A 60,948-nucleotide genomic window follows, 5' to 3' on the forward strand; every position below is an offset into this window, starting at 1 on the left:
TCAAAAAGTAATCGGACATTTGTGCTGTATTTAAACATGTAATACATCCATTGTGTCAGATAAAGCTGCACTATGTAATATTTTTTGTTAAGATTAATAGAGGTAGCATCACCGGAAAAGAAACCAAGCAAAAATATGGTGTGCACTGCTGCAGGTCACCTAGTAAAGCCTGAATTAGTTATTTAATAGTCAGAGTGGTCAGGTCGGAGGTTTATTTCATTTTTTTTTTTGGACCATGTCCTACATTTTTGCTTATTAACGTCGCACTGATGATGACAATATGATGCCAGAAGATAGTTCACTTACATCTACTTACATGTCATTTACCAAGGTTTGACTGAGCTCGCTCTGAATTCTCTCGCAATGCACATATCAGGTAAAATATCCAAAGCACAAGCCACGTTATAAAATATTCTTCTGCACATTGCAAGCAATTACACATATCCACCAGAGAGGTCTCCAAATCCCCAAAAACATACATAGTGTAGCTTTGACAAAAGTGATATATATTTTACAATGTCTATTCATTATATTTTTTCCTGTCATTAGCTACTTTTCAGCAAAATATTCTTTAAAATGTTTGCTGTTGTTTTTCAGGTCGTTGTCGTTTGAGCAATTCTTTTATTTTCAGCAGTATATTCTTTAAAATGGTGGCTGTTGCTTTTCAGGTCTTTGTCCTTTGCAGATACACACAGGTTTGATTCCAAAATGTGTATACTTATGAATTTATGATCCCACCAATGAACGCAAGCTCACTGACACCACTGTATGAAAAATGGCCCCAAACCTTAAGGTTTGCTCATCTGTGCTTTACAATATCATTAATGCAGTCTGGTTGGAACTGCTCTCCACACAAAGGTTCTACCATTTGCGTGAAAGAAGTGTTTTTCTCTGAACCAAATATTTTGAAGTAAACTAAAGAACATCGTTAAAGTTTATTAACTGTCAAATAGTTAGTGTCCAGACACTTTTTGGAGCCACTTGGAGCCACTTGACTAAAACAAATTAGTCTGTACTTTTCTGGGTAATTTTTGTTGATAATAGTGTTACTCAAGTAGGCTTATATTTATTTACATTGAATCCATGTTTCCTATTAGTTCCATTTTTGTCATTCACATTTAGCCTCTAATTCCTTTTTTGTGTTTACATTCCGTTGTGCTAGTGACAGGATCTCTCACTTTGGAGCCTTAAACCAGAAGGATTCCAGAAAGACAATTTCTTTGTGCATAGATGCTGAAAGTACTGAGAAGTTTCAGTGCAGGTCTACAGAGAACTCACTAGCATAGCTGAAGAGTTATTTCAACCTGATATTTATTTTTGTAATAGTTAGTCATACATCTGCTTGAGTCACTCAATTCAAGTAACAACACTTTTACCTTAGTATAGTGTAAGCTACCTTATGCACCTCTAAAAATAAACAGCACATTAAATCACTTTCTTGTCCCACCAGTTAGGAACAGCAGCTCCAGATAGTTATGAATCTGGGGTAGACCCACATAACCATTAGATCAGATGTCCCTGAGTTACAAATGTTTCAGCATGAATGTGGTTGATGAATGACTTATGCAATGCCACAGGGGAAATCATTCATCAAGGATGCGCTGAAGTGCATGGCCCACGGGCTGCGCCACAAGTTCAGCTGCGTGAGCCGCAAGTGCCTGGCCGTGAAGGAGATGGTGTTTCAGCTTCAGCGCGAGTGCTATGTCAAACACAACCTCTGCTCAGCGGTCAGGGAGAATGTGAACGTCATGGTGGAGATGATCCATTTTCAAGACCTGTTCCCCAAAGGGTAAGTAGTCTATTAAACCCTAAGTGGAAAAAAAAATATGCCACCGTCCTGCAGCGTTAAGTACTGCCATGCTCTGACTCAGCACATCTTTTCCTCTCCAGAGCTGGAGAAAGCCATGATACAGGATTCAAAGCTTTGAACCTACTGGGAACCTCTAAAAGCTTTATTCATGTGTAATAATATATTGATACTGTGGTTTACCAAGCAACCCCCTTTTGCTGTACTTTGTGAAATACAGTCCCTATCATAATCATGTCTTCACTGTAAACCTGCAGAAGTTAGCAGAATTCAAAATAAGATCATTTCATTAAATCAAAAGAAGTTTATAGAACATATAGGGTAGTTGATCCATGTCAAAATATGTATTACATCATTACGTCATTGTCATTAAGTCATTAAGATGTAATTAAACCTTTAAAGCAATACAACTCACAACTACACAAAATACCTCTTTGTAGCAACTGATTGCTGGATTGTCACCTCACTATTTCTTTTATTGAGGTGGAGCAAAAAAAGTATGGGCCTTCCTGATGCAATATGGTTGTGGAGGGAATGTATAATTTAGGGAATAGCTAACATTACTTAACCAGCTTGTTTTTTCCAGAATGTAGATACCATAGCTCACCCTTTTCTATTTTCTACTGGATCTGAAAATTCCTGCTCGCATTCCTTTCCTATTTAAGCAAAGTTTACAGACGTTTTGTGTGACCATAACTTAAAGTAGGGGTGTCCAATCTAAGACCAACTGATTAAACAAGTAGAATCAGGTGTGCTTCAGCTTGTTTGGGGTGAATACAGGCAGCCACACCGGCCCTTTGCGGATAAGTTTGGACACCCCTACTTTAAATGAACAGAGTACCACTGACTTAAAAGATACACGTCATGAATGGGCTTAAATGCTTATTCAAAACAATAAAGCTATATTAACTTCTGTGCCTCCCTAGAAACGCCCAGCTCAGCACTCCATAAACACTAGTGTCAAAGAAAAGTAAGTAATGGATTACTACATAAGAAATGAATAATTGGCTTAAAAATCACAAGTTTCAGAGGATTCCATTAGTTTTGTGTGCACTCGCACCACCCTAAGAAGCCGACCAGAGGCTGGCCACAACAAAATGTTTATCTTTCTATTAGCAATACAGGTAAACTTGACCAAAAACACCATTCCGGTTAAATAATAAATATCTATTTAATGCACCCAAACGTAAACTTTCATCACCATTTCCTGTGTGTTACGTTTGACAGGGGAGAGACGAACGTGGATGAAGCTAACAATATACCAGGAAATGACAGAAATCGAAATCCACAAAACCAGTTCCAAGTCAAACACGAAAAAGCCAAAAACCACCAGCCAAAGTTAAAAAAAGGGGTAAACCAAAAGACGAAGTTGGTAGGAACGAGAGAAAAGGGTCATAACACGTAATCATAGGAGATATAGAGATCGCTCAGTATGTTCTTATGGTGGAGATGCAATACCTCGCACCGAACCCTACTTTGGACCAGTCTTAAATAGTGCCAAAGTAGGTCCACCTGTACAGGTGCGTCAGATCAATAATCAGGAGACTGCGAGCACTGGTAGTGACGCGGGCGCTCGTCCTGAGTCATGTGATCTCCCGATGCTGTCTGGGAGATGGAGTCCGAGATGGCATACGAGTCCGCCTGAGGTGTGACACTGTGTGCAATATACTCAACATTCTATGTGCAGTATTTTGTTTAAAATATCCCTATAGTGTGGAGGCTTGTTTGCTTTTGTATTATAATGTTTATATTGTTAACTCCTCGCCATCTCATGTGTAATATAAACCAGTACCTCGTGTGCAATGCTCCATGTGAATTTCAGGCAAAATATCCATACAGTGTAAATATCTTAGCTTTTATTTACTTATAATTCTTTATATTGTTACTTTTTTTGGGAAGGATAGAGTTTATATTTTTATCTTAATTTTCACTTTTAGTATTCTATATATTAAGTGATACTTTTTTGATCCCACAACTGGGGAAATTCCACCTCCGCATTTAACCCATCCATGAAGTGAAACACCACATACACACTAGTGAACAAACACACTAGGGGGCAGTGAGCACACACTTGCCCGGAGCGGTGGGCAGCCCTATCCACGGCGCCCGGGGAGCAGATGGGGGTTAGGTGTCTTGCTCAAGGACACCTCAGTCATGGACTGTCGGCCCTGGGGATCGAACCGGCAACCTTGTGGTCACAGAGTCTATATATATATATATATATATAGTCTATATAGTAACAAGTAACAAACTGTAAAACCCTTGATAAGTAATTAAAGTTAATTACTTGCTTGTAAGCTTCTCTTCTAGTTACTTCTTTTCTTTTTCTTGAGTGCCTTGCTATCCCTTTGCTGAAACACTGAATTTCCCAATTGTGGGACTAATAAAGGATTATCTTGTCTTATGAGTAGGCCTATAACATGTTACAGCTCAAAAATAACTAATTGGAGATAACTGATAAATACAAGCAAAATAAACAGTTAATTAACAGAAACCAACAAACCTGTTAAGCAGACCTTACAGCTGATATAACATCATGCATAATACTGTTCAAACGTACATCAAGGGACAGCAAATGCATCACGGATAGCCCTTTTCCTTTGAACTACAAATAGGGCTCTACTTAATCAAACGTTAGCAGTTTCACAAAAAAGAAGAAATTGTTGAAAACACTCCATAACTTTATTTTTGCATAACTGTTGAATATTTTAGGTTTTCTTCAGAGAGTCAAATTAATGAATTTCAACATTGGGCTGTATAGTGCACTAACACTGCGAAGTGTTTCAGTGTCCTGTTTTAGCCATTTCCAAAGTTCTCCTTGAGGAAGCTCAGTGTTTACAGTTACAATCTAATACCTGCTTCAGCTAATCAGTCCTTCATTAAATTAAACCAAGTGCTGCTGACGGAATTTAACACGTAGCTCACAGACATGATGTTATAACACGCACAGTAACACACTCCCTCTCATGCCCTGTTGCTTATTTATACCACAGTATGTCGTTAAATCAAGCAACGGTCCCAATTTTTCTCTGCCACCAGGCCTCATGTGGAGCTGGTGAACATCCTCCTGGGCTGCGGAGAGGAGGTACGTGCAGCCATTGCTCAACGGATCCGCGATCAATGTGAGCAGAACTGGGGTGCTCTCTGTGCCAGCCTGAGCCTCTGTTCTCTGAGCCACACAGAGCGCCAGGGTGTTTCCACCCTTGCCCCAGCCTTCACCACCCCACACAAGGGCAGTGCCAACACCTTGCCCCCTGCTAGCCGGCCACTTTTAGAGGCAGATGTAGAGCAGGTTTGGACTCATGGGGATAGAGATAAACATGAAGACCACCTTCAACCTTCAGAACCTCGGTCTCAGGACAACAGCACGCAGCCTGAGACCACACCGCTTAGGAAGTCTTTGAATGCCACTCGAAGAAGGTGAAAGGCAGAGGAAACTCACTGGCTCTGAAATTTGTGTGTACAGAAAGTAAGCTTGTCTGCTGGGCTACCTTCACATTACTTGGCTGAAGTGGCACAAATCAGATTTTTTGCCTTAATGTAACACAAATGTGATCTTTTCAAATCAAGTCTGAGCCACTTCCATATGTGGTCTTAGATTGGATACATACCTTAATTAGTGGCCATGCGTCCCTAATGAGAATGCTCAGATCAGAATTCATGTGTTTTGTTTCAATGTGCATGTGCCATCATTCAGCGTTACTGTGGCAGCAATGCCAAACCTAAATTTAATGATCGTAAACGGTGCAAAAGCAATGCATCTGACTCCTTTTTCACCTTTGTCTAGCTTAGTCCAGTTTATCTATGCGAATGTTAGAAAGATCAGATCTGAGCAAAAAATCGGAATTGGGTAACAAAGACTGTAATGTGAACATAGCCTTAGTTATTACACACCGACCACTTACCTTGCAGCCTCAAAGACATACAAGTGTGAGAAAAGATGCCATGAGCCAAGACCTCCAGCAATTCTAGGTGTACCAGTCTTTTTTCAAAACTATTAGTGAGTTTAATGGCACAAAAACGTCTACAGGGAGTACGTCCTTTCTTTGAGAGTACTGTAGTACCATGGTAAGCACAGGCTGCATTCCTGTGATTGCATAATCTGCATCTCAAATCATTTGCATAATGACTGCATAAGGGCAGTGCAGTTCCTACTGCTTTTAAAACAAAATCAGAGCTTTATATGCTTTCCTGGAAAAGACAAAATATTGCAAACCTGAGCAAAAAATGCACCTGCCTGCCATCGGAGGCATACTCTTATCAGAAGATAACACTAGTGACACTCCTTTGATTCACTTGAACTCAGTACAAACAGCTAACACAGCTCTCAGTAAGTCATGGTAGTGAGTAAAACGTCATGGTGCTGTTTCTCAGGAGCACAGTTTAGTTCTTGCTCGGTTCCATGTTTTGTTTCTAAACAAACCTGCCTCTCTTTCATCCATTAAATGCCGTTGCAATGTTGTCTGTGGTCAATACAGTACGACTTGGTAGATCAATTTAAAGGTGCACTCACAGGTGATTTCATGGAAATGAAGCGGGGACTCCACTATCTGTTCTGCTATAAAAACTGAGGCAAGACATCCAGTGACCTCTTTTGAAGCTCTGATGGGCTTTTTTTTTTTTTTTTGTTTTTTTTTTTTTTTTTTTTTTACACACACTACGACTGTGTACAACTGAACCAGAGTTCTTTTGACCGGGTCTCTGAAAACGTCTGTGAGTCATTAAACAGGATAACATCTATGAATGGATGCACACTGTAAAGTTGGTTGAAACTGAATGGTTTTAAAAGCACTATGTGGCTTTAAATACAAAGAAGGAGCAAAGTCACCTTACACAAGATTGCTGAAAAGGTATATTCAGAATACCAATGCGAATACAGGGTTTAAAAAGTTTAGTAAGTTTTTATTTACTTTCTAAATGTCTTTAAAGGCAATTCCACCCAAATCAGACTTATATTTGTTGTTTCTATCATTATATGTGTGTGTGTGTGTGTATATATATATATATATATATATATATATATATATATATATATACATACATACATACACGCACACACATACATACACACACACACACATACATACACACATGCATACATACGTGTGTGTGTGTGTACTGCAAAACATGACTATACATAGTTCATATACCCCTATATAGAATGACCATATCTGGATTGAAAAGAAAAGAAGCTTCATTTTAAGCCAGCAAGACAATTTTAAGTACAGTATTACTTGGGACCTACCTCATCCATGTGACATGCGCCTATATTAACATACTGTATAATATGTTGTTTGAAAGGCATGTTAATGTATTTGTCCCTACATTATTACCAAATGTACAGAGGCCTATTGCCTTTTGTTTATGTACCATTTTTTAATTTATTTCTATTTTTTTATGTTATGCATGATCTTTTTAGATTGTACCTCACGTGTAAAGGTCCGGTACAACACACAGTCTATTATTGTGCTATTAAATTTATTTTATATAAATAATTTGTTTTATTTATACATTTTTTGTATTTTTTTTATGAAATACTTAAGTTTTTCTTAATTTTTGGTGTCTACACACTAATACAATGTATTCGTCTAAAAAAAATTTTTTTCCACATAATAAATTATATTTTGAGTCAAAGACTTACAGGACATTTTGTGAAGGCCAACAAGAGGAGGCTGATTTTTGTTTTTACAAATACTATAGGCCACTCGATTTTCCCTATAGTTCCTGCTTTGTTTATGTATGTTTTTATTATTCCAGTCCTGTCCTGATTATTTAATCAGGCCTCAAGTAAAAAAACAGAAAACTCCCACTGAAGAAGTAATCACCAAGTTAAAATATCACTAAATGACACACTGCTAAAGCATCTCTGTTTATAAAAGCTCTTTGTTTATTTGATACTCAGTCTAGGAATTCAAAATTACAACACAATGTAAAATAAGGCAGTTCAAAAGGAGTGTACTGGCTAACATCCCTACTGTTAGCCAGCACTAGGCCAACACGAGCGCATTGCAGAGCTCTTTATCACAGTGAAGCCTATAAACACTATAACCAACCACAAGAAAACAAACAGTCTTTCCCTTAAAACATGCTAAAACATGCTAATAGATATATTCAAAGTGTTAACACTGTTTGCAAAGGTTCTGAACTTAAAACAGTCACAATCACATCTTGAGCAGGCAGTAATGTCCTGAGCAAATGTGGCCTTTGCTGACCAGTTGTATTAAGATGCTGTCTGCTGGGTCAAAGAAATACAAGGGTTAATTGGAAAAGAAGTGCTACTGCACCACCCAGTGGTATCACCCTGTAGAACATAGAAATGCTAGCAGCACAGCTAACAATGGCACTGGAGCCCATATTCACGAGTATAGAGCAACCTATTCCATTTCAAAGTTCATTCCTCAATGAACAAAATGAGCACTGTAAACAGTCTGAAGGTCAACAACTGATGTGTCAAGTAAATTTCAAGCAAACTCTTGTACCTTGGTTTCACAAGGCCCTAAGATGTTGTCTTCTGTTTGGAAGAGGAGACAAACATACACAGTTCACACAGAGTTGCTTGTGTGGTGCAAGAGAGCGCACTTAAGTACTGGAGTTCAAAGGCACACAAACAAGAAGCTTTGGGCTTTAAGAGATGTACCCAGAGCAGGGGGTTCAGACTAGGTTCCTTCCTAGCCACAGTTCTGTAGAGCTCAGCATTTTCTCTTCAGACGTTGAACTCATGAAGGCCTTGCTAATTAAGTCTGTTTAATGAGGACCACTAAAGTCTACAGAGCTGTGACTACAAATAAACCAAGATAGACACCCTGATCTAGAGGTAACTTCACATTAAACCACATATGGCTATCCTGGGACATGTACACTCACTACTGTTCTTCTGAGGTACCAATCATGGTCACAGAAGTGAAAAAAACAGGTCGTACTGGGTTACACAGTAAATTGTCAATGCTTCAATAATGCCCTAATATGTATTAAACCTTCTAAATAGGCTACAACTTATACTAGGGCTGCACAATACTATGATCATTTGTGAATCTTTATGCAAATATAGACCTTGTGCAGGGTGCAGTATGCAAATGTGAAAGGCTGCAATATATACAAATCAGACTGTGCGCTACGCGCTACGAGTATCTTGATCAATCACACTTGTGAGTGTTTCTGTAGGTGATCAATCAAGATAGTCATGTAATCCAACAAAAGTTAAATATTCTAATGGAAATATGCAGGAAAATCTTTATCTATGTAAAACTATTGATTCACAAATGTGTTTATATGTTCAGTTGCATTATGTTGCACTCCAGTATTTCCATTTGGTCACCATATTGTGCGGCCTTACGCCATACTCATAAATGTTCGTATTTATAATAACGTTAAACATTTACTACTGTTAATGTCTAATGTTATTTATAATATTTCTATTTATAATCAAAAACTCATGACACCATCCAACAGAAGTACTAAATATAACTCACGAGTGTCATATTGCCTATTAAATACAAATGACAGCACAACTTACAGCTGGCACCATCAATGCAGCACAGGAAATGCTTAAGATGTCAAGCATGAGGTCGACCTCACACTGCTTTTGGCTGCTTCTGCAGTTATCTGAAAGCCCATACTAACAGTGTCACTAGCACATGTCCCAGATACATACCAATACTCCATCCTCCCTGGTTCTGGATTCAGTTTGAGTGGAAAAATAAAATCCCAGGTCATGTGAAAGTCCATGCCAACTCTGTCTGCAAAGCTATACAGCCAATTTAGGAAGAAATTGAATGTGGCAGGAAATAGCTCCATTTTCCTCTAAATGAAAGGAAAAAGCCTCTTTTTCAGGATGTAGAGGACTGTGGCAAAAAACAGAGCGAGCGCTAGGAAGATCAGCAGTTTGTCTGTCAGTTCACGACGGTTGTATTTCAAGATGAGTTTTCTCCCCAAGTGGATAGTTGACGTCATTGCCTTAAACTCTTCATTTGTTTCCAGTACTGTCCTTGATGAGGTAGCTATAAATAGAGTGAACAAGATGTACTATATTTAATCGAGTTTATATGAGCTAGTCATTTGCCTATGAATAGGTATCAGTCTTTTGCATTTTGCCACTGTATAGTTTTGCGAGTTCTCTTTTGACATCCATTTGAGATTTGATTCCATATATGACATTAAAAGATAAAAAATGAAGGTCACAGATCTTGGAGAAACTGCTTAAGAATATACAAAGTTAGATTGAGTGGCGTTGGTCAAAAAAAATCCGAAAATAAACAAATCCTCTAGAACTTGTTTTGAAATATTTCTGCTAACCTCTGAAACCTTAGGCCCCGCTCTCATAGCTACATATCCTTCATATCAGTATGTTCATTTGAGAGCAGAATCTATGCAATTCATTGTAGTTACAGAATAGCAAGCTCAAATTTGTGGCTTGAAATCTGTGACTTGAAACAAACACCATGATCTCTTACCCAGAGTGCCAATGGTCTCCTCACTCTGCTTTACCTGTTGGGCCATCATGCGGCTTATGCTCATCAAACTCTCTGTGATTTCACTGGATGTCTGTACGAGGTTCTCCTTGGTGGCTTTCCTACAAGCAAGAAACAAAAGCTCAAATTGGACAGTATTTCCTATATAAAGCTTACTGTGATGCATGCATAAATACAGAAAACATGGCCAAATTCTGTTCAGGCAACATTGTCCCATTCTCCACAGTCCACACTGCCCCCTACAGGACTACTGCCACGTGTGTATAATGACCAGGCAGCCTGGTCTCATTTGTCCTATAACTTTACTTCCTTGATTTTATACACTGGACCAATACACCAATCAGGAAAAAACAATCATCTACAATATAAATGAAGTGAAATATTTACATAAGATTCTAAAAAATAATAAAAAAGAGAGAATACGCTAAGGACAAATCTTCATGTGCCATGTGGTGTCACTGCATTGAAAATAAGAGGCTTTTCTCACCATCTCCCCACCTTGGTGTCTGATCCACCATTCCAAAGAATTTAATAGAGATAGGCATTTCAGTCAAATTAGCTACTTGAATTCAGCATTGTTAGAAAAAATTAAACGAATAATACCCCAAGAGACAATAACATAATAACACAAGAGACGGTGACACATTCTACAGTACAGCAATACTGTACGATATTAAACCCAGACCAGAAATCCATAGTAAGGAACAAGGAGCTTGATGTTTGCCATGAGCAAGGTAAAGTATTTAGATAAACATACAAACGCTAATTGTCTTACTTCACATAACCTAATGTTACAAGCCTAGTCACATCATATTTCACCTTAGCTGTCAGCTGATACAAAACACGACAAATTCACTAAAATATGCTGGAAGTTTAATTCCATGAAATGTGATGATAAATATGAGCTTGATGCATTTACAATGCTTCCTGCTTGCTATAGCTGCACTTTGTACTATAAGCAGTACACTGCCACAGACCCTCACTTGGTGTGGTGCTGAGCTCCTAGCCCAGTGTGTGGTAGCCTTTAGCTGGCTGGAGTAGTCTTTCTATGCTCCCTCTTTACACTAAATAGATAAGAAGCTTTAAAGGGCTAAGTAAAACACTAGAGAGAAGCATACTGTGGCCTCTCACACTGGACATCCATCCTGCACTCCACGCATTACTACAAAATGTGTAAAGAATTTTACTGCACTGCCTTTTCCCTTTTCACGATCCTCTTACCAGACATTTCTAACAGCTTTCCATTCTGGGGCCTACCAGGAGTCCTGAGACAACCAGAAAATAAAGAAGCAGAAAAAGTAGTTCACAGAAGGAATGAAACTTTATAGCTTTGCAGTTTCACTTATTAAAACAATACCAAAAGCAAACCAACACATAAGCTGCCTACAGCATTATATCATCACACTGCCTGCCTATATCATTGCTCAACATTTCAGAAATGTTGCTGCTCTGCATTTCTAGACTATTAATCCTGCTGGAAAATCTGAGTATGAAGTGACCTACACTCTATGGTCAAAAGTAAGTGAACACCTGACCATCACACCTACACTCTCAGAAAAAAGGTATGTCACTGTTACTGGGGCAGTACCCTTCCTGTCACTGTGGTGGTACCCTGAAGAGTACATCTCAGTACCTTTAGTCAGGGAACATAACTGAACCATAATCCACAGAAATTACATTTTCTAAGATGTATTGACTCCACACACCCCGTCTCGCTTCCAGGCTTTTTATTAAATGGTTCTGTTTTAAAAAATTAGTTTCTAAAAATATACCAATATCTACTTCTACACTGGGAAAAAACTTATTTAAGGTACTCTATTGGACCTTAAAACCACTGTTGCACCTTTGAGGGAACATTTACACTGTTTGTACCTTGATGAACAAATCATGTACCTGCATGTTATCTTTATTTCTAACAGTGTATATGTGCTTATGGGACATCCCATTCCAAAACCACGGGCAATAATACATGTGTCTGTGGGATTTTGTGCCCATTCAGTATAAATAATATTTGTAAGACTAGGCAAGAAGGCGTGGCTCGCAATCAACATTCCAATTTATTCCAAAGATGAGCAGAGGGGTTAAGGTCAGGTCATTAATAGCAGAAGTTCTAGAACCCTATTTTGGATCAAACTCCTCAAACACATTCAAATCTGTTAAATCCTCAAATTCGTTATGTTCCTTCTGCCCTCGCAATTGCAGCTTTTACAGATATTCTGAAGAAGCCCACCTTTCCTTGACCCACCTTCCTTAACTGGCTATAGATCTATATCTAGTGCTTTTTCTCAGCAAAAGTAATGAAATAAGTGGGAGAAAAGCAACTTAAATGTTTACTTACTAAAAATAGTCTCTATGAACCTTTTCAGTCTGGCTTTTTCCTCATATCACAGAACTGAAACTGCCTTGCTGAGAGCGATCAATTACCTTTTGCTTTCTGCTGATGCTGGGTGACTAAGTATTCTTCTCCTTGTTGACCTAAGTGCAGCCTTCCATACGATAAATCAAAATATATATTTTTATATTTAGTCCCAATTTAGTCCCAAATTTCCAAACTGTTCAGTTTTGCTGTTGCCACTGATATTGTGACCCTTAAACCCACTCAAGTTTGTTAGAAACCTTGGCAACCTTCCTGATTAACATCTTACTGATCACTAAATCTGCTTTCCTTCATCTCCGCAGTAGTGCCCGTCTTCACCATTTTCTAAATACCAGTAATGCTTAAAGTCTTGTCCATGCGTTCTAGTAACACTCATATTGACTACTGTAATTCCCTTTTATCCATCTTCTAAATATTTAGACATCACTTTAGACTTCAACAGATTCACAATTCTGCTGCTAGAGTACTTACACACACAAAGTGATCTACATGTTACTTTAATTTCTCTAGGAGTAATCTAACCTGACTTTAGGCTTTCCTCAATGAGCGGCAGTGCAGTGAGTGCTGCTGCACTCTGGAATGCATTCACCCAATCTCTGTCACTGTTCTTCTGTTACATCCTATAAATCTCATCTGAAGGCCTACTTATTCACTAAATGTTATTCTAATTTCTTTACTTGATGGTTTATTCGTGAAGTAACTTGGGGAATGAGAAAGGCACTGTATAAAAGAAATCAATCAATAACCCAAAGCTCTACAGTATCTGCATCTTACTTGAAGCCTGTAGAGCAGTGGCCTCCAATCTTACCCACCAAGAGGCCGTGTGGCTTCAGGTCTGCATTCAAATCAAGCAGAAACACACCTAATTGTATTTTAATCAACTGGTCTCAGTCTTCAAGCAACTGATTAGTTACACTGGTTAAAACAGAACTCTGCAACTACACCAGCCTTTAGACTAAAAACAAATTACCCCTGCCTCTAATAATTAGAGGCTCCTGAAGCACTTGATCATTTGGATTCATAAAGCTTCTCAGAGCAAAAGTACTAAACTAGAACCAGATTCCTCTCTTATTTATGATGACTTTGCTGAAAGGAACAGACCTTAGATCAATGCCCACACACTGAGAAACATTATGAATACAAGCCCAGGTGTGTTAGATTAGTGCTGGAATTAAACTGTCCTAAGTGGTAGATCTTCCACAACCCTTTCCAAGGCTTGGGATTGGTATTTGTCTTGTTATTACAAAACCATGGGAGAAAATCTGTTTAATTCAGTTAAGCAATAGACAGTGAATGTGACTTACCTTTGCCTTACTGATGAGTCACCACCATAGAGAAGTTCATCTTTTTCCCTGTTATCAATGGTCAGCTTACAGGCCAAGTTGGCTTTCCTCCATGCTGTCTGGTTACTGGTAAGAGGGTGTAAAAATAACAGAGTAAAGAGTGAAAAATTTTACAAAGTAAAGACAAAAAGAGCAAATATAGACAGGTGTACAGAATGAAAAGAACTTTGTGGCCCTCTCACCTCAACATCTGTTTGCGATGGGCCTCTGTTTCAGTTAGAATGTCATTTTTATCAGACTCTCTGTCTTGTTCTTTAGCCATTTGCTCCATATCCTACCAACAAGAACAACTGCTCTTACAAAGGCAGAGAATGGTACATCTATCTATCTATCTATCTATCTATCTATCTATATCTATCTATTTCTCAGTATTACACTGTGTAATAGTCAGAGACCATTTTTTATTTATGTAACTTCCAGTCTAAACAGTCATTAAGTACAAGTGAAGAAAGAAGATATATAATTACCTGAAAATTACATAAAAAATACAATATAATGTTTTTTAGTATTTAATGGGTCCACTTTTTGCCTTTACTACAGCTTCCATTACCCCACCTGCCATCTTTGGAAAAATATTTTGCACAATAGTGTAACAAAAAAAACAAAAACATTTAGCACAGTCATTTCCCTGTCGCTGCCATATAATCAAGTATAGTTCTTCAACAGAGTCTGTTGCTCTTTCTCACCTTTACATCAGGTTTACTTTAACTGTAAGGTGCACACACACACACACACACACACACACACACACACACACACACACACACCCCAACCTCCGAGTAACATTCAAGGTAATGTTATTTCTGCTGAATGTGCGTTCGCTTTTGGATCCATTCTGCCATGATCTGCTCCTCTCATTACGGTTACAGATTTGGCTACAATAATAATATATGAATACAGAACTATGAAAAGTCACGTGTAACTATCTGCAACACACGGACATTATAACTCAACGCCTGTTGATCAAGCAAGCAAGCTTGTGAATTACGTCACGTTAGATTATTGTTATCCCCGTAAAATATTTTCCCAAGGTTATAAGGGTAATTAACCTAAGCTAACTCAATTCGCAATTGCAACTTTCCACATCCGCCGCAACCCTTGTGGAACCAGCCAGACAAAGTAAGAGAATTGGGGTTTTTGGGGTTTTTTTTTTCTCTTGTTTCTTGTTTTTTCGACTTTACCCTTCTTTAATACAAGTTAACCGAACACACTGTAATATCCGTTTTCACCTCAAACGAACAAAGGCTGGTCTCTTCACATAATATGCAGTAAGAAGTCTATCACTCATTTATTTATTTTAGATACATTAACTTGCGCTCTCACCTGAATTCTCTGCCTTAACCGACTGAACTTCTCCTTCACTGCAGCGTTCAGCTCCACCAGCACAGTCTGGGGCCCAGAACATTCCCTTATGTCCTAGTGTGGAAAACAGTTGATGGAAAACGTAGAAGACATATTAAAAAAATACAGCCTGCTATGTAAAGCAGAAACAAGTAACCCTTTTAACCGCAATTAACTTACTTTTTTACACTACGAAGTTAAGCTAACAAGCTAATTCAGTCCCCGAAGAGCCACAGGAGCTGCTGTGAAGCTCAGAGCCAGACAGCCAACCGAGCAAAATACCACTGTTTACTTCTGAAGATGATGACGAACACTATATGGACGAGGTCACGTTGCTTACCTGGATCAGAGCTTTAATTTCCAAATCATATTTGATAATCTCTTGCCCACATATTCGGACGTGGACGTCAGAGGACGACGCCATGTTTGTTGTGGTACGGTGAGCAAACGGTCCAAATGAAAACGCGTTTTTCCAGCGTTTCACACAGAACGACTGCGAACGGCCCAGCGCTGCAATGATTAGGGGGGCTAAATATGTGTGTATGTACTTTACAATATAACGTGAGCAGGGCTGGTCTGTAACGTAATGCAGGCTTTGGGCATGCGTATTCATAATACATATATTGGTATGTATAAGGTATTGCAGTATTCCGAATACAGCTAGTTTTTACATTGTTAGGATACTTTTAGAATACTTACCCATCAAATAACAAAACAGCATCCAACATTCAGAAAAAACACCATCAGTGCTTGTTTATTATCTAGTTTAGAATCGGTGCACGAATTAACGGCCTCTTTACAAACACTGAGGTTCCCGCTAAAGCCCGAGCAGACTAATACATCATGGGTTGCGTTTACATGCACTTAATAATCTGCAGAAAACCAGATTTGCCAGTAATAAGACCAATGCGTTTACATGCAAGAGTGAAAGGGAAGGTTTACAAGACAGTAGTGCGTCCTGCTATGATGTATGGTTTGGAGACTGTGGCTCTGTCTAAAAGACAGGAGGCTGAGCTGGAGGTGGCGGAGATGAAGATGCTGAGATTTTCGTTGGGAGTGACAAGGCTGGACAAGATTAGAAATGAGCTAATCAGAGGGACAGTGAAGGTGGAGCATTTTGGAGATAAAGCCAGAGAGGCCAGGTTGAGATGGTTTGGACATGTTTTGAGGAGGAATAGTGGATATACTGGTCAAAGAATGTTGGAGATGGAGCTGCCGGGTAGAAGGAGAAGAGGTAGACCTCAGAGAAGGTTTATGGATGTAGTGAAGGTGGACATGGAGATGGTTGGTGTAAAAGTAGAGGAGGCAGTGGATAGGGCAAGATGGAGGCTGATGATCCGCTGTGGCGACCCCTAAAGGGAGCAGCCGGAAAAAGAAGATTGGTTTCAGTTACTGCAAAGGTGTTTTGCTGGCATCTCGCGGCGGCGCTGCTTGCTTATTTCCAGTACCACGGTCTGTTTTTAGGAGTGCCAGAGTGAGAACTCGGAAAGAAATCCGATAAGAGCACCCATGGAGCGAGAAATCCGATTACTGAGCTAAAATCCAGCTCTCTTTATTGGATTTCTTAATGGGATTTCTAGACCTTACTCCGGTCTCAGAAATCAGAGTATGCTGTTTACATGACCATTTGAATAATCAGATAACTGAAGAAATTAGATTGATTGGATTATTGAGTGCATATAAAACACACTCATCGTTCCTGAGCTCTTTTGAGGGAAGGTCAAACTAATAACCTCCACAGTCGTGGACATATTTATGAGCACTGGACTTCTGCTTTGGGGATTGTGGGAGCAGCCATGGATGGAAGCAGTGAATGAGAGAGAGTTGAGAATTTTCAGAACTTCATTTAAACAGAACAATTACATGAAGAAAGCTGTCAGCCAGTTATTCTAAATGTATTCAGAATACATTACTCTTTTATTTACTGTGACAGAATTCATTACTGAGTATATTTAGGACAGTATATGTAGGACAGTTTTCAGCCATCAATACTTTTTCAGTGTTTTGACCAACCCTGTATATGTGTTATATTACGTTTGTGAAAGGGACACAAGAGGTAATTCAGTTGTTGAGATGTAAACAAAGTCATTTAGAGTGGCTCAGAGTGGAAATTTTGCTTTCCTGAAGAATTTCAACCCAAGTCTAACATACCCTAACCTGCTTAAAAAAAAAATCCTATTAATATAGAAACGTTTACTATTGTCTTAAAGTAGGGTTGTTGTACATTTTTTGAAAATATAATTCAATGCTTTTTAATACCTTTTTAGGTCAACATTGCACAAACGCAAATATGGCATGTCTAGTTTATTCAAGCAGATTTTTTGAGAATCAAAACTTATGCCTTTTCAGTGTGTTTGACTTCTTTTAGCCATTTACAGAGGTCAGTCTCTGACCACAGACTCAGCTGTCAGCTGGGTACTTTTGGGTAGACTATTCTGAATTACCCCGCAACCCAGAAGGATAAGTGGCATAGATAATGTGTGTGTGTTCTGAATTAGATCAATGATGATCTATGATACACTGTTTTTATCCCAGTCCTTAGGCATGATCTTAGAACTGAATACCTCTAATAGAACAAAATAAGACATTTTCAGACGTAACCTTTAAAGAATATATATTTTAAGTATATATGGATCATTTACATAACAATTTCTAAGCTTACCAGGCATACACAGAAAGTCAAAGTCAACATGAGACAACATGATAGTGCCTCAGAGACGGCATTGTGGAGGAGACCCAAACTATTGATTTGTTTTAATAGTGGGCCAGGCTGGACTGTAGGTGAAAGTTTGCTGTGTCATGCTGACAATGAAATGCAGGACTGCAAGGCGAACAGAGACGGAATGAGGAAGAGAGACAGAAGAACACTGGAGAATAGGAGGAAGAGAGGGAGGGTAGAGGAAGGCAGAATTAGGAAGTCATGAGTCTGACTATAATTTACACAGAAAGTACAGGCCTATTTTCAGCCCTTTTAAAGCACGTCTTCAAATCCCCAGTCTGCACCATTCTGACAATCATGTAGGAGAGAGTGGGGCACAATCTAACTAACACTAACACTTTTTGTGCTATTTGAACAAGATTAATATTTTTTTCCTCTTTTGCATTCTGCCTGATTTTGTGCATAAGACACGGCAATCAACACTGGTGAATCAATTTTGTTTTATACATAAAACCATTAAATTAAAAAAAGCAGCAACTGCACACAGATTATTTTACAAAGAATTCTGGAGGGACAACAGAACAATTCTACAGAGAATGGGGCTGAGCCCCATATCTTTAAGTGCCCAGCCAATGCCCCTGGGCTGTACTTCAGCCTGACATCCTTTCACTGTGGTACTGTGTTACAGCAACCAAGCAGGTAAGTAAAATGTTACAGGTGCTATGCAAAGTTTGGGCACCCTAGTCAATTTATATATTTGTTGCTTTACTAAGTGAAAATAAGTTAACACATTTTTTACAGACTTTTATAGACTTCTGCACATTTAATATACAATTACTGTTTATTTGCAGAATGGAACATATTGGGGACAAATCTAACAAAATGTGACTTTTGCAAAAGTTCTAGCACATTTTGTACTGTATGGTGTGTTTTATTTACTCTAATATGTTAAACACAGCAAACAAATAAAAATTGTGCGCTAAAATTGCAGAAAATCTCATATTTAATTGTGTTCTCTGTAGAGGACGTGTAAACTTAATTTCACTTAAACAATAAACAAAATGTAATTTGAGTGGATGTGTTCAAACTTTTGCATGTGACTGTACAATGAAATTCAATTAATGAAACCCATGATGGAAAAGGTCCTTTCATGGTACAAAACCATGTTTTAGGGTGAATTCTGAGAAATTTCTACTGATTCTTGTCAAAATTTAGATGGCTGTGCTATGGGAATAGGAAATTAAGATTACGTGACCCTTATTAGCCCCACAATGGGGAAATTTCACCTCCGCATTTAACCCATCTGTGAAGTGAGACATACATACTAGTGAGCACACACACACACACACTGGGGGGCAGTAAGCACACTTGCCCGGAGCGTTAGGCAGCCGTATCCGCAGCGCCCAGGGACACCTCAAGGACACCTCAGTCATGTACTGTCAGCTCTGGGGATCGAACTGGCAACCTACCGGTCACAGGGCTGGTTCCCTAACCTCCAGCCCACGACTACCCCACAAAAAAAAGACCAAAAGCATGTACAACTTGTACAACTACATAAAATATCCGTTACATTTTACCCCATATTAGGTTGTGCCCTGCTCTCCCCATTGACATTTATGACATAAAAAGACCTCATAGACCAAAGGCTGCCGTTTCTAATGTTTATTTCCGATATTAAAATCAATAATAGAATTAGACTATCATGGTTACAAGCAAAATTGTGGTACCAACTCCGGGCTGATACAATGAAGTGACATAAGTAAGGATAATACAAAATGAGAAAGAAAGAGAGGCACAATAGCACAAGCAGACACATGTTCAAAAGTCGATCACAACTGATTTTAAGCCTACTTCACATCTGTACATTAACAAGGCTCAATTAACCAAGCTGTTTTCCAACTAATTGTGCCTCTAAAAATAATAAAACAACAAAAATAAGAGAGAGAAAGTCAAAAGTATAAACCCAGCACAACATTGAAACATAAATAGAACAACTGTCAAGATATTGTATTTGAACAGGCATATATGTGAACTACAAATATAGACATTGCTAATAGGATCAAGTAACTGTTAGTTTCAGTAGGATACACTGCAGAATTTTGCTTAAGAATATCACCAAGAGATCTATAACAGAGCACTTAGCAATGAAATACAGCCTTCCTACTGTGACAAAAAGAGAAATTGTACACTTGGGGAGTACACACACAGTACTAGCTACTTAAAGATCCCATGCTAAATTATCTAGTAGAATACCATACAACATCAGAAGCATTACATCAAGGTCATGGATTGTGTAGCTTTTTTTTCCTTTTCAAATGGGTTTGAATTTTTTCGGTTGTCATAAAATTGAACGTTGTATGGATTTTCCAAAACAAAAACAAAAACAGATTGTTCCTTATTTTTGAGAACCACACCCAAAAAAGTCAAAAGGTCAATTATTAGCTCTAACTCAATGGAAATTTGGCAAAAAGTTTGGAAGGAGATGTAAATCATTGCAGTGTAATGGTGTGTGTTTGTGTGTATTTTGTGTGTGGTGCTCGGAAAAGGTACAAGGGCTGTTAGCATTATTGGGAACGCCGTGTTGTTGTGGTAGTCGTCTGAACGTGTCCAGTGCACTTCAGTGCAAAGTTGAGCGATCTGGGCCCAACAGTCCAGGTGACCCTACTAGCTCTCCATGTCCTCCTCAAAGTAAAAAAACAAACAAACAAACAAAAAAAGCTATCACCGCTACATTTACACACCCCTTTCCCACCCAACCACAGGTTCAGTCCAAGTCCGACACGGTCGCCCCTTAGTTTTTTGAGAGCGCGAGGCCTTGGCACGGCTGTTGCAGTGGCTTGAGTCGATGTCACAGTTGCCACTGTCCAAGCACAGTTCCTTGCAAGATGGGGGGCCATCTTGCGTCCATGAGCCAGACAACAGATGCTAAGTCACAGCTCTCATTCCACTGAGGGTGTTCAAGTACATATTTTGAAATTCAGCACCATGGGCGGTGAGACGGGACTCCTACCCAATGTCCAAGTTTTGATTTAAACTCACTGAAACAAAGAGCTTTCTCCCTCCGGCGAGATGGAGGGAGCCATGCGGCAGCAACTATCGGGAGAAGACTCGGGACTTCTCGACGGAGGTGATTGGATACAAGGAAACACGCTCCCTCCAGCCCGCGCAAACATCTGCGTTGCTTAATCTGTTGCTGGCTAGTGCAAAAAACCATCAGCCCTGAAACCAGCGACAGTCCTCTGCTTCCTGCCCTCCGTTGATTGAAACTTGGTCTCGGACAGATCTAGGTCAAACAATGCGCACCTCTCTGTGTGTCGTTTGAGTGTTTTCAGAAAACTTTGATTTTGTTCATTGGAGAACAACTGCTGAAGGCCATCTCTGTTTGTTGGTGAATGAATGATACTGCTCCAAGAAAAGTCATTACCCAGCAATCTGAGGAACAGCAGAACCAGAAAATTTGAGAGGCACAGTAATCTTGAACATTGGTGAGGGGACACAACGCTTACAAGGTTTGACATTGTCTTTGCAAAGCTGATCTACCAGTTCCTTAGAGGGCTCCTATGGAAGTCCCTAATCTCCACCAGTATGGGTCTGCTAAATGTATTTCAGCAAGGCCTTCTCTTGTATCTTTATTATTATGGAATAACGTATTTTCCACTACAAATCATTGTTGGTGAGGTGAGGACAAATAAATAATAATAATAAAAAAAAAAATACAGGAAATGTTATGGCAAGTAAAAGGTGAAGATCTATAAGTACAAAGGCAGAAACAATTCAAACTTGTGTAAGAATCTACAGATTTTAGCATAAATACAAAAGAAAAAAAAAACACTAAGAAATAAAACACGCATATATGACAATATAAACATGTCTAAAATGAGTCTACATCAAGACTGCAGCACTCTTTGGATAGTCTCTCAACCAAAATGTTCCACAAATCAAAGTGTATGAACTTATATTGAACTGATTCCACTGAAGGAAGACTACATTCATCTTTACATGAAAACTGTACGAGGCAAAGCAGCAACAGTTCTCATCTGCAAAAAGCTCACTGCGCGACGCTGTTCAACAACCAAAAGAAAAGATCAAACAAAACCATGTTTTAGTTCTTGGCATAATGGGCAGAAATCTTGTTTCCATAAAAAATGTCAATAGATCAAGTGGATTTTCATCTGTTTGAATAAGGCACCTGATTTTGCAGGCATCATTTCAAAAATAACGTTGACTCTCTTTTTTGTAAAACCAAGTGCAAGTGTGGGTCTTTTTCGGCTTGGAGGACTGGAGCACTATGGAGTTTTATCTTCACCAAAGTATGTGTGGCACCTCTTTTCTCCCCTTGTGCTCACTGGTTTAGGTCAATGAATCAATCGTATATATCCTGCAAACAATGACCTTAATACAGGCTCGTTGGATAGTCAGTTACATATCGGTGTGTGAAAATATATCAACTGAATTAGGTCAGCATGCACAGTAGTCATGCCTTATGTATATTCATACTTCATCATAGTGCTCCATCAACATGTTCAAATATCATTACCAAAGAGGTACAGCGTAAAGCCTTCAACAGGACGTTTACAAGCAAAGAAGCAACAGTTTGAGGAATGCGTCAGTTCATGCTTCTACAAAACTCTAAACCAATGACGGTCTCTAATCTGATACTCTTGTACCTACTGAGAAATGCTTTTTTGAAAGGTATTACAGAGTAACCCCCCACAAAAAAACAAAAACAAAACAAAACCAAAAAAAAAAAAAAAAACACAACAGAAAACGGCAGAGTGCTTGGTAAAGGTCCATAAGTGACCGCTTCAAACATAGAACAACTAACCAAATGGACAAAACTACAGCATCCAATAGGTTAAATACACTGGAAAGAGCATGTTTATTTATTTGTTTTTTTAGCAACAATAAGACAGGCCGCCTCTTGACATCTCAAATTGTCTAAACACATTTTGAATAGCAAGTTATGGCCACCTAAAAGAACAAATGTTTGGATTTTATCCATTTAATCAAGATAAAATTTCTTGGTAAAAAATAAGCACAAGCCTCTTCATCGGGAAAGCTGAAAACTAAAGCAAGATCCCATCTTACTACAGGAAGTAAGACCTGCATAGTGCACCATTGAGAGCAATGTTTCTTACATACACAACACGCACGTATTTACATATTTAAAAAAAATAATATATATATAGGCATGCCAAAACGATACAAAACGAAAAGGAAACACATGAATGCATGTACGTCTCCTCTTGAATGTGTACTGTAGCCATTTTGGAAAATTTTGGAAGAAAATGTTTCAGTAATTTTCCATTGAGATCCAAGTGCTTTAGGTGAACTTGTTGTTTGTACAAATACAGTGGCAAATGCGTAATCTCTTGATGAACAAAAAAAAACAATAAAAAAGGTTTTTAGCTAGTAGCTCGAGGAGTGGGCACACACAAGTCGAATACAACAAGGAATGATTACTGATTTTCTATACAACATGATTAAGCAGCTTTAACCCCAACATTCATGTAATTATCAATATAGTGCAGACAAATAGAAGCAGAATTTGGACTTAATAGCTAGCTTACTCTTTTTAAGAATGTAATCTGGTAAGTTATAGTTTAAAGTGAACGGATAATAGGACAATATGCAAATTAAAAAAACAAAGAAAAACCAAAGAAACAACCAAACAAATGAAAGGAACTGCCAGTTGAATCAGAAATAAAGCAAATGTCATTTCCCTTTTGAAAAAGCAGTATCATTACATGTTGGAGTATGAAGTACAATGATGTTTGAGTACATGCTAAATAAATGTGCATTCTTTTAAAAAAAAATATCAACTGGTATGCTAGATATATTAGAGCTTGAAATATTGTGTGAATTCATATTTTCAAATAATTTCCCCCAAACTGGAAAACTTCAATTTTTCAATTCATTTCTCTCAGATCACCCTGATTTGCAGCAGAGGCCCCTCATCAGCTCATATATCTTGAATATAAATTCACATGGTGTATGAATTAAATTTATAGCTTAGCTGAGACTTTTTTTTTTGCCTTTTTTATTTAAAAAATAAACAACAGACAAAACATTACTGGCTTTGAATAACGACCACTTCCTTAACTGTTTGAATGCCACAGAGTCTAAAACTCACAACCATAAATGTTGGGATACAAGAACCTGAAACAACGCAAGAAACAAAGACAAACTCTCCCTATACAGCAGGCCACCGACAGATAAACGACATGCGTTTCCTCCTAAACCCCCTGTGCTTATTGTCACTTGCCATCAAGTGCTTTTAGTTGTTTTTTTGTTTTTTTTTTTCTTTTTTCTTCTTTTTAAAGAACGGTCATAATTATGTATAGCCAATGCCAGGCTAAGAAGCTTTAGTTGAAAATGGCACAATTAAGGCCGGGATAAGTTGCCACAGCAACAAAGCTTTGCAGCCTTGTCGTCTTTTGAGAATGGATGGGTGTTCGGAAAGGCAAAGGAACGTAGTCCGATCAATTCCCCCATGGCAAACGGATTTGCCTTACAGTACAGCGATATATATATATTTTTCTTCTGAGTCACTAACAAGAAGTCAAAGCTTCCTTGAATACCTCAGATTTTCCCCATTAAGTACAAGTACAAAAAAAAAAAAAAAAATATCAATGATAACAATATTCGCCACTGGTAACGTCCAGGGAGAATGTGTCAACACTGTACATCGACCTGAAGAAAAAACCCAAAGCAGAATTTGCACTTTTCCATAGGAAATGTCTTCTGAAGGCAAATGAAGATTGTGACGCTGTAGTCATCGTCACACAGGGGGACTCAAAAGTTAGCCCATCCTTTCAAGACCTCACTGTCAACCTTTCCTGGTCAAGATGGTAAAATCAAGTACTCACTGCAGCATTCAAACGAGGCCGGTTTAGCAGCAGATGGAAGGAAAAAAATGCATTTTTTTTTCTTTTTCTTTTTGTGTAGACAAAGTGCTTTTGTTTTTGTTTTTTTTACATGTAATATAGTACATGTACATTATATATATATATATATATATATATATATATATATATATATATATATATATATATATATATATATATATAACATTATAACATTTATAAGATAAGAAGATAAATCTCTTTCCTATTTACAAAAAAAACACTGACATTACAGTAGCCTCTAACATGGACGGTATATAGAGAATCTACTATGCTACCAAAAAAAGAGAAAATAAAAGATAATAGCTATGATGTACAAAATTCTTAAGCTTAAATATAGTCTGGGTTTTCAGAGGAAAAAAAATATTCTCCCTTCTTTGATTCAATCAAAAATAAGAGCTCTACAAATTTCACCAAAAACCAAAAGTCACCGTTAACGAGCCTTTTTACAAACGACAAACATCTGCAGAAAAAAAAACTGCAGTAGCTTTTCAGACTGAACAAGTGAGAAGGTGCAGCAGCTAGCTCTCAAAGTGAGACTACAAAGCTCTCTCTCAAAAATGCAATCTTGCCTAAAAGTCTGAGTACTCTCTTAGCTTTCGACTGTCTACAGGTTTAAAACATCTGTCAAAGTAAGACGCCTTTAGGGTCGGCCATGTCATGAGGAAGTGTCTGTTCCCCCACGTAGGGTGAGCTTTTTTCCAAAATGTTCTAATGTCTCCTTTGTAACAACAAACAGAAAACAAGCAAGGCAACCACTACAAAAATATAGAGAATAAATCTTTTCTTTCTTATTTCAAGGATACTTGCTGAATATAAAGTTATAGAAATGAGTCATGCTGATTAACATAGCAAGTCAAAAGGTGTCATTTTAGTAATAGATCTATGTAAGTGTGCATGTGCATGAAGTCATGACTATACATATTATATGCAAGATAAAGTACTCGATAAAGAATTGTTGTATGTGGATTCTCCTCTAAACAATAACAGTAAACCTTTGGGTTGAGTGATAATGTCACATATATGCAAAACAGAAGCATTATCAGCTCTGCAGCTCTTTTTTGTAATAGCGTTCAATTGACAAAACTACGATGGTGGGAAACCAAACCGCTGGAAGTGACTGGGTACAAATGTTTCCAGAGCAACACTTCTACTTGAGAGCTGAAGAACAGTACAAGAGAGCTCTGAGGATGCGAATGAATGCTTCTTTCTGTAGATAATTGGACCCAAGCAAATTTCACAGTTCATTGAAAATCCCTGACCCTACCACTTTTCCTACATTCAATACGGTGTCAGGTTAGCTGTGCAAAACCTTACTTAAACTGGCTAGTTGCCATTTTACGTTGCATGTGTCTTTGGTACAAAAACAAAACAATCAGAATATAGTGTGCAAATACCTTCTTTTTGTATTTAACATGAATAGTTGTCTTAAAACAACCCCTCCCCCACATGCACACACTCACGCACACACGCGCACACACACCCACACACCCATTCTCATTTAAACGAAGTACCAAAAGAGGAGAAACTAAACACACACACCAAAAAAAAAAAAAAAAAATATTTGTCAGAGCCATCTTATGTTACATAGCACAGACTCTGTGGCATAAATCTGTATTCTCCATGTTCCTATGTACATTCAGAGTATCTTTGTCAAGCTGAAATACATAACAAACCCACAAGTCTGACCTCTCTCGCACTGGCTGCTGCTCTCCTCCTCGAAAATGGTCCGCTTGTTTGTTTACACTTTTTTTTTTTTCCGTTTTTTGTTGTTTTCGTTTTTCGAGCAAGTTTCGTTTTTCCTCCACCTCCATGTCTACAAGGCACAATGAATCTTACTTTTATTAAAGTACAAATATGAACAAGACCCAGTCTGGGAATCAATTTTTTGAGCCCCTTCAGTGCGACTTCGCAAATAAACGTCAAGGGCAATTTGACATGAGGGCACTTTATACCAAAGTGTGTAAAGGAAATGGTTTCTCGTGGGGTCACCAGTACACAATAATAATGGTTTCTGTCCATTTCAAGAATGGGATTTCAACTTGACCATCTGTCACCGGTCAATCAGTAATCTCTCACGCTCTCTCTTTACCCTGAGACAACCCCAAGACAAAGAAACAAAACATCCAAGCCCAGGCTCCTCTCTAATTGTCACTGTGCATCCCTGTCCTATTTATATACCCCTAGCATCAATTTCTTTTGCAGTACTTTTATTTTTCCAATAAAGATTTTCCATGCTTCTGTATTTGCATTGACTTTGTTGTAGTTGGCGTATAAATGTTTGTCTTGTTTAAGCCTGCAAATGCCTCAATACTAGAGAAGGAAAGCCGAGCTCTGCAAAAGAAGTGTTTTTGTTTGTTCAATGTTTAACATGGATCAGGAAATAAAACTGAGGGCATTATTCAGTAACGCATTCTTCAATCTTCAACTCTCAATTCTCCATCACTGACCATGACATTAAATCATTTCTTTACAGAGAACACTTCTGCTTTCTGAATCTGGTAAAAGGCATTTGACAGCTTTAGCTGGATGCAAGAAAAAAAATGGCTACAGCAGGAACTGGTTGCTTTTCACCCCCTCCCTTAAAAAAAAAAAAGAAAAGACAAACTACTTCTGGAGGTATCTCGTAGATTGGCTTTTGAATTCGCGAAATGGCGGCCTGCAGATGGAAGTTTGAACCAGCCACATGCACACATGGTAAGAAACAGACTACTGAGTGCAGAGGTTAACTACTAGTTTCATTTCCATAGGTGTGCGTAAAGTAAATATATACATACGGGTGCACAGACGGGCAGGTGTTCGTATGCATGTATTCACGTTAAGCATGAGGATGCGTCTCCAGGTGAAATGGGCATGCAGAGTGTCGGGCCGTTACAGTGTGGGACAGGAATGGCGCGGATGGCTTCGAGTGTGTGCTCCAAAAAGCCCGCCAGGGCACCTTGTTGTACAGCCTCTACACTTTTGAAGTGGGCACGCGCAGTCCCACCAAACCTCCAGTAGGATCCCCCTTGCCAGTGTTCTCCAAGATCTGGTTCACAAAGTCTGAAGTCTGGCCGGCCACTGGTGACTGCACTGCATGGGGGGGAAGAGAAAAAGAAAAAAATAATTTGTTCGCCCCTAGTCCCTCTTTCTTTTCCATCTCCATTCTGAAGACGCACAGAATTCATTATGAGGCTACTTGCGTCCAGAGGCTATTACTCAGTCAAGAAAGTCCAGATAAATGGCTTAATATGTGTCATCCTTCTTGTTATACTTATGCAGATCATTAGCATTTTAAATGTTAAGTGACTAAGCTGAAAAATGATGAAGAGACAGATTTCAAATATAGCTATCAGTGTGAAAGCAAAGTGGGCTACACAATGTCATGCATTAAAGTTAATATAATGACCTTTTGCCATGTAATTTTCACATAACATTTCATGTTTACACATATATTGTCACATAATATTCCCATGGCACAGTACTAACTTTAAAGATTTAAAGGTAAAAAGCTGTTTGAAAATTTCTACAAGTTTTACATCAAATGCCTCTGCAACAACTTACCAAGTGTTTCCTCTATGAGCTTGTCAAGCTTGTCTGCCATACTTGTTCCATTGTTATCCGAGTTATCTTGAACTCTGCTCACAATCTCCTCCTTGATTGTGTTTATCACAAACAGCAATCGATCTGCAGATGAAAATGAAACATACAATTACCAAAACCAATTATGTTTCAAAATAAAGATGTTCAGGGACAATAACGTCACATCATGTACTCAACAACTAGCTCTATCATCAAACAAAAATGGTACAGCCCACAAACAAGAAGCTCCTGCCAAGAATTTCCCTATCAAATTCCATCACGGAAGTGAAACAATCTCAGGCATTTGCTTTCAGCTGTTTAGTTTCCATTTCAAACTGACGTACCATATTCAGTGCCAAGACCCCACAGCTTGACCTTGTTGGCTTCATACTGAGCTTTCTTCTTCAGTCTGCATGCCCTGGAAGTACAGACGACAATGTGCAGGGACATTAGTTCCTTCATTTTAAATGGAACATGCTGCAATTCTGCTTTAAAAGCAACTTTGAACACATGTTCAGTTTTAACGATGTTTCTGTATAAATGGTTTGCTGTATTCACACTTAGAAATAACATTACGATCATAAAATAGCATGGCTTCATGCTACAACACCCTCTTGAACAAAATCTCCTGTAGAAGTGAGCTTTTCAGCTTTTCTCAGAGAATGAGGAAATGGGGTATACAAAAGTGCAGCTCCAGAAAAAACTGTGCACTCTACCTGGAGGCCAGCTTGTTCTTTTCTTTTCGAGAGCGAGGGCGAGCGGTCAGTGGCAGCTCGCTGACAGGTGTCAGGTCACTGATCACCTTGTTGAGCTTCCGCAGCTCGTTGCCAATCTGCAGCAGCTTCCGCGGGTTAGGAGTGAGATCCTCCACGTCCGTCCGCCGTGATTTCTTCAGCGTGTATTTTCCTGAGAAAGCCAGTCAAAATCTTTAAGTAATCAGAAGTACCTTACATCTTCCAAAATACAGGGTGATTCAAAGAGATTCATCCGATTTCAAAGTGCCATATTTTTACAACCGTGAGGAACATACCAAGTGAACGAGGGGGTCATAGAGTTCATTCTTACTGTCTGTAGGAGGTTTTAAGTTTACGTGTCATTTGCACAACAATCCTCTCTGATTTGTATAAATATATTTATATTAAACAAGGGTTAATCTGTGAAGAGTATATACATATTGAGCACTTGTAAAATGACAAACTTTATGCTTACAAACCATTTACAATTGTATTGTGCGTGCTGTAATGGTTACAAGTGAAATAAATCATTTTGCAATCGGATGAATGTTTTTGAATCACCCTGTAGATTAAAGTTGGCCTTAATATGCTATTCCTATCAGTCAAAGCTTCACACAAAATGCAGTAGTCAATAAGTCAAAAACACGGTGAAAGGAAAATCATGGAAAAATAAACTATGGGTCAGCTTTCCAGACATGGATTAAGCTAAAGCCAAGACTAAGCTGCAGTACCAATGGTAAATCATCATTGGAAATACATTGGTCTAGGTTTAAGAAATGCTCATCCAGCATTTCTTCTGAAATCAAGGGTATTAAAAGGGAGTTTGTCCTCCCTTTGCTGCAGTAACAGCCTCTACTCTTTTGGGAAGGCTTTTCACTAGGTGCTTGAACACTGCTGTGAGAATTTGACTGCATTCACCCAGAAGATCCGTGACAGGTACTGGCGTTTCACTGATACAAGTTTAGAGATTAAAGACTCAAAACCAAGCAAGTGAATTCGAGTTGCTGGTGTTGAAATGACAAAGGCATATTCTAACAGGTTTTGTGGTGTGTTGAGCTACGTTATTAGTCTGCTAAGCTAGTCCATTTAGCAGATGTTTTTTAATGTATGTTTTACGTCAATTGTGTGAGGAATTGTAAATCTCACTAGTATATTTTCTGATTAGTAAAAGCTTACTAAGAGCAGGGGCTTGTTCTTGTTAGCTTCATCTTATCTGCTCAATCTATTCAAATACAGAGGGCTGTATTCCCCATCTACCAAAAACAAAACCATACCATGCAAAGTAGAAGAAGGAAGAAACTGGGAGGCAAGGGGTCATTTACAATTTACATAACCATGTATATCACAAAACTTTCTTAACTCTTAAGGGTTGGGCATGTTCCTATACCATTATAATAGCTTCCTGGGCATAAAAATAATACTTGTTTAACAATTTCTTACTCAATACAAAATATAATATCAGGTGTACTTCAAAGCACTGGAATTCACACATTAAAGGCAATGTCTAGATCATTTTGGACATATAGAGTAGCTTTAAATTATTTCTTTACGATTAAGGATTACCTCCAGGCCTCAAAGGAATGATCACTGTTCTTGCAACTACTGTTGTCAAATACAGCATAGCAACGCTCATATCCTGGTCTGGATGTTTACCATCCTAATGGTCTTTTACGTTGTATTTTGCTGGCTAATGGTTAGTCACACGACTGAATTGGAAATTACGGAGCCATCCATGCTTCACCCACTGCACCTATTCTAAATAGCTTATTTTAAATGTTTAATATTATACATTTTTTACAGGATGTTGGAATAAATTTCACATTCAATCTAAGAAGAAACTGTACCGCATAATTGCACAATACCAAAATTTAGAGCATGTTTATAGGGATAAACATCTGATTCATAAGCTAAACAGAACTTAAGATGGTTTGGCTTAAAGGAGGCCAAGTAAACAAACCTCACCTTCCCTGCCAGTTCACATATGCATTGCTTGTTACTGTATATTCCACTGGAGAAACTGAGAGATGTGAAGACTTGCCCATAATTATAATAACCACACCCAACAACCCAGCCTTCTAAAGTGATTTCACAGCAAACATCTTTTCAGATGTAAAACTAGAACAAATGTGCCATCGTGGGATGTCAGGTTTATAGGGAGTAATGCTACATTAAGTAAACACTTCAAAAGTTTCTGTATTTCAGTTTGAATGCCAATATGATTTGCCCTCCGGACAAAATGTTTGTATCCCTTTTGTGATTGAAGATGTTCGTTCCTGGCTAAACTCTTCAAGATAAAAAATCAGTTCATGTGCTACATGGATGATATTTCAAATCAATCAAATCAAATTTATTTGTATAGTTCTTTTTACAACTGATGTAGCAGCTTCACAGAATTCCAACTCCATGCACGGAGTTTTCTGACAATAATCAAATTAGTGATAGAAAATTTATATGTAGGAGAAGTCTAAGATAAGCACATGTTTCTTAGATGTCTCTGACACATTTATACTGGACAGTTAACACAAAATTTCAAAGTGTTTGCTAAGTCAGCAAGACAGCATTGTCAATAAACCACCATACATTGAACACACGCAGCATCCAAAATTCTGCAGCAATGCTCTGCGAATGACTACAAGCACTGCTTAGTTTCTCAGTGCCCTGCTCAGCATTTTGCCATTACTACATTTAAAGCCATATCGAAACCCCTGAAAGCCAAACAAGATCACATGGCTTGAAATTCGGCCAGAGAAAGGCGGTCAGTCTTCTAGAATAAACAGACATGCTAATGCCCTGTTACCTCCACAGGACAAAACAATAGTGACCTATTGGCTCTGCAACAGCAAAAATAAGTTAATGTCAGCTGTCAAGCAGAAACTGAGAAACCTGCTCATATCATGAATTTTAACTCTCCATGAAGCTGGTCAGCTTCTTTTTTGCCAGCTGCTTGTTTGAATTTTCTTGTTCTACCTTAAATGGCATAGCGGTTTTAAATGTCACTGCTGCACCATATATGGTGGCATGGGAAAATAAGAACAAGAAGCTGGTGAATATCCTGAGAAAATGTCGTCAGAAAATGTTACCAGCATTAAAATAGTAATTCGGAGGTTTTGATAGGCTGATTCAGGCAATCAGGCAATAGCAATATTCATATTTGGACTCTTTAATGACCTCTTAATCCAGAGGATCTTGTTATATTCAAGAAAAGAAAGTTCATAGGACAAAATGTTTTTGCACATTTTTGATTACAGGATGTGACAGAGGCAGTTTTCAAAAACCCCATTTATTCTTCTCATAGAGAAATTCCTTTTAGACCCAAAGTTCCCAATATTGGCAAAAGACCACGGCACTGACTACAGAAAGATGACACAACTCCAGTGGTCTCTTCACAGATTAAGAAAATTCTATAACACTATACAAAAGCTAAAGTTTGTTTCCCCCACTCATGCTTTTTGATGTAATATTGTAGTAGCCTACACCACTAGCTAGCATAGCATATCTTAAGTTAAAAGTCAACCTGAAGTCAAAATGGCAAAAATAAGTATTAACCAACCATTATGGTTCATTTCCCTGTCACACCACTGTCGACTATCAGATAAAACGCTCAGCTGGCTCCCTGATATCACACTTCATCTGGAAATATGTCACAGTTTAGAAGGAAAATACGTTTCAGACTCACACTGACTTACTGCTGAACTTAGGCAATTTGCCAACAACTTTACTCGTCATACATACTGACATTATGGGAAAAACAAAATGTGCAACATATAAACCACTGAGATAGAGGCTCATTACCCATAAACATTACAACAGGTGAAACTCATGGACTTTTTCTTAGCCCTGAGGTGCCCAATCCTGGTCCAGGAGATTTGGAGAGTTCAGATCCAGCACAAGTGGCTCAAACATTCATATGTCTCTAGAGGCCTTGATTACCTGGATCAGGTGTGTTAGATTAGGGTTGGAGCTAAACTCTGCATGGTGTTAGATCTCCAGGACCAGGATTGGGCACCCCTGGCTTTGCCCATCATTTGGATGGATTTCTATGACAAGAAAATTAAATAATAAAATTAATAATGCACTCTAAATCTAGGTTTTTATATAAATATGGATGTGCACTACCTCCCAACCATAGCAAAGAAATAATGAACTGTGAGTGGATTGCTACAATGATCCACATCACATTAACAAACGTTTGTAGTGGAACGTTAAAAAGTGTACTGGTTGTTGAAAACTGTGGCAATTATTAAGGCACAATGTACTTATGTCTCACACTCATGTCAATCACAAAAAAAATAATCTATGAAACAGTTAGCATGCAATGACAACATCACGTGTTTGTGTGCAATCAAACAGACGAGTAAAAAGCCTTAAAAAAACAGGACAACATCACAGTTTCAGCTAATTAGCTTACAAACACTTTTAAATAAATGTATCAAGTAGTAGCAGTGTCAGTGGCACATTACATAAAACTGCTAACATAATATGACATCGCTTGTGATCTAATTTTCATGTCTGGACAAGAGTTGCTTGAAGGACCAAAAAAATTGGCCAAAATTAAATTATTATTGAAATAATGATTTTAGACACATCTCTAACAATCCTGCACAACCTAAATGAATCGACTGAAGCTACATACTTTCTATACTTTACACCGGTTTACTAGGACTTCCCCTTTTCCGCAAAGTCTAAACATTGACTGCTGTAAATAAATTAAAGGCATTCCCTTTACCTTGATACACCAAAAGGTAACTGCCCAACTTCAGAACTCCGGGTTCTGCAACGTGCTATCACACTGTAAGCTCTGAGAAGTTCAATTTACTTAAAAGTTTAGGAAGTCGGTTGCCTTAAAAAAAAAATTTGTAATGTGCAATGAAAACTTGAGTTAGTATAACTTAAAACGTCGAGTTAATACACCTAAAAACTACTTTAACTTATTTTTTGTTATACCAAATGTTTTGCCCAATAATTCTACTTAGTATCTTGAATTGAAGTAAATAAAATATTGCGTTCCACTCAGTTTTCTTTTTTTTTTATTCTATTTAAATATCAATTAGATATATTCACACAGAGTAACGTTCAACTGACTGGCTCTTTTTCTTGAAAGGCAGGACTTTCTTCATAAACAGAGGCCATTTGTGCGTTATGAGCTTTCCCATCTACAAATGTATTGAATCAAGACATTAGTGCATCATATTGAATCAAATAATTAATTTTGTGAATTGTTACATCCATAAGAAATGTAATCTGCATTTCCTCACAGAAACATAGAAAAGACCAACTAAAAAATACTTATAAAAGTAGTCCTTTTTGGCATAAAGAGTGCAGGAAACCATCTTTTCCAAACATTCTGCCTATGCATAGCACTGTGATAAGAGGTAAATGTGAGTGGAACGGTGTTAAAACTTACCATGATGTAGGCCATTCTTTTGATACATGTTGCTGGGGAGGGTGTCTCTGTCCCACTCTGAAGGTTTCAGCATACGTTCTTGCTTGGAGGGAGTGAGCTGCTCGCTGTATTCCCAAAAGTATCGGCGCTTGCCCCTCTTCCTGGAAATTCCAGCAGTCAGACCTTTAACATCCTCGACCATGTCAGTGTCACATCCTGTTCAAAACAGAGAATATTCAGACATAGAGAGAAATGGAAAAATTTGAAGACACTGAAGTATTTAAAAAGGAAGAGGGTGAAATAATCTGAAAAGAAACAACAGCTTCTCAGAAACCACCAGAGCCTAGCAGACAGACATAGTTTTCACAGTGTCTCATCAATAAGCACTCACACTCGGTCAAACTGACATCCAACAGGACAAACATGACTAACCGCCCTAGCTTGCTGACTAGGATTCTTACCATACAGCATCCTGAAATATCAAGGACACATACAAACTACAAACACATTTGCGAGTAATTAATCTCATGAGTCTCATCTGGATAATGGTACCCATAATGAAAGCCTAATGAATGGACACAGCCAGCGTTCATTATCACTGCAGTGGATATAGAAACAAATGATTCAATGGGTTTACAAAAACATGGGTTCCCACCTGGCTCGGAGAACGCATCACTGATGTCATCATCTTTGTCCCCTTCGTAGTCCTCATCCTCTTCCTCCTCTTCCTCTTCATTCTCAGAGAGCTCATGCTCACTGCCGAAACCTTCATCATGGTCTTCATCATCCAGATCCACCCCTTCTGCTTCTTCTTCTTCCTCTTCCTCCTCCTCTCCTTCTTCTTCCTCCTCTTCATCTTCTTCCATGTCAGTTAGGGCTTTACCTGCAAGTCTGGCCCTGGTTAGGAACAATGAGTAGTTGTGCTCCTCCTCTTTTTTCTTCTCAGCAGCAGCAACGGCGGCAGCAGCAGCGGCAGCATCAGCTCCAAGGGAGCTCACGGTGAGCAAAGTCTCGCTGCCACCAGCCACCGGGAAATGAAGTTTTTGTGGCACTGCTCTTGATGGCCCCACCTCTGGAGGACCAGTGGGTGCTTCTCTTTTAGGAATCTCCACTCTCTTCTCACAAACCAGGGGTGTTACAGTGGATGGAGTGCCAATGGTGGCTGCCTGGGTATTACTGACCAATGAAGCAGCGGTTCCATGCTCTTGCACAAGTGGAGAGCTCGCAGAAACGTTGACTTGCTGAGCACAACTCTCTAGCAAGGGTTTGCGTGGTATGCTGATGCGAACCTTGGCCTTGCGTACATAATCTGTGCTGTCTGGCTGTGGAGACACACCTTTGCTAGTTCCTTGCATTTGGGCCTTTGCCACAGTCTCAGTGCTTGAGGGCACTGGCCAGGTAGCCTTCTGGGAACCTTCAGCAAAATCCGGCAAAGGATTGCGGTTGGAAGAGCTGCAAGCAGCAGAGGTGTTGGCCCTGCCCATCTTCTTTCCCCCCGGTTGAGGGGGGAACACAGGCTGTTTTTGACTTAGCAACAAGTCTGGATGGTACAGGGTGTCACACACAGGTTGAGAATCCTCGCTGTTCAGCTGCGCCAAAGTGGGTGTACGGCCTATTACCTCCTCATCCTGATAAGGGCTGGAGAAGTCATCCAGGCCCAGAAAGTCTACTTCCTTGGTGCCCCAGATGTCGCAGCTGGTGAGGCGAGTGTACTTGGTCAGGTCCTCCCAATATGTGTCCCACTGTTCAAAGTTGGAGCTGTAAGCTGGGTCATTATCCACCAGTTCTGGAAGATGTTCCATGCTGTCAAACTCTTTACAGTCCCCAACTGCAAATATGTCTCCTCTAGGGCTCTGGCGACAGGTCATGTCTCTGTCCTGCAAAAATGATACCATAATCAACTTAACTATGCATATGCTACAGGAAATAACTAAATAAAAAACCGAAGTGGGCCACAAACTATGCAAAATAGTGCACATATATTGGCTGTTGGTGGTTTTTTTTTTTTTTTCCGCCCTCCACAGACATGAAGGTAACTCACCAGTTCATACATGAAGTCTGGATCAGAGCTGTTGGCCAACAGGTCTGTGCTGATGAGTGCCTGGTCAGCAAAAGTGTAGTTTTGAAAGGCATCCCCAAAGGGAGGATCCATTCCACTGATGCTGGGCTGCACAATAGATCAAAACATATACCACTGAGATACTGGAAGAAAGATTAAAATGAAAGTAATGGACCGATCTCTAGTAAACAGACACTCGACATCTCTATACCAGATAGCTGGACAAGAGAAAGTCTAAACACTAGTTGACATTTAGCTATTTTTAACATTTGGCAGATCATTTGGACATATTTAACAAAAACACAAAGGAAAGAAGAAAAATACAGTCTAGAGAATCGTTCACATGCACCATTTTAGAATATGTTTGAGGGATTTCAATAGAGAGAAAAAGCCCTACCTGAGGCATTGCCGAGCACAGATCTCCAGTTCCTTGGCGGAAACTTTTCTGCCACCTCTCCTGCCCCAGTTGCCTTGTTCTTTTGTCAATCTCTGGCAGAAAATCGATTTTGACCAATAAAACAAAAGAGCCTTTCTGTAATCTGGAGGCCTAAGCCGCACATTCAAGTATGGCCGGGTTGTCCTCCTCTGTTCACTGTTCTCTGCAGACACAGGGGACAGATGGGAATGAGGAGTTAGCTGGTTGAAATATCAAAATAATACTCATTTTCTGTACGAATATCAGTGCTATATGCTTCTCTATGACAGTGACTCCACTCGCACAGTCCTGTAAACAAGGCTTCCATAACCAAAACGTCACTTACAAACTGCAATTCAGTGCAGACAATCAAACAGTGGCTTGAAGCAGCTGTCACAAACGGCGGTTTGCTGAAATTAGAACAGGCACTAGCAGCATCAACTGATGGGCCTCTATTCTACAGTGCAGGCGACATAAATGATGGCAGAGATGAGAATTTTTTCTTCCGAGTGGCCCTGCAACGCAGTCTAGCCATAGTCGAAAAAAGTTACGGAGGCCGTCCGTAAAAGGCGATTCAGATCCATGGAGGAAGAGACAGCAGGGCTGAAGTCTGTGTATCAGTTTGGTGGGAGGCGAGAGAGCGAGAGCTCGTTGAGCGGTGGGGCTATTTTTAAAACAACCTCGACGGCACCCTTTCCCCTCTGCCTACAGACACAGACAAGCAGAGGGACCCAAACCACTGGACGTCTTTTGCATAATAAAATCGGCAAAAACGTGCTGGATACATTTAGAGCCATGTGTCCAGCTGTGACGGCGAGCAAAACAACCCTGCTCTTCTTATGCTGCATGACATCATTTCCTCTTGTTGCAGTGAACAAGTCAAACAACTGTCTTATCACCCTCAGCTCTCGCACACAGCAGTGTTTGCATGCAGCCCACAGAGAGAGAGAAAAAAAAAACACGACAAACACCATTTCCCGTAGCACTCTGCGTACTCCTTTGCAGGGGCTTATTCTCTCACAGCTGACAAACCAGGAATATCTGCATGCAAAACTTTCCATAACAATGGCTGCATAGCTTCCATCAGGGCTAGTACTCTTGCCGGACTGCGATGGTTGACAGAGGGGAGCAACTGAATTTGCATTAAATGGCCAACTCCACTGTGCTGACTAGGAGTTATTAAATGTCAGAAAAGGGAACGGAGCAGAGACGGGGTTCTCTCCATTTGCAATTAATAAATCCACCTGTTGTTGTGGCTCATGAACGTCCGCACATGAACAGCTAAAGCAAATCCTCTCCTCGGACAGATTTTAAACATCTGTCTTATTCTGTTCTAAAGCTCTGATAAAGGTACAGCTATTTGTTTGCTCTTTACTTACTTCAATGATCAGGTTCTTCAAGTAATGTGAAAAAGATATTACAGCACACAATACTGACTGAATGATGTAATAAGAATGGATATTTGCTTGATCCTGTGCTACATGTGTCCCGGTGAATACTATGCTCTTCCTGATCAGAATTAAAGGGCCTCAAGAGATCCTGGAACAACTGATCATAAGTGAGAGGCAACCTGAAACCAGTTGTGTTGCTAAAGAATACCATGGGCGGACAAAACTGAACAAAGAGAAAGAAAGATTATTTCACCCATGTACAACATCTTCCAGGTACCATTAAGTTAGATCCTTAGATCCACATTAAGAGAACATATACCAGTACCGTGATACTTTGTTTATCTTGGCTAGTTTGCAGGTTACTAATCAGACTCAAACCTGCTGGCAACACAGTAGCCTACTACTTAAAAACACTATTTAAAAAGATAAGACAAAAGGTTATACGCTTAGGGTGTGCAGTAGTTCCTATGAAATGATAAGGATGATCTTCACGTTGTTTGATACAGTTTTGGATAGCAACATAATAGCTAGTCTCTTGGGGCTAGACGTAATCTTGTAATCTTATAATGAGAATACATGTCTGAGGACAACTTGTTCGAGTTATAGTGTTTGGTACGCCCCCTCTTAAACCCACCGAACACCTCAACTCCATGCTGTTATAACATCCAGACTATGTGTTATAACACAAGAAAAACAAGCTAGCTAGCATAGTCCACTTACATCTTGTAAGGCTAAAGAATAATCTGGTTTGACAGAATAGTTTTTCCTTGCGAGAAGTGCTGTTCCACATGTACTGTGTTCTTTAGATATGCAACACACATGCTTATGTAGAGGATTTGGAAGAATATTTCAGGCATGATAACTTATGTGATATCTATAGGTTAACAGCAGGCTTGTTGTCCTTCAGACAATGTTGACATGTGCACCATTGCCCCTAACACATTCACAAAGTCTGTCCACTCAGTCATTTCTGCTTATACAAGTGTATCTTGACATGAGGGGATGGTTTCTTTTGGAAGCTTAACCAGCAAGCCAACAGGCTCATCTTATTGAAGGGCAGGACTTCCTCCCTAAATACACACCATGTTGAGAGTTACGAGCTTTCCCATTTGTCCTGTAACCAGTCTCTTCCTTTATAATGTCTGTAGTTTAGAAATTTCACATTCAGTTTGCTCCCACTCTAATAGGTCCTACTAAATGTTCCTACTCACATTTAGCCCAAAACATGGCCCCTCAGTTCCTATCACATTTAAAACAAATAAGATTGCTTATCATTGTTGTCCATCAACCATCTTCAGCATTCAAATCCCTGAATCAGTGCCCCAAATCCACTACTATGCTCGAAATCAACCAGCCCTCCATTCTACCATATAGGCATTTCTCTGCAGTGAGTGCTTGGAGGCCACCACTTTGTTATGCATGAGCTGAAGAATCTTAAGCTAGGCGTGGGCGTGCTGTGATCAAATTGGTGGCCTTCGTTCCGAAGCAACAGACACACTGTGGCTAATACAGGAAGTATCAAGGCGCAGGAGTTTAGTGATTGTGTTTCGTATTTAACGTTGGCTGTGCTGAACAGGTAGGAGCCATCTTATTAGTTCAATGCTCCCGTGCCTGCCAGAGCTGTAACGTTGCAAAGTAAGCGCTGGACTAATTACAGCCAGGCTCACAATTTGCAGTCCGGGCTTTAAACACAGAAGCTACTCTGCAAATGTCAGAGGTCTCTGCTTGCTGAGACAGCACCACGGCTACCTCCCCGAGATGGCATCAATGGTCAGTGCACTTGCTTTTAAAAACAACATCTACTGTGTGAAACTCAGTGGTTTTGGAAGGTGACGAAGTATAACAGAACTGGATGTCTCCTCATGTCCGTCTTGCCAGCATACACTGAGCAGGAGGGTCATCTGTTGTGCATTTCTAAAGCAACTTGCCTAAAGCATTATCCCACCAGTCAGATCCCCAGACACTCCAATCAATAATCTCTTTTGAACCTTTGAATGACCTCCTCATAATTCATGGCCATGTCATTCAATCACAGCCTGTGATTCATTACATAACAGCATTGAAACGTGTGTATCTAGCTTGTTCCAAGTAGCCTGAACTGGGTAGTCAGAAGTTCTAAAGTTTTGATGTAAGATAATAGTAAATATATAAATACTTCATATAAATACTTGCATAAATACTTCACTTACAGTAGTAACCAACAGTAAGTGTTACTCTCATAATACAGTAAAAAAAAGCACTGTGCTTTTGGGCTGTTGCTCCAATTATGGAAATTTATAAAATGTGTACTACCAACATTTAAAGAATAGAGATCACTCTAGAATTTTAGATGATGTTTCATCGACTGGATCTAAAGTTGGGGGAGATCAAGGATGGCATTCACAAAGCATTTCAGCGCAAGACTGCGAATCCAGGATCAGTCTCTGTAATGAGCTCACCAGCAGTGCTACTCAGAGATGCTTTGTGAAAATGAGCTCCAACGGAAAGACCAGGGCTTTGGATTGGAACACGTCTCTCTATAATCTAATTGATAATCTCACCATACTACCAATGTGAACTCCAGACTACACATTCCCTCCCCATCAGAAGCTGCTCTATCTAATCACTTTTTAATGCAAATGAACTTTCTACTTCCAGTGTGTTAACCTGCCACCCACCCAGTGTTTACATGGGCAACAAAATGACCTACAAAAACTTCAGCTTTTAAATATGACCGTACGTAAGATCGTCGATGAAACAAGCCCTAATTAATGATTTGCTACAATGGCAGGTTTATCATATTAGCAGTTGCGGCTACTTTTAATCGAGGGAAAGGTTCATGTCTGACTCTGACCTACTAACACTCCACAACACTGAACTCAACATGGCCCCTTTCGAAAACAAACACCAACCAAACCCTGCTGCACTGCGCCAACGCCCACGCCTTCTCGTCACCTCATTGGTCAGACGCGAGGCTTCGGCCCGCCTCCGCGGAAACGCGAACGGACGAGGTGGGTGTCAATCACCGACAATAGATCCTATATATCCCTCCCCACTCATGCTCGGTTGAGACAACGAGCAACAAACAATATTGAAGGCCTCCTCGGGTTACGTAAATAACGCGAATGCATACGATTATTTTATCTCTAAAACTTTTACGAAGAGACGAAAGTCGAGCCGTTTGATGTTCACATTATATATTGTGAATAGGCACCATTTTGCTCAACGTGGAAATGACAGCTGGCTGACTGAACAGTGAAAAACACGAAAAGCAGATAAAATGTATTACCAGTGCAAATAAATCCCCGTCGTACACACAAACATCACAACGCAAGCCAAAATGCTGCCAACGTATAAGCACAAAAACGCGAAGAAGAGTAACTTTCGGGTGTCAATACTGGCTTTGTGCTGGAGGGGGGCGTGTACCCAGGCTAGTCCGCTTTAGGTGACCCTCGATTCGTTAACGTTTTATTATATATATATATATATATATATATATATATATATATATATATATATATATATATATATATAAAATGTGTGTGTATTTTCCGACATAACGCTTTCACAATAATCTACACGCGCCGATAGACCTACTGAAGGCTGCGCTCAATCAGAACAACAAAATACTGGATGTCGTTTTTTCCTAATGTCATCAACTTTTACATAATGCCACGGAGTAACATTAGCGTTTAGTGAATCAAGTCGGTTAACCTAATCTCAAGCTAGATGGTGATCTCTTTGTTGGTAGCTCGTGTTTTAGCATGTCATCGGCGAGATGACTGAAGCAAAACTATCCACATTGCTTTTACGTCCCCATATGGAAATTTTACAACTTTACCCGAGGACACATGCGCTGAAACACGGCTAGGATTAAAGCACAAATGGACTAACCTGCTATCTATCCATCCCACGGTCGACAACATTTATCTGTACGGAACAGCAAACACCTTCTAGAACAATTCAGCTGTTTAGTGAGACTGATGGCCAGCCAGCTAGCGCTCCACTCAGCGCTACTCGCAAAGTGTCAGCTGCTGCTGCTATTTCCAAAAATAGACTTTTTTGACACATGTAGGTTAAGTGCGGTAGGTTAACGCTACTGTCCATAGCAATATTGCAGAAAACAGTTCAGCGATTCATGAGGAACTAAAACTTGCTTTGCTGTGCTGCTTGATAACTATGGCCTCCGTCCCTCCCCTTTTTCTCTCTCTCTCAGCAGCAGCTAGCTTGGTACCACAACTTTAGCATGCGAGCTAACCGCAGAAGACAACGTTTTTAGTGATTTTAAACGAGCAATTCGACGTTGTCCGTGGCCCTATTACAGATGGGCGGTCAACTCACCTTTAACTTTCTCTTGCAGTTATCAAAAAAGGCGTTGCTCTCTCTTTTCACCCGTCTTTATGGGAACTTAAATGCCATTTCTCGCCAAATCCACGCCGTCCTCCTCTCTGGTTTGTTTTGTTTATCTTCTTCCTGACGGGGTTCCTGGAAAGCGCGTGACTCTCTCTTCACGTGGTTTTTTACTCGGCCAATCGCAGGGCCCTTTCAGGGCTGACCCAAAACAAGATATCTCAATTTAAACAATTTTAAAACCCTTAATACGTTCATGTGGAGAGGAGAAATGTGGAGCAAACTCCAACAGAGGCTGTCATGGTTAGCTGGTCAAAGCTTGTGTGATTGGAGAATCACTCTAAAAGGGGTTTTAATGACCGGATTAGACAGCGATGCTGATAACCAATTAAAGGGGAATTCCACGGAGGCTTCAAAATGTCTGCACAATTCAGTCGTTAAGATGTAAACAAAGACATTCAGAGGTTTTTTTTGCGAAAAGGTTCGTTGTAGAGAAACTTACTGACTCAGATTTCTTGGTGGTGACTGGAACCAGAGGTCGCGGTGTCTACAACGCAAATGTATCCAACGCATTCCCTGTCTGAAATGGCCATTCTACAGGTAATAATAAAACAATACTAAATCTAATTTTTTTTTAAAAGGCCGTTTCATAGGGTACTACTGTGCTTTACAATGCCCTGTCATGAATGTATTAGTTAAAAAATATGTTTTAGACCAAAACTTTATCAAAACTGTCGTAAAATAATGTTTCTGGCATTAGACAACGAATTCGTACCACTTCAGACGTCTGGTTCCTAACACCACCACTATGAAGAGTTCAGTCTCTGTAAGTTTGTCTAGAAAATTGCATCTTACATCAAACCACTATGAATAACTTTGTTTACATCTTAATATTTTAATGATGCAAAACCGTAGAAAATGTCCCCCTTCAACAATATCCTATGTTCATAGTTTCATACCATATTCAAATTTTCATTCATGTATTCATAATGTAGCCTATGACCCGAGATCTCCGCTAAACATCTGCACCCTCTGATGCCCAGCCACATACAAATGCAAAATAAGATACTGTGTTTATAGAATTATGGCAGATGAATTTGATAGCTTAACCTTTTTAAAATTCAGTTTTTGATGGGTTCTGTAAAAACAGGGCTTGTACCGTCAGTTAACAGAAATAACACTTCACATACTGTATGTCATGGCTGTTTAATGATTTTAAAAAGGGGACAAAGGTAGTGTCAAATTCTCTGTACTTACAAAGCAAAAGTCATACAATTAAAGTGGAACAGATAACTGATTATATTTATACAGTTTATCACTTATGTTCAAATTGTGCATCACTGACCGTGTTAGAGCTTCCAGAGACATTATTTAAGGATCAACCTCAAGCGTCTCCATGTAAGCTCAAAAGTCTCCCCTTGCCATTACATTTTGAAAGCATGCTCAAGAAAGGGCTGAGGTGTTGAAAGAGGAACAAGCACAGGATTCCACCAGTGGGCAGGGCCCTCGCCGCCAGTTCAGGGCTGTGTGCAAGGACTTGGGCGGTCAGCAGAACTCTGCAATGCACCGAACACTTGGATCTGCCTGTGGCCCTGGGCTGCACGCCAAGTCCTTCACTAAATAATAGCATCTATTACTCCCAAGAAGGAAACAAAACTTAAACTTAAAAGGGGCCTGAATGGGGCTTTTTGTCCTGCTTGAGCTCTCGCAATTACCGTGTAACCTACCAAGTTGGAGGCTTAAGGCACAACATTCCATACAGCACTTATATGACACTTGCAGAATGTAAATGTTATGCAACCTGAACTGATCTGGAAACAGAGGAAGGCCACAAGCTTTGAAAATGAAAGGAAAAGTGCAAAAACTTTTTTTTTCTTTGACATTGTCATGTCAATGTGCTTGTGAATCAAACATCCTGATTAACACTGTTTTACTCAGTAAGGCAAGGTTTGGTCCAGGTTCTTTATGCTTTGACGAAGCCACTGTCTTAGGGCCAGTGGTACTGAAGGTACCATATGGTGTCGTTGCTCAATGCCGGTCCAAACAGGGGATTCAGCTGGGCTAGGATGGCTATCAACCAGCTGTAAAGAAACAAGAAACAATGATGTTAAAGGCACAATAAGCTCTAAGGCTCTTACTCACTTTTCTGCCAAATGCTGCATTCTTTGGGATTCCAGAGAAGTGAATGATCCACTTTTGTCATGGTTACCCGTTTCACACAAACACGCAGATGAAAGGGCCAGCCACACAATGTGTTCAGTATTAGCTTTGACAGCACAAATAATGTGTGCCTTTAGGGGGGTTTATTTGAACAGAAAGAGAAAACAAAAGGAACACTTGCGTATCCTCATCATAAAATCATGCCGGGAATTAAAAGGGCAGGTGTAAAGAGGATAAAGAAGAACGAACTACAATTGCTGTGAGAGACTGTTCTGGCAAATGTTTTCCAATGATGCATGCACTAACCCCAATCTCACTCTAATAGGCCTGTGTCAGTTTAGACATGGCATTATTAAAAATACAAATGCTTGTCAGAGAAATTCATTTTCCCTTGCAAAATAGACTGGAAGTTAAGGACCATTAGTCAAACATCAAGCACGACACCCCATTTAGCCTGCTTCTATTTATAAATACCATTCTCTAAACCACGCTCCAAACAGATTCACTTCTATCTATCATTCACTGTCTGTTCTTTTGCATACTATGAGGCTGTTTTTCAGACACCAAGTAAGCCTAGCAATAGGAGCCTGTATCACAGTGCGGGTTCAACTTAATCTAAGTTGCAGCTTCACAAACGGAACCTTGGACAGCTCATGTTTTTCAAATGTTTTTCCAGTGATTTTCCCAAAATTTCAAAATTGTTCAACTGATGAAATGTAAACAAAATCATTTGAGTGGTTTGATGTGCAACGCTGTATTGTAGAGAAATGTACGGGCTGAGATTTCCTTTACAGTGGTGCTGAAAGGAGCCGGGGATCTACAATCCAAAACACAAATATGGCCATTTAGACAATAGACATGTCCGAGTTGCTTCAAAAACTAGAGTTTTCATTGTGGACTACTTGCCTTACAGCTTTCTGCATGCACTTGTCCACCATAAATGTTTTTTAAAAATGTTTTAGTATAAAATCTTAAAAATAAAAATATCATAAAACAATGTCTCAGGCATCAGACGTCTTTTTTAAACTTTTTGTGTAATGCATTTCTGTGATGTAGCTTTAAGAGGTATTAAAATTCACCACAGTTCATCTAAAACATTTTTATGATTTCAAAAAAGGTAAAAGAAATATATGTAAATATGCCGAAAGTAAAGCATTTATAGCAGTAAAAGCCATCATCACTGCCACCGTTTTAATATTTACTGAAGTAATAACCACTTTGTATGATCTTAATATGCATGTAATATGATTTGCTCACTCTGCTAAAAAAGGACCATTCTTCATGATGACACCACAAACACTATAAAAAAAAGTGACAGGAAGGGTCCACCTTCAGAGCTCATTGGTAGGAATTTGTTCATTTTCTTGGTCCAAGAGCTGTTTATGATCTGAAATCTGAATTTAACCTACCATGTAGCAGGTTAGGTGTGCAGCATATGAAGATGTAGCCCTTTAAAAAGCGTTCTGTTGTTATGAAGCCAAACATTCAGTGTTAGATTGTAGTCATCTTAAATTAGATGTCTAAGCAAGAAATGCAAGACCCCTGGACTGTGACTGTACATCTTTTTGTCCCAGGACCTGTGAACCCTGTACAGCCTTGATTTAGTAAGACCTTGTGAGGCATTCAGCTCTATTCATCCACTAAGAGGAACAAAATGATATAGTGACACTCAGATATGACCTTAAAATGGACTTGATAGTTATGAATGGGTTGCTATGTCAATAGATTGCACAAACAGTCAGAGGAGATGGAGGCTGCACTGTTTGTTTCTGCTGTTTCCTGGATTCACCCGTACAAGACAGACTGTTTGAGCTGGTGGTATATTTGCTCAGTGTTTATCTACTTCAACATGGAAAGAATGTCAGCACTTGATAAAACAGACGAATATGAAGCATCACATCATGGCACCGTTTCTTTAAATGTGTAATATGATAAAAGTATTTAATAGAAAATCATCTGTGCAACAATCTATACCCATAATAACAAAATAAATTGTTCCTACAATGCTACTTTACAGACATTAATCTCTGCAACTGCATGCAAAAGAGCTGGATGTATCCTGTATGAACAAAGGGAGCTTTTGGTGCCATCCCCAGGGTTACTAGAGGAGATTTGGGTCTTTAGCTCACTGTGGTCATCTGAAAACTGTTGTATCTGGAAGCAAAGGTCTACATCTTTATCCTCTTGAGAATCACATTGCTTTCTCACAGCACTTCAGTACAAAAGGCTTTTCTGTTTCTCCACAGGCTTTGGCAGCAAAACCAACAAAGGCTAGAAACATCCACATCTGCCATGTATCGCCCTCCTTTGCTTATCTTTAGTACTACAGGCAGTTCAGATCACTCTTACCTTCCAACATTTTCTTGGATTATGATGTTTGTGTACTTTTATACATGAATGTTTCTGTTACTGTGCCTTTAACACATGTGCTATATGTAAAAGAGCCCTGTACTGAGGGGCTGCCCCATACTGTACCTCATTCAAAGCACAATCCTAGCTGAAACACTCCTTAGAACTTCACTGTAAATGGGCAGAGATAAACTGCTACAGGCTGTATACATAATGTAATACATACCTTAGCCTTTAAAATCACAGGATCACTTTTTCAATAAAATAAAAAATGTTGCAGATAAATGTATGAAAAGATTCTATTAAAATGCTCCTACTCTTCACAGATTTCAACAAATTGGATGGGTCTGGAATGATGAACAGAGCTGCAAATTATTAAAATGAACATTTAGAAGGGCTCGTATTTGAAACACAGTGCTCAGATCTCAGGCTGATAACTTTTTGGTGTTTCCAAAAACACTGAAATATTTAATAAAACAATTTAAAATATGTTCTTGTCTTTAGCTTACAGTATTTTACCCTTCACAACTCACATTTGAATAAAATAACAGCAATTATCAATGACAAGTGTAAATACCCTGCCTCATAAAACACACATCCAAAATCACATAAAACCTTACTAACTAGTACGAGGTTTGGACGGAGCCACTTAATTCAATACGGGTTCATTTTGCTGCTTATTTCCATTCATGGCCTGCTCGGACCGAGAAGCGGACTGGACGCTATCAGTTCTCTTACTAAGGAAAATTCAATGGGCCGTTTAAATCACATTATAACATTCGTACCTGTGAATTACTGCACTTGCTTCGGAGTAACGTTACAGCTGTTTGTGGGAAAGTAAATTCCTGTTAGAGCTCTATCTCTGTCCATAGTTCAGAAAACATCAGAAATTCACGTTTATGCAGGTTTTCTGGGGAGAAAACTTAAACTGGGACAACCTATGCAGTTAGCCAGTTTAGTAAAAGGCTTCTTGGTCGAATTTTCTCGTTCCACCTTAAACGGGGCAGCAGTTGTATCACGCCTCAGCCGCCGGAACTGCTGCACCGGGAAAATTTGACCAAGAAGCCTCTTACTAAACTAAGACCATGAACCTGGCGAAAAGGAAGGCAACTTTAGCTTCGTAGTTTAGTGACCAGTGAGAGTAAACGCTGGAGTTACTTACAACAAGTAGCAGCAAACCGCAGTTAGCACTAGCATGGTCACGATAACACTGGGGAAGAAGACAGAGGTCAGCGTTAGACTGAGCGGAGCGGCTGGCGACTCGAGCAAACATCGTTTTTCGTTACTACTGAGGCTCAACAAGGTAACCTTAAAATAGACGGTGCTGCACTGAAATTCAAGGAGAAAAGTCCATTTCATAAACAACATAGCAAAACACTCATTTAATATTTTATGACACTGAGCTTGAAAACAGCAGCTGTGTAACCTACCCTCGGTTCGGCCCCTTGGGAACGAACAGCGGGACAACTCCGCCAACAAACAGCCAAAACAGCGTTATTACAGCCATCGGTATGGCGAAGTTGTGTTCAGCCATTTCCGCCCAATTCGGACGGGTATGATGTTAAAAAACAAGTTTAAAATGTTTGAAGTATGAATGACAGAAATCTGCGAGTGGTACTCAGAGGTACAGAACAGCAGGAAGTGAAATCACATGTTCGGTGACGTCACACATTGAAACAACAAGAATTTCTACCTAAAACTTTTCTGCCTAAATCATTTTTTTCCCTGTAAGAATTTAATATCATTGAAATTTCTTAAACTTATTAATACAGGGGAAAAAAATACAAACTTGCTAACAAATTTGCAAAATTCATTCTAACATTAATATTTTCCTTTTCTTATCATTTGTTTTGTTCCATATAAGTTTGTTTCTGTGCAACAACCAGGAGCATTTTCAATAATACAGATAATAATACATTTTAAAAGGCTATGGTTCTGACACTGAGAATATAAAATATATCTATTTAGAATATTTTTAAATGACAGTGGATTAAACCTAGGCTTGGACACCAATAGGTAGTCACCACTAGATATTGTTTGTAGTCTACGCTTAGGCTCAATCTGACTTTGGGAAGCTGGCCCTTAGTGTTCTGACACAAGCTCATCTCACCTCCAGAATCTAAAAGGGCTTGGCGACGCAAAAATAACAGCTGAGCAGAACGTCCTGAACAATCGCACCATATAAATACCAAAATATCATATACATTCACAGTCCATAAACACACTGTGATAAGTACAAAGTACCACAGACTTAAGTTGATCTAGCTAGACATCCAGGTAAGAATGTTGTGTGGGGAAATGCAAAATGGGACCAGGCACAAAGAAAATGAGCATGACAGATATGTTACTTAATATCAAAGCATTATGGTCTGTCAATGCTACAACATACTACACAATCTTTAATATGACCATAACCTGCCTTTATTCAGTAGTAGTCACAAAGCAAATACAAAGAAATTGAGGTTCAATCAAAAATTTGCTATTTTCCCCCAGAACAGTCTTTGTGCAACTTTGGCAGAACTACATTCTTGTTCGATTTAAATTCTTTAATTTAATTCCTTTAATTTTAATTTAAACCTATGAAGAGTAGCAGAGCAGTTTGGTTTTCAGTGAAGGAAAAAAGAAAATCACAGTAGGTAAGTATGTAAAATGAAAAGCTATAAGGGTAAAAAGCAACATTGTCAATGTGTTTGTGCTTATCAGAACTACAATAGTTTATGTTCTTTATATCCATGTGGTATGACTTCGTTCCTACACTGAAAACCTACAAGTGTCACTAAGAAAACAAAGTGATCCAAAAAAGACCAGAGAGGTCCACCTAAGTCAGAAGGCTATGCCTGGTTGGTCACAAGCTTGCCCCTTCCTTGTAACACAAGTTGCCATGGTGATGAAGCCCAGTAGAAAGTGATCCACTGTCATGAGGCAAAAAATTCACAGTTTGATCAAACCAAGCTAAAGGTCAGCAGGGAAAGTAAGAAATCCTGGTGCGTAAAACAGGCCCCTGTTGACACATTGTGGCCAAATGCCTATCCATGAGAATGACTTTCGCCTTTGAATCTTTTTCTACTGAGAATTTTTTTTTAAATATTCAGTCATACAATACTGTTTGAGATCAGTCTGAGACAGCAAACCATTACAGTTCAAGACAAAAAATCTCCAGGCTAGTGCTGGCCACAATTTCTCAGAAGAAATCAGAGTTCTGTTTTGATCTTATGCATGAGATCCTTCTGGTCAATCATCTCCAGCTGCCTGTTCCAGCGGTGGTAGGCCAGCAGCGCAATGTTCTTGGCTGCTACAGAGCTCATCTCCATGGCACTTCCAGCCCATTCAATCCCATTGAGGTAGTAGAGGCTGTCATGAAGTGTCACTGGCGGTAGTTCCTGAGTACTTCCATAGTGAGGGTACGCCTGCCAGTCGGTGACCTGGACTGAGTAGTATGACTTGAATAGGGTCTTCAGCTCATTCTTCTCCAGAGGTTTAGGTGAGAAAACCTTATAGACTCCTGCCTCCTGGGGCTGCTTTCGGCGGAAACCTGCAGTGATGTTAACGGGACAGGCGCTGGCAGCACTATTAAAGAAAAGCCCAGGGGTATCTGTGGTCAGTACACTCGCAAATGGGAAAAGTTTGGGGTCTGGAAAGCCAAAGTAACTGCAGTTCATGTAGCCATGGACAATGGAGGCCACGGTCTGATGGTAGAATCCTGCAATGTCTGGCAGCTGTGGTTCAAAGCCTTGGAAGGAGATGCCCGAGTTAACATTTTGCTGGAGAGGGGTAGCTATTACTACTATGTCATAGAAATCGGACACCTTGTCAGTCTGAGTAGTGTAACTGAGCTCATACTGGTGGGATTCACCTAGAATGAATAAGAAAAAAGTCTTAAAAGGAAGTTCCATAGATGTTTCTAAATGTATGTATAATTGAATCATTAAGATCTAAACAAAAATAAACTAATCAAGTCAGAATTGGTAACAGCACTAGTGAGGGGAACCAGATCTTTTAATGACTCCTCAAAATTCTCCCTCATAAAATGTTATTACACAATGGTTCCACATGTATATTGTCTGATGCTCTGTTTTATTATAGTTTTGACATAAGCTTTTGGTCTACAATGTATTTTAAATACAGAGAGGTACATGCAAATTATTCTAATGCAAATTATTATCCAAAGAACTTTTTTCAGGTTTACCCCTATTTTACAATTATCAACACATACATATTACATATAAAAACTAGTGGCACGTGTTCAGTGGTTGTTTTTGCTGGCACATAAAACAGAGATATCTGACTAGGGGATATTGCAACTACTGGTTCCCATCATCTTCATTATAAAATAAATCTAAGCAAGTTTCTCTGCAGCACACCATTTCATATACAAACATTACTTTAGCAACTGGCCAATTGATAAACATCTAAAATTAAGCACACAATTTAGAATTGATGGAATAACCCTTTAAGTTCTAAATATAATTATTTTGTACATCAGGTAGTACTAAAGAATAACCGCACAGCCTCAAGAATTCTGAGATGGGTCAATCCACTGTGATTATCTTTGCAATAACATCTGAAGAAAAAGTGTATGGCTTATTCAATATAAATGAATGATACATTAATAACGCGACAGTCAAATTATGATAAGCCTCATGTAAATATTATCCTGGCTTGTGTTCACGATTGGAGATCCATGTGTCCAAAAAAAGAAAAAACAAAATTATTATTTACCAATAAACCAATTACACAAAATACCTTTTAAATGCAGGGAAATAGTGGTAACTTGTGCCTGGATGAAGTTGGCCTTTGCAAGTTTTAGAAGTCCAGAACAAACCAACTTGTTCCCTCCTTCAACTGCCCACAGGTTGGCCTGAGCACCAGCCAGAGACACAGCTCCTGTCAAACAACAACAGAAATGAAGATAGAAGAACGTTGTATACAAGCCTGAAGTGATATATACAGTACTTTTACTGCCCTTTTGCGGCTCCACAACAGAATTAGATTTTCAGATAAAAATAAAATAACCCTCACATAGACAACCTCGTCTAGCTAGTAGCAAACGAAAAGGCAAAGAGAGAGATTTAAGATCATTGATCATTTGGAGACAAACTGACTTATTTGCGTTTATAAGTGCTCCAGCTGGTTTCCTGATACGTTTACTCTGCAACGAGAAAGGGTCAAACACTGAAAAGTTGCAAAACTAAAGTCAGCTTCTCCTGTACCATCTTAAATGGAGCAGCAGTTACATTCTGATGCCTCAGGCAGCATTTAACGAGAAAGAGAAAATTAGAACAAGAAGCTGGCGAATGAGGAGCTGACTTGTAAAAATAAAAGCTGGCTCTTAAAAAATCTAATGATGGAAGATGCTTTACAAGAAGCTGTTCTACTTTTAGAGAACAGTTCCCTGCCAGAGAGTAAAGCCGCTATTGCTTAGCTAAAACTTAAAGCACAGCAAAGTAAGTCTGCATTTTCATTTATAATATACTGTAGTTTCTTTACCTACTAGTACATCAGGACATACGGAGACATATTTACAGTCAAGATGATAAAATGGACATAAAATGTTGTGGCTCCCAAGGTAGTTTGATTTTTATTGAAAGGACAAAATGGCTCTTCCTCTTTCAGTTCTTCCTTTTATTCACATTCCCCAGGGATACATAATCCATAAAAACAATGCTGCCTTTCACTTTTATGGTGATGTTACATGTGTCCAGCCAGATTAAATGTGTCACGACACCCTTCGGCTCTGACGTCTCTTTGGACTCCATCTCCCAGATACCCCTGGGGATCACATGACTCCTGCCTCACTCTCACGCTCCAATCAGTGCACTAGTTCTCCAGAATACTGATCATGTCCACCTGCAGACCACTGATTAGTTTAGTATAAAGCCCGGGCTTGTAGGATAGGTTCCTTGCGAGGTATTGTTTTGTCTATAGAGCTACTGAGCATTCGTATCTATTTTGTAATTCTGTTTCAGACTTACCCTTTTTGGATTGTTTGCCTGTATGTTTGTACTTCTGTGTTTTTTGGCCTTCTTGGATCTGACCTAAGCTTGTTTATTGACTTCGATTTTGGACTGTTTTCAGTAAAGCCTCTCATTCTACTTTTACCCGCGAGCGTCTGCGTCATTCTGTCTTGTTACAAAATGGCAGAGTTACACATAATGGAGGACTGTGTTCAAATCATAAAAGCCTAGATGACCAGGAACTTCCCTTTGCTGTCACTCTAAATAGGTTCCGACTAATTCTGCATGGTATATCTCACTGATCTGCTAAAACATTTTAGCCTTTTCAGCCTACTTCGCTCAGCTGAAGCAGGCTTACGGCAAATTCCTAGCATCACTTACAGTTCAGCTGGTGGAAGATCATTTTCTAATACATCTCAAGAGAATATCAGGAATGCATGCTCAATGTCTATACTACTCAAAGACTACAAGACTAATACACTTGGGGTTTTAGGAATTAACACCTTAAATATGCCTACCAACAAATGCTGGGATGCTGATGTTCTGGCCATAGTTGACCCGCATGATTGGAGCTATGACTTCGTCAATGAAGCGCTGCGATACTCCCAATTCCAACAGAGACTCGGACAGAGAGCGGTGGGTCATGTTGAGAAATCCTGTGCCCCCCAGCGAGTGCAGCAGCTCCTCCACTGAACTAAAGGCATAGCCGTGCGCCTGGTACTTATAGATTCTAGACAGACACACACAACATATTTGACAGACATATCAAGTCAATTCTTCAAAGAAAAATGAACCTGAGTCTGTTCTGTAATTTAAGGAAAAATTCTACTCCTGGTTTGTCAATAGCCATGTATCCAGCAATAGGCCAATAATATCTTTTGACAGCTAAAGTAATAACGTTTTGCACCCCAAGCGGCGTCTAAAGTTCCACAAAAAGTCTACATTATCATCGCGTATGACCAACGTTGGGGTCACCAATCTTCTGGTATGGTGTGGCTGCAGGTTTTCATTCTAAACAAGCAAGAGCACACCACATATAACTAATCAACTGTTAGGTCACTAATTAATTAAATAAATAGATTCAGGTATCCTTCTGCTGGACTGGAACGAATATCCTGCAGCCACTGTAGCCCTTTGTGGCTAAGACTGGTGACACCTGGCCTAGAGGAATGACAGAAACAGACAGCCCTAAAGAGTGCAATGGTTACATATAAAAAGAATAAATATGGTTTGTATAAATATGTGATAAACACAGTAAAGTTACTGTTCGTAATGCAAGATATTTCATTCTCTACATGAACACAGCATAACACTATTTAATCAAGTAATTAAAGTACAGCATTAAGTTGCAGGATTGCTTTTGATTTATTTATTTATGCTACTTCGTTTTTAAGCTGAACTTAAATAGCTTTGTCAGTTGAACTTGTGAGATCTATACTCCTCGACAACCCAAAATAGGCTTTTTTTAGGCTATGTTTTGGGCAACAGGTTATATGTGGAGGGGAATATGTGGCCAAACTCTGTTTAATTACCTCATGAACTTCTCCATGATCTCCTCCACCCACATCTGCAGGCGGATGAAGCTGATGCCATAACGCCACCACAGGCGGAACAGGTCCAGCAGGTACCAGTCCGTCTCTTCCAGAATAAACTCCTTGCCATTAAACACTGCTGTTTTCCCTGCCACACTCTTACGGTACTTCAGCCCTGCAGTTCAGAAGTGTAAAAAGCCCAGTGATGTCATGAGATGTGATTAACGCAATTCCTCATGACATTCTTAGGATGTCATAAAACATATCCTGTACAACAGATGGCTCAGCAAGTATTTGGTGACATCTACAATGCTGTAGGCCTTCCGAAACCCTGCACTCTTACAGTGTTTTTCAGGGATTTCAGTCGTTTGGAGGTATGTAATGTATGGCTTACGCAAATTGGCCATACTGCCATGCCAGAAGCACTTAACAGCGCTGGTAAGCATAAACCAGCATGGAACAGTTTGAAATTTATGCTGGTTGGTTTGTGCCGAGTTTTTCAGATTGTCCAAAGGTATTCAGACACTCCTTGTAAATTAGTGAATTCAGCTACTCATTAATGATGCATGTTCAACTGCACACACAGCTTGTTTAAACTCCATAGAAAAGCAATGCCATGAAGCACTGCGATGCAATGGAAAGATCCCTAGCACTGAGCTGTGGAAGAGCGGAACTGTGTTTACTGGAGTGACTTAGCACCCTGGAATATCACTGGGATGAGGAGTTTGGCGTTAGTGATCCAGAACTAATCATCCAACATCAGTCCCTGACCTCACTAATACTCTTGTGGCTGAATACAATCAAATCGTGACAAGAATGTTCAGACAAACACTAGTGTAAAGCATTCCCAAAAGAGTAGAGTTGGGACAAACTCTCTTAATACCCTTGATTTAAGTGGAAACACTGAATGTCGACAAACTTGCCATATTACCACACTGATGTGCCAAAAGCACTTAAGAGATAACTCCAATAATTATTACAAATATCTGCATGACACATTGCTGAAATGTAACCTGTCTTTTAGAGTTGTTTGGGGGTAAATGGACCTGTGATTTCTTTAAAATAGGAACCACATGCAAATACAGCCACTTTTATTCCCTGCCCAAAAGGACCAGTGAACCTACACGCGTCCTGTGATTAATCCAAAACATGAGCAGTGCATCATGTTTGGGCGCAGCGTTGCTCTACACCTCCTGCATGTATTAAAAATGGGTTTTAGGCCAAACGCTTATCACAAATCCGTCGTGAGGGAAACCAGATTCGTATCTTTCACGGTTTTAGTCCCAGCTAGGAGAATCCCAAAGGTTTGATTTGGGCACAATGAGGGAACTAATAAAGGCGAGTAAAGACCTAGCTGTTTAACAAAGTCCTGCATGTGCAGGTTGAGGGAGTGGATGATGGACCCTCCGGACTCGTAGTCCTGCTGGTTGACCGTAACTGTGGCCAGCCGGCCGCCCACCGCCTTCCTCTCAAACACATCGATCCGCACTTCCGGCCCGAAGTGCTGCCGTAGGAAGTGCGCTGTCGCGGTTCCGCCGATTCCAGCGCCCACAACAGCTAAAAAAAACAACAAACATGGATCAGACAAGAGTTAAAAACCCCTCCTTTACACGATGGAGCCTGACTCGCCCAACAGTGCGTAAAAGGAGCGACCAGGCGCTTCTTTTAGATCCCGGAGCTGCCGTTAACTCCGCGATTCCCGAAACACACAACGCCACGAAATCACACCAGACAACAGCAACACATCCAGACGCAGCGCACACCTCGCGCACACACACACACACACACACACACAGCAGAGCAGCGAATATTCAACGGGTAGACATCCGTCACGCAGTGAAGCCACAGATAAAGGAAGAGAGACCCCTCGCTTTCAGCCCAGGCTCTCTTCGGCCGTAATGAGAAGGAATGCTCTGTGAATTAACCAAAGGCACGAAGACGGAAGAGAAAAGTGGAAACGGTTAAACAGCACACGCAGTGGGAGACACACCGCTGTATAAGCGTTAGCTACCTATCTTTGACGGCGGTGCGCCGTCCAGCGGTGCAAATCCTGAGTCTCCTCGCGTTTCCCCCAAAAACACTAAACTGAGGAGGTACAACGTTAAGCTGGTACACAGCGGCATGGCGGCGGCAGCTCAGACAGCTAAAGCGCAGAAAGAGTCTCCATCAACGAAGAGAAAAGCCTCCGCAGTCGTGTCGAAGATGCGGTGCATATTACGCTGATCGGCCATCAGTGGCGCCAGAAAATCCACCTTTTTTTTTTGCTACGTGAAAAAACAATGAAGGCTGCGCACGCACCATTTCTGCGGGAGGCTCAGCGCCATCCGGCAACAGGACCGCGTGACTATGCACGCGCGCTGTTGACCAGTCAGGTTAAAGAAAATGATCACTTCGCGACCAGTAAAGATGTTAGGCTGGCCTCTTAGGTCGCTGTTGGCATGTCGTGAAAGCAATTGTATTTCAGTGGAGAAACAGCGTCTGAGAAGTCTGTGTTGCCTTTTGTCTCCCGGCCTGCACGCGGCGTTATCTGACTTTAGCTGCCTTTGATCTAAACCGTAAATAAAGGCATACACAGTGTCTTGACTATGTCACAGTTGCATGGAATTCCCTCCGTATTCCAAGCCGCTTCTCCGTCAGGGTCGCGGGGGGTGCTGGAGCCTATCCCAGCAGTCATCAGGCGGAAGGCAGGATACAGTTGTATGGAATTAAAAGGCTTGAAGGAACTGTCTTACGTTGTCCTTTTGCTTTCAGGGGCTTTAAAGCAATTTAGTGCTTAACTTTTTAAAATTAGTGCTCCTAAAAGGCACAGACTTACGCAGGGTGTAAAACTGCGACCAGTCCCAGGTCCAAAATGGCCTTGTGCAAAAACAGTGCAGTGAATCAGTGGTAACTCAGACCCCCAGTGGGCCCAAGCATAGAAAGGAATGCCCCACCCCCATGCAGAATTACTTTCAACCAATAAAAAAAGTACTTTATAAAGTAATTCACTTATTTACTTGCTATTATGTCTCAAACAAGCTGATGCACTCAACAATGTTCGTTAGATTACCTGTGTAAGATTTTAAACTAGTCTTGAATACACACCGATCAGGCATAACATTATGACCACCTCCCTCTTTCTACACTCATTGTCCATTTTATCAGCTCCACTTACTATATAGGTGCAGACTGTAGTCCATCTGTTTCTCTGTATACTTTGTTAGCCTCCTTTTACCCTGATCTTCAGGGGCCAGGACCCCTGTGAACCCTCACAGAGCAGGTACTATGTGGGTGGTGGATCTTTCTCAGCACTGCAGTAACACTCATGTGGTGGTGGTGTGTTAGTGTGCGTTGCGCTAGTACAAGTGGATCAGACACAGCAGTGCTGCTGCCACTCACTGTCCACTCTATTAGACACTCCTACCTTGTCAGTCCAACTTGTAGATGTAAAATCAGAGACTCATCAGCTCATCCTCTAGTCCTCCATCAGTGGTCACAGGATGCTGCTGGCTGGATATTTTTGGTTGGTGGAATATTCTCAGTCCAGTAGTGACACCGAAGTTTAAAAACTCCAGCAACACTGCTGTGTCTGATCCACTCAGACCAGCGCAACACACCACCACCACCATATAAGTGTTGCTGAGAATGATCCACCACCCAAATGGTACCTGCTCTGTGAGGGTCAAGGAGGTGGTCATAATGTTGTGCCTGATCAGTGCATCCTGCTGTAGTTTGTGAATGATCCATTTGAAAATTGTAAACATTGAGCTGCATTATGAATAAGAATGAGAGAAACATGTCAGGCTGTCTGTGTGGTGTTGACAGAATCTAATTGATGAGGTATGTTGTTAAGAAATTGAGTATAAATGTGTAAGTGTCTATACAAGGGCCCAGTCAAGCTTTTAGGGGATTGTTGCTGTGTGTCCTCCTAAGCCATTGGCTCCAGTGCAACTGTCCCCTTCCCTTAACAGAAGTTACACCACTGGTGTGAACTATGAACGAGTATTTTACTGTTATGAGCTTACTGAACTAGCTTGAGTTCCCTGTGCTTCTGTACCTGAGATGGAGGAACGTGGAAAGTGAAGATGACCAAAATACCACTCAGTTTTCAAATAAGATTAGAGCAGTCAAATAGTGACAAGCAAGTTATAAGATCCATACAATTTGTTCTTTATCAGATTATAAGATGTCAGCACAACTCCTAGACAATAAGGCCTGTGAACGCCAATTGGACACTAACTGTACACTGCACGTTACTTGTATTTCAGAACTAGGATGAAAAAATGTTTTTGCTGAAAGTCTACCCTTTACAAACCAGTGAGCGGTGCTAGTGAGCAACTGCAGTCCACATAACCCAATAAATGCAATATAAGCATTGCTGAAGATAACAAAAGCTTACCCTCCCACCCCTGTCTTTTCTCCAATGATGAACAAAACTCTATTGGGCAACCTTAGCTGCACGCTGTGTAAGCGTAAGTTTGTTTTACTGTGTTTGGGCCTGAGGGATGTGCGTATGCAGGTGTGTGTTATGTCATCTTTTGTATTATTTTCTAGTTCACACGTTAGGACCATCAAAGATCAACATTTATTTATATACTGTATTCCCGTCATCAAGGGCCTGTGACTTCAGGTCATCTGGAGCCTGACGTGAGAACCTGACTCACTTCCTCTGTCATGTGAGTTCAGGAAACAGAGTGAGAACATGTGGGTCAGCATGAGGCCACTTTTTGTACATGTGTATACCGTCTGTACACAAAAACAAGAACATAAATGTGTGCACAGATAGGTCCTGATGGTTGATGTCACAGCGTAAATAAAAATAAACCACTCTCTGGTTTCATGAGAGTGTATTCCAAGATATGCTCAGGCACTGTTTTTTATTAAAGGGTCTATATAATGGAGAACTGCATCTGCTTCACTTTTTTGAAATCAAAGTGTTTGAATTACCACGCCAACGTGGTTAAAGTCTTAAAACTCAGTCCATTCGGTTCAAATATGGAACCTGTGCTGCAAAAACAGCCTACTTTGGATTCACTGTTATTGTGATGTCACAAAAACCAACACATTATATCTGCCTATTCAGCCTAGAGAAACTGAGCTTCGCCCCCTTAGTCTGCAGTTATAAAGAATGGTTCAGCATGGACTGCTTTTTAAGGAAGTGTAACAGTGCAGTTAACATATATCATACATATATCAGTTAAAGGCACAGTGATTATAATGGTTTGTTTAATTCTAAAGGATAAAAGAGGTTGGAAAATTGGTTATGACAGTGGTACGTAAACCCCACACAAACATAATAAGACAAAAACACGGGATAAACGTAGGGTATGGGACCATTAAGCTGTAAAGAAAGGGAGGCCTAGCTGTGTTCAGGAATAATAGCTTTGGTGTTCCAAATTTACATGTGCTGAAGAAGACAAAATAATCATCTCTAGATTATCTCTAGAAAAATCTCTAATCTCTTCCTGCATCTCCACAACATTTTTGCATTGCTTTGTATTAAAAGGTTTCACTCTCCTTGAATACTCAGTGTTGCAGGCCAGATCAATTGCTGTATAGCGTGACTTCCATTTAAAGCCAATGAAATGCCGATTTTAATGAGCTGTTCTGTTCAGTTTCACACCAAAGGAGCACATTTTCACTCTGCAGTCCATTTCTCAACAATGGAAGTGCAACACTTAAAGCAGAGGATATACTATTTCTGGCAGCAGCATCAAAACTTTGACTTAGAACGTCGAAAGAATGAGTAATATATTCAAAACGTTGAATTCTTATTTCAAATCAAAGATTTATCATCACACATTTTTTTTATTTAATCTCATTATTTTGACGTAGTATCTGAAAACAGCATTATTTCGAAAACCCAAGTCATTATTTACTAAGCAAAATTATTAAGCCAGTTTTTTTTAGGAAATAAGTCACTATTGAGACACACTAAAACATTTCGAGAAAATAAGCCATTGATCAATGTTGTCATAACGCTTCTACATACAGAAGAAGAAAAAAGGGGGTTTTCTCCGCGCTGCCTGGCCAGAAATGGCTTTCACACTGAACTGATAAGCCGAGTGAAAAAGCTCGTGTTGATGGAGAGCAGAAGTTTAAAAACAGCTCTAATGACGGTTGGAGAAGGAGCGGAGCGGTGAAGCGCGCATGGCTTCAGGATTTCCCCGTCGCAGCCCACGGAGTTTACAGAGCGGAAATG

At 39.8% G+C, this 60,948-nt stretch overlaps 5 protein-coding genes across 6 annotated transcripts in view; 1 reads left to right on the top strand and 4 right to left on the bottom strand.

Annotated features, from left to right (window-relative positions):
* The window catches only part of stc2b (stanniocalcin 2b), a 7,876-nt gene extending 1,475 nt beyond the window's left edge, over positions 1-6,401 (top strand). The window contains exons 3-4 of the mRNA XM_017721255.2: positions 1,578-1,789; positions 4,847-6,401. Coding sequence (XP_017576744.2) covers positions 1,578-1,789; positions 4,847-5,231 — 597 coding nt within the window. The 3' untranslated portion in view covers positions 5,232-6,401. The remainder of the gene's footprint in view (positions 1-1,577; positions 1,790-4,846) is intronic.
* Positions 6,402-7,672: 1,271 nt separating this feature from the next.
* bnip1b (BCL2 interacting protein 1b) lies at positions 7,673-15,797 on the bottom strand. The gene is made up of 6 exons (XM_017721245.2): positions 15,677-15,797; positions 15,319-15,411; positions 14,178-14,269; positions 13,957-14,061; positions 10,258-10,376; positions 7,673-9,804 (listed from the first exon to the last, which is right to left on the bottom strand). The coding sequence occupies exons 1-6, from the start codon at positions 15,758-15,760 to the stop codon at positions 9,608-9,610; spliced, it is 690 nt and encodes a 229-aa protein (XP_017576734.1). The 5' UTR covers positions 15,761-15,797; the 3' UTR covers positions 7,673-9,607.
* Positions 15,798-26,615: 10,818 nt separating this feature from the next.
* On the bottom strand, positions 26,616-42,950 carry crebrf (creb3 regulatory factor). 2 transcript variants are annotated; one of them, XM_017721246.2, is made up of 9 exons: positions 42,764-42,950; positions 37,035-37,236; positions 36,620-36,745; positions 35,234-36,455; positions 34,600-34,794; positions 29,178-29,367; positions 28,806-28,879; positions 28,444-28,566; positions 26,616-27,972 (listed from the first exon to the last, which is right to left on the bottom strand). In XM_017721246.2, exons 2-9 carry the CDS (start codon positions 37,041-37,043, stop codon positions 27,854-27,856), a joined length of 2,058 nt encoding a protein of 685 aa, XP_017576735.1. In that variant the 5' UTR covers positions 37,044-37,236; positions 42,764-42,950; the 3' UTR covers positions 26,616-27,853. The 2 variants fall into 2 exon arrangements, with proteins under 2 accessions (XP_017576735.1, XP_037402204.1); XM_037546307.1 differs by lacking the exon at positions 42,764-42,950 and adding an exon at positions 37,399-37,448.
* Positions 42,951-43,962: 1,012 nt separating this feature from the next.
* Positions 43,963-48,854, bottom strand: LOC108441624 (V-type proton ATPase subunit e 1). Its single transcript, XM_017721248.2, has 3 exons — positions 48,712-48,854; positions 48,444-48,491; positions 43,963-44,853 (listed from the first exon to the last, which is right to left on the bottom strand). The coding sequence occupies exons 1-3, from the start codon at positions 48,813-48,815 to the stop codon at positions 44,760-44,762; spliced, it is 246 nt and encodes an 81-aa protein (XP_017576737.1). The 5' UTR covers positions 48,816-48,854; the 3' UTR covers positions 43,963-44,759.
* An 825-nt stretch (positions 48,855-49,679) lies between these two features.
* LOC108441623 (prenylcysteine oxidase-like) lies at positions 49,680-58,059 on the bottom strand. Its single transcript, XM_017721247.2, has 6 exons — positions 56,779-58,059; positions 56,118-56,324; positions 54,768-54,942; positions 53,754-53,965; positions 52,025-52,165; positions 49,680-51,134 (listed from the first exon to the last, which is right to left on the bottom strand). Exons 1-6 carry the CDS (start codon positions 56,888-56,890, stop codon positions 50,473-50,475), a joined length of 1,509 nt encoding a protein of 502 aa, XP_017576736.1. The 5' UTR covers positions 56,891-58,059; the 3' UTR covers positions 49,680-50,472.
* Between the last annotated feature and the right edge of the window lie 2,889 nt (positions 58,060-60,948).

Source organism: Pygocentrus nattereri, chromosome 16, assembly GCF_015220715.1.
Source record: "Pygocentrus nattereri isolate fPygNat1 chromosome 16, fPygNat1.pri, whole genome shotgun sequence".
Lineage (NCBI taxonomy): Eukaryota > Metazoa > Chordata > Actinopteri > Characiformes > Serrasalmidae > Pygocentrus > Pygocentrus nattereri.

Excerpts from the sequence above, each read along its gene's own strand:
- bnip1b (XM_017721245.2), bottom strand. The coding sequence starts at position 15,760 with ATGGCGTCGTCCTCTGACGTCCACGTCCGAATATGTGGGCAAGAGATT. Across the intron at positions 15,412-15,676 it reads AAATTAAAGCTCTGATCCAG|GACATAAGGGAATGTTCTGG; the intron begins GTAAGCAACGTG and ends TTTCCACACTAG. Across the intron at positions 14,062-14,177 it reads CATCGCAAACAGATGTTGAG|TAACCAGACAGCATGGAGGA; the intron begins GTGAGAGGGCCA and ends CCCTCTTACCAG.
- crebrf (XM_017721246.2), bottom strand. Across the intron at positions 34,795-35,233 it reads TGATGCGTTCTCCGAGCCAG|GATGTGACACTGACATGGTC; the intron begins GTGGGAACCCAT and ends TGTTTTGAACAG. Across the intron at positions 27,973-28,443 it reads GCTCATAGAGGAAACACTTG|TGCAGTCACCAGTGGCCGGC; the intron begins GTAAGTTGTTGC and ends CCCCCCATGCAG.
- LOC108441624 (XM_017721248.2), bottom strand. The coding sequence starts at position 48,815 with ATGGCTGAACACAACTTCGCCATACCGATGGCTGTAATAACGCTGTTT. Across the intron at positions 48,492-48,711 it reads CCCAAGGGGCCGAACCGAGG|TGTTATCGTGACCATGCTAG; the intron begins GTAGGTTACACA and ends CTTCTTCCCCAG. Across the intron at positions 44,854-48,443 it reads GCGGTTTGCTGCTACTTGTT|CTGGTTGATAGCCATCCTAG; the intron begins GTAAGTAACTCC and ends GTTTCTTTACAG.
- LOC108441623 (XM_017721247.2), bottom strand. The coding sequence starts at position 56,890 with ATGCCGCTGTGTACCAGCTTAACGTTGTACCTCCTCAGTTTAGTGTTT. Across the intron at positions 54,943-56,117 it reads GGACTTTGTTAAACAGCTAG|GGCTGAAGTACCGTAAGAGT; the intron begins GTCTTTACTCGC and ends TCTGAACTGCAG. Across the intron at positions 51,135-52,024 it reads TATTTCCCTGCATTTAAAAG|GTGAATCCCACCAGTATGAG; the intron begins GTATTTTGTGTA and ends TATTCATTCTAG.